Genomic DNA, 71,004 nt, shown 5'->3' on the forward strand with positions numbered 1-71,004 from the left:
AGATGGCAGGAGGTGGGATAAGAGGCTTAGATTTCATCGGAGCACTCACCTTAATTATTGTCAATTGTAAGAAAAGATCTTTTCACAGCTTGTGTAACCTATATATACAGTATACACACACAGTGAAATGAACCTCTCTGCACTGCATCACTTGTGCTCTCGATATAGAACTGTTTTTGAGTGATTTTACAGTTGATATCATATCTCTCTTTTGGTCCTCTTCTCAGGCATTTACGTAAGCTCTCTTCAGCTGAGAGCTGGCCAGTTGATGCTGATGAAATAAATCTGCTATCTTTAAAGAAAGTGGTTCGATCTGATAAGATAAAATCCCCAGGATAGTAATGAGCTCACTAATGGAGTTTTAAAAAGAATTTAACAAGTACCCTTCACCCCTCTTTCACAGTAGTAAAAAGTGATGGTGGTTTAATTCTTAACACTAATGTTATAGCTGGCATTTTAAAAAATGTACAGAAGAACAAGCATTTTTCATGTTGTTCATACTCTTTTATTCCTAAAGTCTCTGATTGTCGAGGCACAGAGATGTGTTCAACACTCTTGATTAAATTGGAGATCACTCACCCAAATGTTTGAGTGAACCAGCACCACGGAGCACTTTGGTTTCTTATTAATTTTGCACTGTAAATAGAATCAAATGTGAACTCATGTCTTAACCTTTGTCTTAAATAATTTCTCCTCCTAATGTAGAGCTCTGTTCTCGGGCTTCTAATTGGAGGACAGCAGTTAAATGTCTCCTCGGGTGCAGAGGCGACTGATTGCAGCAGTCTCTTCTGTTTTTCATTTGGAAAGCACCAGATTTGAACACAAATGGGGAAACCCACATTAGTGCGAGCTGGCTTTGTGATTTCAGAGAAGCCTGCTGTACGGTTTGATTATGTATTATCATTTGAGAGCTTTAGGGGATAATCATCACTGAGATTTGCTCACGTTTCCAGCAGGTCTGCTGAGATGCATGTACGTAGCTAATGGGATTGGGCTTTTTTTTTTTTACCCCTCTCCTGTGGCGTTATGGAGCTGGCAGCTGAACTTGAACGGATGCGCATGGTGCTGAGTCGTGCACAAGACTATTTCAAGACTGAAATGCGATTGTTTTAATACTTTAATCCACCTGTCCTTGGCATTCAGGATGTTGCAGAAGTCGCCTAATTATTTCAGTGCCCTCTATCCTTCCTGGTTGAAATACAGCAGAGACAGCAGCACTCTTCTGATGATAAATAAGTTCATCTTTAAGGGTTTTCTTCTTTGAATGGATTTTAATAGAAATTGGTGCTCATTTATCTCAGGAAATAAAACTAAATGTCAATAAAGAACCCAAACATAGAACTTCAGAATCTTACTTAAAGGATGTATAGCCTAATTGAAATTTTAAAAATGCATGTATGCAAAGAGGATCTGAAATACCCCAAATCACTTTAAAGAGCGAGCTATTAAACAGCCAGAATTCTCGGAATTGTCCCAGGTTCAAGCCTCGATAGTATGCAAACACAAATATTTTCCTTTAATTAAAAAGGCCTCATCTCGCTGTATCCTCCCCCAAGCCTGCTGCCTGCGCCCAGCGACCCCCCACCCTTCTCATGCACACACACACACACACACACACACACACACACACACACACACATACTCTCTCTCTCTTGTGATGCCTTGTTCAAATCCAGTCACACTCACAGTCACATACATTGAGCCAAATTTGAGAAAAGTGATTACTTTAATTGTGTCCTTGGCCGTGGATTCCTCTTGACTAGCTGCTAATCTGTCAGAGCCTGGTTGTCAATTGAGAACCAGGGACCACCGTCACCAGCAGTGACGGCTGCCCAGTTCACTGATAGCCCCCTGAGGGACAGTTAACCCTCAAACACCCCCCACCTCCAAAAGAAAAGAAGAAAAAAAAACACCCTCTTGTGCAGTCTCACTCCCCACTGCCACCCTTCCCCCAGACTGGTCCAGCCTACCAGAACCTGTGGTGGCACTAAAAGGTGGGGGGGGGGAGAACTGGTCTTTGTGTGTGTGTGTGTGTGTGTGTGTGTGTGTGTGTGTGTGTGTGTGTGTGTGTGTGTGTGTGTGTACGTGCGCTGGTTTGGGACAGTGGGGATGTGTGTTTGTGTATATACGTGTGGTTTGGCGGGGGGTGGCGGCTTGATAGTAATGCATGTTGATGGTTTCAAAGATACTTCATTTCAGAAACAGGGGCCTCATTAACCGTAGTCTTCATCAGGCCAGTGAGCAGCGGGCACATTAGGGGTCCACAGGAAGTTAGAGTACAGCAGGAGAGTGCATTAGGGAGGCCTGGGGAGACACACTCCCTCTCTTCTCCTTAGTTTCACTTCCACCTCCAGAGCTTTTCTATATCTTAATGCACCTTTCAGAGGAATTCGGATAGAGGTCAATAATTATGCTCTTTAAATTATTCAGTCGAGGTCCTCTGTAATTGTGCTTTTTAGAGCTCGGACATTGACAGCATGGTTTACTGCACCACGTTTGGGGCATGGCCTGACCGGATAAATCAGTATAGAGTAAGAGAAAGAGTGTGTGAGTGAGTTTCACTGCTCCAGTATGACCCACTCATAACGGATGTAGCCACGATCTGCCTTTCTGAAATCTCAATACGCGTCAACATCAAACGAACACATCGACTCCTCTGCGGAGCATATTTCTAAAGTTTGGATCCCTTTTAAACACGTCAGCACCGAGTTGTCTGAGCCGGCCATGTTGGTGTCAGAGACCATGCAGACTACCGGCCACTGTGTGGGAATGTTTAGTTTGGGACACAACCGTGTTATTTTTGTCACATCGAGGAGAGGAAAGCACAAACTGCTAGGGTGGCAGAAAAAAAAAAATCACCAAACTTTCTCTACAAAGCCAGTCCGGCAACGTTTGACTGCACATGATAACATCGTCAGTCCACACAAGTCCTCTTTCAGCTACAGATTATTAACACATCGCTGGAAGCGGCAGAGAGCAATTCACTGTTGTCACAGGGTCTAATATTTATATTTATCTAGTTGGGAGAGGCATTGACAAACATGTCTCACACCTGCACTTTTGTAGTACGTGCTACTGCAGTTTGGTGTCAAAGAAAGAGCCTGTACAGTTGCGTTTGGTTGGGGCGAGAGGAAGACTGTAATTACTGTCTGACGATTCATCTAGTCACTGCATAAAATAGTGTTTATCCAGCCGCCCGTGTTTCTGTCGTGGCTGAGGGAGGGGAGGGTCATGTTTTGCACAACTGAGACAGCTAGGGCAATCAGGAGAAGAATCGTGACTCCAAAACATTCAGCCTTTCTTTCTTTTCTCTCGTCCTCTCTTTGTCTTTCTCTCTCTCTCTCTCGGGTTGAGAACTGGTGCCTTAGAAAATGAGATCTCCTTTTCTCCCCCCTCTGACACACCCACACAGAAAATAAACATAAAAAGCTAATTTGTTAGCGCCCTCATTTCAGAGGCCTGAGCAGGAGAATATTATTGGGGGGGGGAAAGTAATGCTTTGTCAAATGTTGACATATGTTGCAAACATGGGGCCTTCAGCAGCAGCAGCAGCGTTTCGTACAGCGGCTCAGGCACATTGTCGGCACATGAAGAGAGGATGCTTTGAAACAAGATTAGCCTCCAAATGGCCTTGCCTGCCCCCCCCCCCCCCCACCCCCCCTTCAGTACCCCTGTGCATAATGTGTGTGAGTGTGCCTGCGCTAAGATGCTAAATGATCAGATCTGCTGAAATATTTGTTGGCCTAATTTCCCACAGAACGAGGCTGGGTGTCATGTGGCGTATATCACCGGACAGCTGAAGGTGTGCGTACGCATTTGTCCTGCTGCAAGGCCCCATTGTCTGGCACATGGTGTGGCTTGGTTTCGTGGGCCAGAAAGCACACGTCCCTGTCACTGAGGCTACCTCCCCTTGGCTTTGGGTCAGGGTGACACTGGGCAGGGGGAGGAAAGAAAAAAAAATCCATCACCCCCACACCCTACCCCCACAAAAATGAATCAAAATTGGAAAACAACATGCAAGGTCCGCCTAATACAGGAACACTTGCAATATGCTGATGTTTTCTTTTACACACTGTGTTTGCTAAATTGCCTTTGACTGCGTGCATCAGTAATGAAACTTTATGTCCTTGTGGAGAGGGCAGCAAGTCCGTTCCAGTTAGGACCGGGACGATCTCTCCTGTCTGGCTTTTGTAAGACTTTTTTTCTCCGAATACACGTCCTTATGAATAAATGAAGCCCATGAAGTCATTTTTTCCATATTTGTGTAAATTGCTTTAAAAGCATTTTATCATGTCATAAAAAGCGCAATTGATCTGCTGGGCTTAGCCCATTGGACAGCTGTGTGTTTTGTTAATGGCCACTTTGCTCCAAGCAGCTTATTAAAAAATTTATATATAAATGCTAAAATTGCATAAATTATTTAGATACAGTAAGCATTTTTTTGTTTTGGTCAGGTAGGGAGGGGCTGTTATCAGTATGGAAATTTACCATAGTATATTATCTGCTGAAATATAGTAATATATCTGCCTAGACACATATGTGTCCTCCTCACTGCACCCCCATACATGCAGAGGCGCAGGGAAAAAAAGTATATATTTTTTGATGACTTCGTTTCAGCAACCACGGAATGTCACCCATATCCTGGTTGATTGTACTTTCGAGTTTTATGATGTTTTTCCATTGATTTGTTTCCCCGGCGCAGCTGCCGACCTCTATTGAGGGACGAACGTAATCAGCGCTGACGCAAATTAGATGGTTATTCGTTTCGAAAATTGACAGAAAAACAATAAAAAAGATGAAATGCTCCCAAATCAATAGATATAATGAAATTCAAATAATCCGAGAGATGAGGTCTCCATGGCAACTGATAATGTGGAAAAGAAAACAATTTAATAAAGGACAGACACGCTTTGAAAACAGATTGGGGAGGGGGGGAGAGGGGGGCTGTAAAGCGGGGAGAGGAGAGGAGAGCAGAGGAGAGAGGAGGTGGGGAGATGGAGGGATAGAGAGAGGAAGGGAGGGAGGAAGGCAGGGAGGTGGAGGGGTGTTTGTGGCTGTAGTGGTTGCTCCATAGCTTGTTTCCCCCGGCGTGTGAAGGATCTGTGTCTGTCCCAAGGACACCGGAATAATTAGAAAAGCTTTCAGGCCAGAAAGTGCAGATTCAGGTTTTAATACACAAAATTATTTCAGGGGCAGTGAATCGGAAAACCATTTGTTGGTGACCTTCCTGAGAGGCCTCCCCCTCCCCGGTACAGGGCAAGATGGAGGCTATGTGGCAGCACTGCCTGAGTTATGGCATATTTGTGTTTTTATAGAGGCTGGGGGAATGGAGTTGGGGAAGTTGGGAGGGGGGAGTGGGGGTAACAGTGCGTGAGTGCTTGTGTTTCGGTGTATATGCGTGTGTGTGTGTGTGTGTGTGTGTGTGTGTGTGTGTGTGCGTGCAGCAGTTTGGGGGGGTGGGTCATAGGCAGCAGACCTTCATGTTATGTGTGTGTGTGTGTGTGGGGGGGGGGGGGCTCTGGCAGGAGTTTAGGAAGAGGGAGGGAGAGCAAAAACATGAGGGAGAAAGTGAAGCAGTGAGAGAAACGGGGAAGTTGCAGATCCGGCTGTATTTACAGATCAGTTGTCAAAAGGAGCCATTTAAGGGGAATGCGCCCGTTCCTGCACGGTGACAGGCGAGGTGCCTGTTTATGAAGCAAAAAGACAACTATGAACCTGAGAGGGAGATAGTCAAACACAGGCTTTTTCTGTTGAAGACAGACAGAGCAGGGGGTGGCGAGGGAAGCGAGTGGGTGTTAAGTGACTTCATTTGTAGTCTATTTAAGGTATGTTTTACTTGTCCTTGTGCTGCTCCTCCAACATCTAATACAGGGGCTGTGTTCTAGTTAGCACAGCAAGGGAATAATGATTGAGAGCATCGTTCTTATTTCCTGTAAATACAAATGACTTTCCTTCATCTGCCTAAAAACCTGTATTTGATTTCAGTCTTGCTGTCGAGGGAGATTTGCTACTGATGCAAACAGTGATAAGAGTTAACCAAAAGCAAAGCTAGGTTTCTCTCATCAGCTTATCAGGACATTAAGTACGTACACTTTCTGGTGGCTTTATTCAACATCCGTGTCCTGCTTTTAACATCCTATTTTCTTTATTACTCTTTGTCAACGTTTTGAAGGCAGTCTGGTTGGGCGTTGCAGCCTTGTCTGTCAAGCAGTGACTACAATTTTTGTGTCATTAGAAGGCTTTGTTTAACTCAAATAAAGGTGATCCACCCTCTGTTCAAATGATACAAACAGCACGTCCGGGATATCACGACTTGAGTGCAGATGCCCTTATCCTGTTTCAGGCGGCAATAAATGTAGAAAAACAAGTCCTCACACAGAGCTTGGCCTGATAATTACTGTTCTGATATTTTAATAGCACAGGATCCTGATCAGGATCACTGCTTTCCTGCAATATAAACGTCATAAAAGTTGGGTAATATTTGATAAAGAAATGTGGGATCAAGTTCCACATAGTGCTAATCTTTGGCTATAATTAGTTTGTTGCCTAATACATTATTAAGGTGTGTACAAAGAGTATTCTTTGATCTACTCTCCACTTACTTTTTAAACAATGGTTTCATTCCTTTTTCCACTTTACACCTTTAATTCAGTTGTTAACACGATGTTGTGCACAGCAGATAATTACAAGATAATAGAGACTCTTGATAGATCTTCCTTTCTTTCACCCGAGGGAATCGGCCCTTATTCAATGGCAAACAGGGATCTGACATTCTTCAGCAGGACAGCTAATATTCTCCTGTATTGATATTGCAATGTGAAAAGCGCCCCACAAGTAGGCGAGAAACTAGAAATTCCCTACTGGGCACTAGCTAAGAGCCTTCAAATCTAACATGCCAGTGTCAATGAAGGCTGTTTTCTTTCTTTCTTTTTTTTTGTACATGCTAAAAAAAAAAGACATGAGAGCCGATAGACAACCGCTGTGTGTCTGCGTGTTTGTATGTTCGTGCACATGCACACTGACACACACATAGGGCACAAAGCACATGTTATCACTGTCAACAGCAGCAGTAGCAAACAGCGGCAGTTGTTCTGTGCGTGTCTGTGTTGTGTATCAGTGAAAGTGTGTATGCACACAATCTCTCTCCCTCTCTCTCTCTCTCTCTCTCTCTCTCTCTCTCTGGCTGCTCGCTCTCATATGCTTGTGTGTGTGTGTGTGTGTGTGTGTGTGTGTGTGTGTGTGTGAGAGAGAGAGAGGAGTCACTACTGTACTACACTTCAGGGGCCAGGAGCCAGGACCGAGCCTAGCTGAACAGTGCTGAACAGGGCTGTAAAGGGCCGAGGGCCAGCTCCCCGTGTGCACACCACCCACTTCACACCTGTCTCTCTCTCTCTCACACACACACACACACACACAGCTCATGCAGCCGTGCTGCTCGGCACAGGGCTCTCATTGTAGCAGTGACAGGAGGGCGCCCGTTAAGTGGCTCTCTCTTCCTGGGGCCTGTGTGTGTTTTGTTCCCCCATGTGGCTGTGGGGTGGAGAAGGGCGATGAAGGACCCCTACTGGTAAAGTGGGTAAACTCGCACAGCCTCGACATCTGTGCTAGGAGGAGGGAGGGAGGGAGAGAGAGAGGGAGGGAAGGAGTGGAGAGAGAGAGAGAGAGAGAGAGAGAGAAGGAGAGAGGGGGTGGGTAAGGAGGGAGGAGAGATAGACAGCAAGAGATGAGAACAGAGTGGGAAAGAGGAAAGGAGTGAGAAGGAGAGAGAGAGGGAGAGAGAGACAGAAGGAGAGGGGGAGAGAGAGAGAGAGAGAGATAGAGAGAGAGAGAGCAGAGCCTTGGCAGAGAACAGTTGAGGAAAAAATGCCTTGCTTTGTGGAGAGAATTCTTCCAGGGCAGGAGGGAGAGGTGAGGCAGAGCGCAGAGGGCGGTCTGCTGCCAGGTAAGACTGACACACACCTTCCTCTCTCTCTCTCTCTCTCTCTCTCTCTCTCTCTCTCTCTCCTTTTTTTCCTCTCTCTCTCTCTCCCTCTCCTCACGCAGGAGTTGAGTGCTACCTCGAGGTGAACTGGTCTGCTACTAGTTGCTGTTGGCATGAGTCAGGCACGCATGTGTAGTGATGTGGTGGGTGGTGTCAAAGTGTGTGTGTGTGTGTGTGTGTGTGTGTGTGTGTGTGTGTATGTGTGTGTGTGTGTGTGTGTGTGTGTGTGTGTGTGTGTGTGAGAGAGAGAGAGAGAGAGAGAGAGAGAGAGAGAGCCTAACCCAGTGTGAAGAAACAAAGCAGGTGTAATGATTGTCCATTTGAAAAAAAAATGCCTTTTTTACCAATGCACATTTGTGCCTATAGTGCACTGGATGTCAGTGATGTGTTTCATTAGTTTTAATGGTGTGTTGCTTCCTCAAAACTTTGTTATTGACTTTTTGTACTTTGCCTTATAGCACGCCACACTTCCACTTGTGTGTATTCTAGTTACATTTATGACATTCAATGGTGAAAAGTACATTTGTTAACGTACTGTACGTTTCTCTCGAATTTTGAGGTGCATTTACTTTTACTTTATTTTACATTCACAGTTATTTCACAGTTATAGTTTAAATTTACTGTTATTCAATAGATTAATATTTTACAAACAAAATACACGATTGGGTTTTATATTAGCAACAGCTCTAAGATGTTTGCATTTTAATTAGGAATGATAAACCATTGATATAAAAATATAACTATTTGTTATAGTGAGTATTTTTTTTACTTTTAAAGTACTGACTTTCTTTTTTGAAAGTAGCCCTTTTACTTGTAATTGAGTATTTTTAAATTGGAGTGTTGCTACTTTTATACCTTTACTTATGGGATCAGAATACTTTATCCACCACTAATTACACATTACTTTAAAGGAAATAGTTGTTATCTATTGTAAGGCAATTTCAGGCCATTAAAGTGACAAAAGTCTACACAAATACACTTTAAATAAATTATCTAAATACACGCTTCCGCAAGCTCAAAATAAAAATAATTTAAAAAGCACCTAAAATCCTAGCTCTAATGTCAAGTGCAGATGTTTTCGGATATGACACGAGGTAATTTGCGGTGTTGGTGGAGATTGATTGGGCTGTTTGGATACAGATGTTGTGATGGAGAGGTTTGTCATCGGAGGGATTTTCCACTTTGCCGGTTTCTCCCTCGTGGAGACGAATAATCCTCCTCGTGAACAATTAGATTTTCTCCTTTTGGTTAAATAAATACTATGCCTGTGAACATAAACACAGATTTGCATGCGGCCCTGTGGGTGTCTCTCAAACAGCCGAGTGCCACAGCCTGATGGTGGGCCTGATATTCCTTGTCGAGGCCCACAGCACAAAAAAGAAAAAGAAAAAGAAAGACGAGGCAGAAGTTGGCCGGCTCCAACTTCACGCTTGCTGTTTATTTGTTTGTATAACAAATGGAACCAGCTTTCTGAGTGAAAGGTGAAGTCAGAATTGAATTTGGCTTGCGTTACCGTGGCGATCTGGCAACCGCTCCCTTGTCCCATAGGACTGCTCTGGTTGCTGTGTGCCGGGCGCGTGTGTTTGTTATTTAACTGACGTGTGTGTGTACGCTACTGCTCTAGTGCGTTTTGTGTGTGTGTGTGTGTGTGTGTGTGTGTGTGTGTGTGTGTGTGTGTGTGTGTGTGTGTGTGTGTGTGTGTGTGTTTGAGTAGTGGGTGGTGGTAGCAGCATTCACCAGAGAGACATTTTACTAAGCAGACATTTCCCCCTCTGTTTTCACTCTGACCTGGTAGGAGATTGATGACTGAATTGTGGAGTACATGTTAACAGTAACTGGTGATTTATGAAGATACTCAGGGTAAGTGAGGCTGCACAGGCTGGAGGGAAAGGAAAAGATATAGCCTTTTAAGTTAATGCAAAAATATAGCCTTTTTAAGAAATAATTGTTATTACCACTGCTGGGTTTGGAGTTAGAGTTGGATGTGAAGCGTTTGCTTTCCATTGGCCATGTGCCTTTTCTTCCTTTCGGACCTTTAAAGACTGACTTCATTCGACGTACAAGTTGAAAAAAGGAATCTAAAGAAAACACATCTGCATCTAGATGCATAGATGAATAGATATTACGATGAATTAATATAGATACATTTAAATTGAAAAAAACTTTTTCCTGGGTTTACACAGTGGAAAACTTCTCTTGGATGAACCCTTGCACTGCAACAAGTGCACTGTGTGTTTTGGCAGCCCCCCTTAGCCAAAGATCCCTCAGAAAATCCGCATGCAATTTTAGAAGAATCAGATTCTTTTCCTTTCCTTGGCTCGTGAACTCCCCTGATATTATGCAGACGGAGAATCCTCCTCTACATTCAAATAAGAGATTCAATCCACTTGGATGTGATCTATGGCATTTTTAAGGAATAAAGCAATTTTAGGGAATACGGAATAGTGCCTTCCCTGGAAGAGGGATGGCTTTCATTTTTTTCGAGGCACCTCTTAGACTGAGTGAAATGTTTCCCCTGTTCGCTCAGGGACGACTTTATTTCTTACCAGGGATTTAACACTCACTCAGTCCCCTCGTAAATACAGCGTCCCTCAGCCATTCGCTAGCCATAACTCATGCACTAACTCTCTAGCTAACTAAACTCGTATCGCAGAGCCAACACTTGTTTGTCTTTTACCTCAGCCTTTCTCTCTCCCTCTTCCTCTCTGTCTCTTTTCCTCCTCTTAGCTGATTTATACGTGACTGAATCTTCTCTGACTACCGACTCACAAGGCTCCTGCACGGCTCTCCTTGGCCCATTCGTGGAGTGGGTTTTAGAAGAAATGTGCATTTGAATACGAGCCAGCCTAATCTCCTCGAGGCTATTTAGAGTGAGCCTAATGCTCCAAGAATGAGCGAGAACAACACCGGAGAAAATGCGGACATCCCTCTCGGCGTGTCACAACACAACTCAGGTCTCAAAGAACGAAGCAAGTCTTTAATTTGCTGATGAAAATATTTCTGTAAGGCAAAGGACATACAATTCCTAGTTCAAGGCACCTGTTGAAGACATCAGTCCTTCGACAATTATTTGCGTGTGGTTATGTTTTTTTTGTCTTTCGTACCTGTGGAAATTCTTTTGACTTTTGAACATGACATCTCAATGGTACGATGAATAGCAGCTGATAAACTTTCAAGCCATTTCACTTTCAGTAGATGAAAGTGCTCAGGTGGGATGTTACAGTGTGGCGGAAGCCTTTACTGATCTGGTGCCGAATGGCATTTTGGGAAGAGACCGTCTTTCTGTCGTGGTTGCCGCATTGGTTGTTAACAGCCTGCTGGTACCTTCTGTTCTCTCAGCCCCTCAAGCATCTGAAGACCCTCTGAAGTCAAAATCACCCATTTTGATGTCTCATGGCAGCATCCGATGTTTTGTTGTATTTGCGTCTGAAAACACAGGCCCTGCTTGGAGGAATTACCCTCCGCACTCGTTGGTGTCGGATGGGGGAGGAGGGTATCATTCCCCCCCCTCCCCTCATCTCCCTGCTCTCCTTTGTGTCCTTCCTTTCTTTTTGATCTCACCATCAAATCTTCCCTGGTTTTTATGAGTGACGTTTACCCGAGAGCGGCTTGGGAAATGGCTGGGCTGAAGAAGACGTTTGAGAAAATGCGCCCGAGCAAGCTATCACCTTTGATAAAGCCATAGCTCCAGTGGGAGAGGAAGAAGAAAGCCAACGAGTAAGAGCATTGTTGGTAATGTAAAATGCCATGCAAGAGGGAGCATCTCTCTGATCCCCAGCCTGTTAAACCAACAATGTACAGTACAACAGATACTGCAGTGGTACATCAAGCACTTCTCTGTTGTTGTAACACAATGCATGCTTGACCCAGAGGACTGATCTGAATCTGGGGTACCACACTGTGCCTTTATTGTACATCAGCTGGCCACCAAATAATCTCATAATACAGCGCTCACACACACGGGGTGAGTCACACTGGTGCTGCCATCAACACTTGCATCCCTTCAGCTGTGTCACCGGTTGGCAAAAGGCTGGCAGTTCACTTGAAAGCGCTGCGAAAAGAGAAAGAAATAATGGGTAAGTGGAGGGTAGTTGGAGGCACAGAGTGCAAGAAATGTTAGCTTTAGTAATTACTACCTCCATAGAGAAGCAGTGGAGAGGACAGTGAGGCAAGCAGGCGCATGAAGGAGGCCCCGTGTGCAGATAATGAAGGGGTATCATTGTAGCTCCGACAGCGTTAATCTTAGAGTGCTCTACAGTGTGTGTGTGTGTGTGTGTGTGTGTGTGTGTGTGTGTGTCTCTATCTGGTTGTGTGTATGCTCTGTTCAGCATATGCTGCTGGGGTGTATGGAGGTCATGGTGCAGTGCCATTGACTCTCGCCCTACCAGTGACACCAGCCCACCTGACAGCATGGTTTCTCCGAGCATGCTGATGACAGTTGCCGCCTCTCACAGCTTCTTGAAGACAATCCTCAAACTCGGCAGCCTCAAAAGGCACTGGGATCACCGATCAGCACCCAAACTTGTCTACTTTGCAGAAGCGGGAGGAAGAAAGGGAGGAGAGCGGGAAAAAAGAGAGGGGGAAGAGCAGTCCAACTTTCTTTGAGCCTGGCTTTTTCTTTTCTTTTTTCTTTTCTTCCCATTTGAAGATGTGAGACACTCATTTAAGCCTCATTGCACACCAACACTCAACACACGAGAAAGTGTTATGAATATGTATCAACACAGCATATGGCAGCAGTAGCGCTGGGACTAGGTGTGTCCAGAAGGGTAGAGTGCTGCCGATGCATTATTCTCCATTCAAATTACCATGGTGAGAATGCCGCGAGGAGCTGAGAGGTGTTCTCCACCTCTTCAGCCCGGGCTGGAGCACAACCTGGATCGTGCCAAGCAGCAGGACCGGTGGAGCTGTGATGAGCACAGTAGGCCGGCTGAGTTTCCTTGATTTGGTGGAATTTTTTCGGCAGGTTCAAACCCAGCACTCGCTGACACGAGCGTGATTAAAAGTGATATTTCTGACACATTAGGATGCGCACGGGAAGTAACCTCCTCTAAAGCGTTCATTATTAGATGCATGACAGACCTGAATATTTATAAAATAGGTTTTAATAATTAATATCAGCAATCTGCTCCCGTAATTCATCAGATTTGCACTTCAACAGAGTATCCGTTTTCACTTTAAAATAATAATAAGAGGAATATTAATGTTGGAGAAATGTAAAACGGGCAGCTGGATACAGTGCAAATAGGTGAGCGCTCCATGTTCACTTCTGAGGCTTTGCTTTAACCTGTCACTTTTAAAATAAAATTACATTTTTAGCCGTCAACACTGCACCGTTTGAAAACCCTCAGTTGTTTGTGCTCGACAATTTAGTGAGTGGCTTCTCACAAATGTAGCAGGTCATGAAGATAAAGATGCCGGAGACAAAGTGGGTTTGGTGTAGAATGCAAAAGTAGTCGCTGTGGTTTTATCAAAAGCAAATTTATTTGTTTGAGTCAACTTCAGCAGCACTTCCTTTTGTATGCTGAGACCCAAAATAGACAGCACTCTTTTTCCTGTAAAGCAGTTTTGTTTGTTTCATCTTTTAACAGTCATATGACTTTTTTTCTCCCCCTTATTATTGTGAGTGTTGTTTTATCACACCTTCAAATTCAGTCACGGCACATACCTCAGTCTACAGAAACAAGAATGTTCCTGTTTTAGGTGAAAACTACGTTTTGTAACGCCTTCCAGTTCACATTTAACTTTTTTTTGGTAAATCATACTGTTTTAGTGCAGTCGCTGACTCGGTGGAGTGTTTATCCTCTCGCGGATCGTTTATTTCCTGAGTGTGTGTCTCAGAGCAAATGATGTGACCTGCAACAACGAGACAAAAAGGAGCACAATGCCCTGCTGTCTCCAACCTTGCAAGAATGCACGCATGCAACACACACACACACACACACACACACACACACATGCACACACTTAATATTGGTAACAACCACTTAACATATGTGTTTACAGTGTATTATGCACATACCCACACTCCCCCAACCATCAATGGACACACATACACTTTAAAATATCACATAACATGTCAACTTATTGCCACTTTCATTCTGCCAATCGGAAAAGTAAAAAGAAAGCAAAAGTTTGGACGCCGAGTTACAGCCACAGGGTCTAAGAACTGCAAATCCCACGAGCAGGAAGACTCATTCTCATCACTTCCTCTCTTAGCCCGAGAAACAATGTATTGTGATCAAACTTTAATGGCGATTCATAAGAATAAATTGAGCATTAAAAGAGTGTCATGCAATTTATTTTAAAGTCAGCGTTTAAAGCCTTAGATTTTGAGCGAGCCGTGGGTCATTTTCGGACAGGTAGAGAACCTGCTCGGGGTGACATTTTAACGGGCACCTGTGATTCATTCTACCGCGTATAAAGTCCAAAAGAGGAAAAGTCTGTCAGGCAGAGCAAATGTTTTAATGGGAGCCAGGGATCGATGTTGTCAGTGCAGGCATCCTGTCTGGAAATACATGCCGTTTTGGGTTAATGTCACCTCCTTCTTTCTTTTCAAGGAGAGAGGAGAGAAGAGAAAAAGAGCAAACGTTCCAAGCCAGGCCAAATTTAGGGAAATGGCTTGAAAAACATTGACTCGCACTCTCATTCACAAGGCCCCCGTATCTGAAAAACAAATTTGAAATGTAACCTTGGAAATCAATTAAGAAGTCCCCGGGAGCTCGAGAGGAAAAAAGAGAAAGGTCCACCCTTCTTTTTCCTTCTTCCCCCTCCCGACACGTCTTTTTCTCTCCGGTTAACGGGGACTTGGATCTGCCCATCAGAGCACGGCATTGTGTGAGGAGGCTTTGTCAGTCGGGGCTTTATTTAATTTTTTTTAACGGCAGAGTGCCTTATATGCTGTCAAAATGTCTTGAGAGTCTTATTAAAGAAATGCCACAGCTCATTTCCTTGTAATGCAAGTCTTATGCTGGTGAAAGGGGGCATGTCTAAAGATCTAAACAGCTTTGCTTTTTAGGCTTCACATTAGGGGTTATCTGTAAGGGCTTGTCATTGATTGACATTATCTGGCCTGACAGGGCCTCATATCAAGGTTAACCTCATGGACATAAGTGCCACCCGCACGGACACACAAACGCACTCACTCGCTCACACACACACACTCACAGTCAAATAAGGCGATCTCTCCTCAACTTCCTGTTGAGCGGGGTGCTACGTACCGTATGTGTGCCGGCTTCATCCGTGTGTGTGTGTGTGTGTGTGTGTGTGTGTGTGTGTGTGTGTGTGTGTGTGAGACAGGTGGAGATTTCCAGACTTAATTGATAACTAATGGAGCGGCGTGTGCTGAGTTTACCCTGGAGGATTGACACAGTGTGTGTTTGTGTGTGTGTGTCCTGTGGAGAGATAGAGGGGCTAGGTGATCGTAAGGGGATGGGGATGACTTACTCAGCAGTGCAGCTCCGGATTCGGGTAAATTAAATACGGCCCCAAAGATAATGACATCGAATGACATGCACCAGTCTGGTGGCTCCCGACCTCTTAGGCGAGTCGGTTGCTCACTTCACGACAGAAGAAAGTGTGTAAGTAACACTCACAATACACACGCGCACACACACACACACACACACACATCTCCCCTTCTCCCTCCCAACAAGTCACAAAGGCAAAGAGAGATCCCCGTGACCAAAATACAACTGAAGCAGTTAATCTGTACAGATATTAGCTCAAGGGCCCCTGAGAGGTGCACTGCTGAGCCCCTTCTCCACTGTACTACCCACACTGCCTTGCTGCCGCACCAAGCCGAGCAACCATGAGGGAGGGACACAGGGGTCGTCTGCTCATTTACCATGGCGGTTGGCTTATCAAATTGCACTCGCGGTGTCTTGAAACTGAACATGGGAGCTAAGCTTCAAAACAAAGCTGCAGGAATAAATTTCCCTTGTTTCATTCTGTGGAAGCATGGGACTGTGGGCCATTGTGTATTTTTTAGAGCAAAAGTTTTTTGCTTTCCACAACACACACACACTTTAAGTTGTCATCTGGGTGCCAGCTGGTTGTCCAGATTTGATGTACAATTTTAACAAGTTCACCGTGTGTCCCATGAATTACCCTAAGCAGCGAACTCAATGAAAGTTGGCTGTTTTGGTTCGTGGCTGTCAGAATGGTTCTTGTCACTCATGTCAGATTGTTTTTTTTTCTTCTCCCTGAGACCATTTTAAGCAGCTTGTCCTCTGCTCTAGAAAACACCATAATTACCCTGTTTGTGATGAGGCCTGAGGGCGTATTTGTCCTTAGATTTCAACTTTCCTGCCTGATTGCCCTCAAGTTCAACGTCTTTCCTCTTCCGCCTAGACTTGAAATATACTTTGTATTCTTCAGCCATTGTCCTGTGTAGTCGGTGTGTGTGTTAATGGGTCCGTTTGGGTCTGCCTTTGTCCTGCATTTTTTTTCTTTGTGATTTGCAGCGGTGTGACGGTAGTGTGGCGTTTGGCTGAGGGCTTGAGTTTGATAACAGCCCGTGGACCGAGCTGAAGTGAAATAGTCCAAACTGGTCCTTCAAGGTCAGCACCCACAGAAAGACGGCACACAACGTGCAAGGTCATGTTCTAGACTAAAAGCAATAAGTGCTTTATTGATAGAAAAAAAACAACAACAACAAGCAGGCAGATGTGCAACCAACTGATTAATAATAAAATACATTTGTGAGAGAGAGGGACAGGGGGAGGGTAGGGGGGGGAGAAGAGACAGCCACCTCCCGACTGTATGACCACATGTCTGTGTGCTGCATGCGTGTGCCTGTCCTGCATGCATGTACAATATGTGTGTAGAACAACATTGATCCTGGAGTGGGACCTAAAAAGAAAAATCTATGAGAATTCCAGTAGTTAAAAAAAGAACCAAATGTGACAGATTGGTGCTGGTGGCGGTTTCCCTGGTGCACAGTCTGTCTCTTCTGCAGTTTGTGTGATCTGTAAAGTACAGTGTGAAACTACCGTTTAAAAGAAGATCACAAGCAACCCAGTCTTTCGACAGTAATCCACGTATCATATACATCTGATCAGTATCATGTTTTATGACAGAGACAACGGTCACAGTGGGTTCCTTTTTTTCCATGCAGTCACTTAATGAACAATGTGCCTTTTGTACTGCACCTATTGTGCCATTATCTTTTTATGAAAATAAGCACAGGGCATTGGACTGTCGTCATCTTTTATGTGCCTCTATCGCTCGCTCTCTCGCGTGCTGTGCTCTCTTTTTCTCTCTTCCCCAACCTGGCAAACCTGCCAAGTGAGTAGGGCTCCGAAGTGGATCCGTCAGTGGCAGATTTAGATGTTGAGGTGGGGAAAGCCAAGTCCCCAGCCAAACCTGTTCCTTCAGGAAGGCTCCGAGAGACAATGGTGCTTTGAGATTTCCATATGCTCTGCCACCCCCTTCCCCTCAGTGATCACCTAAAGTTATCCCCCCCACCCACCCCTCTTGCTCCGTAGTTAGTGCATACCCGCTTTTACACCCCCCCTTTTCTAAATCTCTTTTCTACATAAACTTCTCCTCAGATGCGCCCACCCCTAAACCCCCTTCTATCAACTAGTTGGCAATGGCATTGTTTTTAATCATCAGAACCTCAAAATTATTATTATCGCTTCTGATGCGGCAATTAAAACTTCAGGTCAGAGGCACAACGAGCGGTGATCAGCAGCCGAGCTGAGAAGTTTTAATTAGACGATCAGAACCATTAATGCACAAAAAAAAGGTGTGCGCTGGGAAATTAACGGGAACGTCTTAATCAGGGTTAGCGACTCCGAAGAGGAGTCAAGTGAACAGAGAGCAAAAAACAAATCATTTCCGCACCACTGGGACAAAACTCAATTAAATATGCATGCGGAAAAATGGAAATTTCTCAGCATCGGCTACACCGACTGTTGGAAAACTGTGGTAAAATCTCACGGCGGGGTCGACAACCTGCTTATTGTTATTCTTGTGTTATAAAAATGAGAGAGGGGCCAGATGCTGAGGTCTGGGTGTCGTGGCGTAGTTGTCCATCAGTGGCTTTCTCCTTGACTTCATTGTGCCGGCTGCCGCAGCCTCTCTACCGTGCAGCGGGAAGAGAGAGACGAAGAAAACAGCCTCCTCCTGCAAGCTGTAAATTTACAAATATTAAAACATGATAATTTTTAAGTGTGTCTGTGTATGTTTGCCTGTGTGGCTCAGTGATTTCACTGAAACACTCGTGCACACGCGCTCTCTCACACATACATCTCCCTTGAGAGCCAGAGACACAAAAGGTTCACTGAGCTACACACAGGGAGTTGCAGCATTCCCGATTAATCTGCCAAAGGTTCATAAAGTTATAACTAGGATTTTCTTTTAAAGAGCTACAGCAACTCTCGGTTGCATATTGTAAAATAATCCTGAGCTGAACAGACATCTCCCAGACCCTGTTTGTATTAATTAACTCCTGATATTGCGGGAGGGGGGGGTTGTCCTTGTGTCAGTCATGTTGGAACTCAGCAGGAATCTACAACAAGCCCTGTACCTGTGTTTGATTAGGTGAAGAGATAAGCTTCAGTTTAAACAGCTAATATCTACGTCTCTTATATACAGACCCTCCTGCGTGTTCGCTCCATACAAACTGACAACACTGCAGGGAGTCGGCGTGTTTATGGAGCAGCACTGCACTTTGAATGAACAATAAAGTCAAGTTATTCCATTTTCTACATGTTGTTTATGCGACTTTAAATCTTCCATAAGATGATTGAACACACATTTTGGACATAAGCTGCCTCGCCTTGTGTGACAAAAAGAGGTAAAGCCATGATCCTGGCCGTGACAAGCCGTCTCAACTCCCACATCCTTTACCCGGGGCGGCCTTGATTACATTCTGTGCACGTTCACACAAATAATGCACTTCCAACAGCGTTATTAGGATTTCAAACACCACTTGATTGGGCATGATATCATTCTGGCACACAAACAGAGAATCTGCATCAAAAACCAACAAGACCTGTGGGGCTTGGAGCCTGTGGAAGAGTTAGTTTGTCAGTGGGGAGGGCGAGACTAAAACACAAGCTGTGTCATCCAGTGCTGAGAAGAAACAGGGATCGAAAGAACTTTGATGCACTTATTTCAGTCTGAAGATGAAAAAGAACCTGACCTCGTCCAAATGTATTCAAAGTATTTTCAGGACTTTTTCCTCAGGTTTTGGCCTTATACAGACAGTATGCGGCGCTCCTTTGCGGCCCTGCACTGTTTCCAGTAAAAATAATGTCACGTTAACATAAGCAGTTGGAAAAATTAGTTTCAGCTGTTGGGTTGAAATTCAAACCTGCCTGTTTTTTTCCAACTCCCAGTGCTTACTGAGGTGTCACCGCCCTTGACAATTAGCACACCAGGCTAAAACAGACTGTAAATAATGTCCAATCCATGTGACAGTGTTGTTTTTCTGTCTGATATTCATTAATAAGGCAGAATGCTTACTGGACTCTCAGAGAGGTGGGGGAGTTGGTCCCAGAGGGAAAAGTTGTTCTTTCATGTAGGTCCCCACAGATTTGATCTCATTGTACGCTATCATGCACACAAACGACTTGAGGTAAACAGCTTGGGGTTACCATAGCAATCCCTATTGTAAGCAAAGGCAAAAAGCAGCCGTGGACAGAAACCCTCAGCATAAATAATAGTTCAGACAGCTTCCATAAACCATTGAACCATAGCATGTTCCTGCTCACAGGAAACCCACAGTATTAAATTTGTCTTAAAGCACGCCCTACCTTTAAAAAGAAAACACTGAATATGTGCTTAAGCTGTCTGATAATTCAGTTAGAGGCCTGTTAGATACTCAACCAGTAGCACTTAGTCGTCGACGCACACTCCGTATTGTTAACAGAAAATCATACATAAATACTCACTAATGGAAAAAAACAACTGTGTCGGGGTCATTTCCTACAAGGAGCTTGGGATTGCAATGCAAAGGAAATCGGCAGTTAAAGCATGAAATACTGAACACAGTAAACAGAAAAAAAATGACTTCCACTGCAACACCCAAATGACCTCAATCTTCCTTTGGAGAGTATTACTAAAAAAAAATAAAAAAATAACTTGAGAATTTATGTCTTCCACTTCCTAATAGTTTTTCAAGCTGATTCCTTCTCTTTTTTTCAAAATTGCTGCTTCTAAAAGGTGACCCTTTCACCCCCGCCTGCAATTGTCTAACACTAAATTGCACAGTAATGTGCTGCTGATATACGGCCCCCTCAAACCTACATAATTCCTGAAGCTATTGTTTCAGAGAGGAAGCCCGAAACGTAAATACAGTAACTGAGAAAGCATGTGTGCAGAGCACGGGGTGCATTGTCTGGCGACGGGGTGATCTGTAAGCACCTTCAAATTGTATATCCTCTAATGAATCCACAGCTTTGCAAAAGAAAATGAAAACAGGATTTTATGTTGCGCCGATGTGATTTACATAATGCTTGCAATGGCTCACACATGATTGTGCTTGGCTTTACGGCTGAGAGAAAATGAAGAGGCTTGTGCTCATTGTTATATAAAGTGAATTGAGTCTTTAAGATAGAACTTTGTTACCTCTCGTATCACACATTTCTGTCTGCTGAAATGGTGTGTCCATAGCTCAGTATGCTGTATTATCTTAATCACAGTGTGGCTGAGTTAGGATTCAATACAACTTCACACGGGGAGAACTATCTCCACTGTGGCATGCTGTTTAACTGTTTTCACAGAGCCTCGACTGACAAAGCATTACATACAACCGAATAAAAACATGATACAAGTTAAAATGCTTGTCTGTTCCCTGGTGGTTATCTGCTTCTTTTTTTTTATACCATAAATACTGTGACTCACGGTCACCTCCTCCTCGCTTTTTAAAAGTTATTTACAACTTGATAACGATCTGGCCTTGATTTTGAGTCTGGAAAATGCTGTTGGAAGGTGAACTTTGGTGGCTCTGGAAATAAAGTGAAAGGAACTAGAGTGCAGTTTCTGCCCTAAAAAGGCAGCTCTGGATATGGAATGCCACAGGCAGCTGTTCCTGCCTCATCAGAGGACATGTTATAAAGATAGCCCCACTTGGGTTGAAATAATGCCACCCATTGCTGCCCCAAAGCACACTCTATCATGCTCTATTGTTCAGAGAGGCCGCACTGGGGGAAAGATGTTGAGACTGTGCAGTCTGTCTTGTTTCGTAAAGAAATGTAAAACATGGTACCGACAAAAAAAAAAGAATGTCTCTGTGTTATTTTCTTGGCCAGATCAACAGTAAAAGACGGCAGAGGGTAGAAAGAGTACATGGTATATTACTTTTTGAATCCTTTGAATAAAACAAACCAGCAGCCTATCCAGAAAAGATACCTTTACAATACAGTTATTGGGTGTAATCCTGCTGAATAGCCAACGTGAGAACACAGCTCTAAAAAGACCAGAATGCGCTCAGCATTTTCACTCCACTTCCTGACAGCTTTAACGCTGAGCAGCCCCCCACTCAGTGGCAGGACCACAGCCTCTTGAGGTGAGAGTGAAGATAACATTTCACAGTGTCTCTATAGTGCTGTCATGTGAAGGATTATGTAGCCGTGTATGTGCTGCTTGTAGTACTGTAGGGGGTCTGATACCTATCTCTCTGTGGTTTCAGCTGCCTGGGCTTTTTTTCTCCTTTTCTTTTTTTTTTCATTACTGCTTTCAACTCTGAGCTGACCGAAGAGGTGTGACTTAGAAAGATATGTACAGTATCTCTGTGTGTCCTTCCAGTCTGTTATTGTTAAGTGCTTTTGGGTGTTATTAATAGCAGCAGTCACTGTTGTTCACTGTTGTTTTTCCAATGTGATGTTGAAAATCAGTACAACTTGTACCGATATGGCAAAGCTGGTTCAAACTGTGTCACTGGTGATACTGGAAATTGCTAATTGAGTGAAAAGTGTATAATCGTCATACTGAATAACTTAAACTAATCTTATTTTTCTTCTTCTCTTGTTTCCATTAGCTGAAAGGAGTTTATGCACTGAAACGATCTCAGGAAAATCCAAGATGGCCGCCAAAAGGAAAGGTGGCCTAAAACTCAATGCTATCTGTGCCAAGCTGAGCCGTCAGGTGGTGTTCGACAGCAGCTCCCAGAATGCAGAGGGAGACCAGAGTGTAGCTGAAAACAGTGAGCACGGCAGTTCCCACTACGATGACAATGAGACCAACTTCCCCGAGAGCCTGAACCTCAGTCAGAGTCTAGAGGAGGACCAGAAGAGACGTGAGGCCATCGAGAAGTGGGTGAACGGCGAGTACGGCGAAGAGCTGCCGGCTCACGCCGACGAACACGAGCATGAACTCAAAGTCAGCAATGACGGAGATGGCCCTCCTGACGGCGTGTACATGGTACACCCCACGGGCTGCAGCGATGACGAGGACGATGCAGAGGAGGCCGAGCCGGTGGCGGGCTCCCAGGATGGCAGTTATCGTGGCGACAAAGAAGCCGAAGACAGGCCTCCAAAAAACAACACCTACATCCCACCGCGCGACGCCCGGAGCCGCCAAGCACCGTTCTCCTCGACAGGTACATTTTGACCCTTCTAATGTCCCTGCCATACGATTTATACTTGACCCTTTTTAGACTTCTTAAAGCGACATAACCTTTGACCTTCAAAACATTCCCCTTCATAGTATTAAGGGGCAAACCCTTCAATGGAGGGCGGGTGACATTGCCGCATCCACATAAGCTTAAGTGTGCCCATTATTGGGAAGAGGCACTCTAGAGTTACATTATGAATAGCCAGTGACATTATTACCCTAAAGACAGATTCAACTGGCAGGCCGGGGAGGTGGGGGGGGGGACAGGAACTTGTCAGTGGTTAACTGCAAAAAGAAATTCATAAATGGAGTAGGCTTACAACGTAAGGCTGTTTATGCGCTCTCCCAGCAGCTGCGGGCCAAGAGCGCATGGCAGGACCAGGCTAAGCTTCATATTACACCCAGGATTACATATTGAGTCTTTGATTTTCCCTAAGCTCACTAAACTTAGCCACCGCTTCAAACTCCTCTATTACATGGAGTTGTAGTCTGCCGTAGGGGAGCGTGTTTTTTTTTCATTTGTCAAATAAAGTCAGAAACGAGTTCAACATCACTGATTATCAAATAGAAAAAGCTGGCACAGGCAGTCGTTCGGAAGTAACAAGAGTATGTATCAACAGCACAAACATCTTAGTGACACTAGATGCATACGCACTATAGGAAAGTTTGGCCTTTGTATGGCAGGAGTTAAAGAAAAGGAGAAAAAAAAGAAGAAGAAACATAGCTCGCTTATAAGAATAGATAAAGCGTGTTTCACAGACACCCAGAGAGGAAAAAAACAGCAATTTGCAAGTGAGACCGGTTGTTGCGGTACAAAAACAAGTTTTGTTTTGTGCTTGCTCACCTCACTTTTACAGTTTTTTGGCCTTTCATCTAGGTTTAGCCATCTACCTCAGAGTCATGCGTGCTCTTTTAGGTTGCATTTCTTTGTTTTACAGCAGCGGCTCTGGCCACACAAAGAATTGGGGGTAGGGGCTTCTCAGAAAATGAAGCAGGTTTCATTTCAGAGGCAAATGAAGAAGCCTTTGTGGTTTTAATTAGTCATTTTGTGTTTATTTCATGGCCATAAAAACACCTGTCTGTAAATATGTATTACTGTTGTGTAGCAGGCCTACACCTTTCCCTCCACTGGCTCCCTAACTACTTTACATCTCACAGCAAAGCCATAGTGTTTGAAGACTGAGAGCATCCTGCATCAGTTGCAAATCTTGTCTTTAGAGTGTTTTTTTCTTCTTCTCAGAGTTTCTCTTTGTTGATTGTAACTAGGGCATCTATATTGCCGTGTTTCTGCTCAGCTCACAATTAAAACATTTTTTCCCTCCTCTCTCTCTATCTCTCTCTCTCTCTCGCCGCTGTCTTTCAAAGGCTGATGCGGAGTGCACATAATTATGCATATAAACATAGTGGCTTAATTATCTCTCACAACATCAGTGACAATGTAATTAACAAACATTGCAAGATCAATGAGAGAAACTGCGACCTTCAAAACATTTAACTCCTCACATTGAGGCATCGTGCGGATTTCCTATCAGTGCGAAACCCCAGAATACTTTTCCTAGATAATTTAGATGTCGCATTAGAGCTCTCATAAGCCAGTCAATGGAAAAAAACAATGAATAAAAACTATGAAAGCAAAGACAGAGATGCTCATAGCGATGGATCAAACAGGCTTGACCGTGACTTCCATTTGCAATTCTGGGTTCACTGCAAAAGGTTATTGTTCATTTCAAGCCGTTTCAAAGCCCCCGCTATTTACTGCCTGTTAATTAACTAACCAAACAGAGAGGAAGTTTGAAGCTCCATGCACTTTTGTGTGTGTGTCAAATTAGTCCAAACAAATGTGCATAATGTCATTTATTCAATGCAACTCTTTATTAGACTACCACTGCCCATTTAAATAAAACACTCTTAAACTAATTCACCAACATCAACACAATTTGCTTTTTTAAACTCATTCAAATTATTGCACCCCATAAAATAATCCCACAGTGCAAAACTTTCTCTGACTGAACTAACGCATGTTATTAGAACTTTTTTTTTTAACTAAATAGTTTACATTGTGCATGTGTGATTCAAAAGTGACAGCTGTATTCAAACCCCAGATTAGTCCATATATAGCCACTAGTATGCACCTTTATCATCAGCGACACCTCTGCCTCTCAGTCCTGTGAGCAGAGAAGCTATGCCACACTGATGGCCATGTTTGGTCAGCCAAAAGGAGATATAATGCCCAGTCTGTTATCATATCTGGGAGGGGAAATGTGGCCCAATAGCCTCAAATATAGACTGGCAGGTATGTGCCGTTTGTTGGGCTTTGCTTGCCTGAAGTGTCAAGATTAGAAACCACTTGTTTGTAGAGTTTCCAGTGACACCAGAGAGAGTGCAGAAGGGAAATGTCAGATGTGAGGTTTATTTATGTCTTTTTTTTTCTTCCTTTATTTTACTTGATGGGTTTGGGTGGTAGCATTAGTGGAGGGGCCAATCTCACCGTAACCCGTACACAGTTTCCCACCTGGTGTCACATGGCATCATTAAAAGGAAACCAGATAGGGCTCGAGTAGAAAACTCATTTACATGGTGTTTTAGAAAGGTTATCTCCTGTCAGTTCCAGTCATAATCCTTTCAAGTCCAATCATTTGCCTTTTCGTTGATAGCAGGCCACATGGCTCCGCTGATGAATAAAGAGACTTGGATAAGTTTTTTTAGAGAAGGTGATGATAAAACCGTAAGCAAATAGAATATGAAAAAAAAGAGGTGCCGGTGCTCCCATGACAGAAACCACTAGTCTCTCTGCAGTAATTAGCAATTGACTCTGCAACAAAAATTAAAGATGTTTTATTTAATTTTGAAACCTACTCCAAAGCAAAAGTTGACAGAGATTAATCCATTCCCATTCAATACAGAACCAGCCTTGACACAAAAATAATCTATATATAATATATATATATATATATATATATATATAATATATATATATATATTATTTATATATATATATATATATATATATATAGAGACATTTTCTAAATATGATTTTTTCTAAATATGATTTCCATTTATTCTGCTTTGCTCTTTTTAAATACCATCCCTCAGTCAGTATGTGTAGTTCCATTTTCTGACTTTTCTGATACGGGGGCTGTCCTAACTTTAGAGCTATATGATATACTGTGACCTGAGGTACCCTTACACATAAAGGAGCAGTCTAATCCAGCCAAGCACTCAGGTTATCAACACCTAAATCAAATGAGAAGAATGTTTAGACAAATTACATCTTGAGTGGACATGTTCAAAATGTTAAATTCATTTTGTACCCTGCAGAAAATACTCTACAATATACAATATTTCACTCGGTTTCGGTACATGTGAAAACATGGGAGATTTGATGAAAAGATATGTGAGGCATTTCCTCTCAAATACATGATCCATTTCTGTTAAATTGTCATGCCCTTTCGATCCACCGGATAATCTTTCATACTGATCCACTGCGCAGAGGAGCAACCCCAACGCAGTGAATGGAAATTTGGGGATTATTTTACATGCTCCGTGGGAGATGTGAAAAGCAGGGCACAGAGACTGATTTAGCAATAACTGAGAAATCTGAGACAAGTGCTGAAATATTTACGTATTAATTACCCGGGTGGTAGGCGGTATTAATTCTCACCAGCTCATGTTTTGATGGTGATATGATGTGAAAAACATTTTTTTATTTAAAAAAAAGAAGGTTTTTGACCCTGGTCCTGTGACCGTGCCAAAGATGAGTTAAGAAGGCCAAAGCTTTAACATGACCCAGGTGAAATCATCATCTGGTACATTAATACCATGTCAGTGTTCTGGTATCCTGCCTCACATGCAAACTGAGATTTATGGAGTCGAGTCGGATAAGCACAACACAACTGCCTCATTTCTCTCTCACGTACCCTTTCCTCTCTCTTTTTTGTCCCTCCACTGCTTTCAGGCAAAATCATGTTTCCCTTTTCCCCACTCTCTGACCTCTTGCACTAACCTGGATGAAAGTTAATGGGCCAGAATTAATCTCCACATAATGCAATTAAACTATACATTGACAATATTTCGCCTGTGTCCTTGGGGAAGTTGTCCAATTGAATGGACTCTTAAAATGAAAGGGATGTTTCAGTTCACAAATGTGTGAAAAGGGGAAAGGATTCATTCTTTTAGCTCTTAAAGGTGACACAATAATCATGTTATTTTCAAATGCCTTGCACCGAGCTTCGAGGATTATGAATTGCACTTAACATGCCGTCACTTTCTGGAAGATAGCAGTTATGATTATGTCATTTTCAAATTGTGCAGCATCACTCATCATGTAAAAATATGTGGTGAAGTGAGCTGATGGTGTTACTTCGTTTCGAAGAAGTTGTATAAACAATTTCCCCCAATAGATTCCCCTATAATCTCAAATGTGATCTCTTACCAAGATCTCCTGCTCTTACATGTAAAATATGTACTCAATATGTTATTCAATTTTCTAATATCAAGGTGATTCTCTAATAAATGTTGATGGCATAACATAATACAAATAGAAAATCAGAAGAAGTGTGTTTATTCAGGGTCTCCTTTGGTACAGTCACTTGCAGATTGTGCAGGACTGACTTCTAGTACAACCAAAACAGGAAGAGCATTGCCTCAGACTGCTTGCTTGTAGACACATGAATGCACAGAGATGTACCGGGTAGCCGCTGCTCTAGAATCCCTTTTCCTGTTTTTAAATGTACTACAGTTTAGAAACAACAGGTATAGCCATATGACATTGATTGTAAGCAGTTATGGTTCAAGAGATAGACTATAATGTAGTATATTTAGGTTTAGTGGGCTATGTTATCATAATGCAGTGTGTTCACCATAATATGAGAGGAAGGTTGTTTTAATAATTGTGCTAACAAAATATATTTTCCACAGATTCCTCCATTTGTAACAGAGGCATTTGATGCCAAACAAAACCGTACATTGTTGACTATCCTCTTCAGCTACACAGCATGGCGATAGTGAAACACTTGTCGAGTGAGAATCAGTCAATGTGAAGCGAGAGAGCACCATTTGGTGGACTGATTGACTGACGGGAATTTGGCCACTGATTTACATGTCTCGAGCAACGTTGTTTGTAGTAGCTTTAAAAGGAAAATATCTCTTACATAGGAGCTCATGACTCTCCTCTTTCTCTGTGCAGGAGAAGCATCTGCCCTGCGAGACTATGCAGCCAACACCATGAATGAATTTTTGGGAATGTTCGGTTATGATGACCAGCAGGTAAGGGATGAGCTGACCAAGAAGATCAGCTTTGAGAAGCTCAAAGCCGCTACCTCAGACCCCTCATCCCTCAGCAGTGAGGAGGCCTCACGGCGTGCCCGCTTCTCAAAGTACGAAGAGTACATCCGTAAGCTAAAAGCCGGCGAGACCCTTCCTTGGCCCATGCATGCTTCCCCACCAAAACCAGACGACCTCAACCCAAAACTGGCCCAAGACAAGAGCGCTACCATGCTCCAGACCTCTGGGTGCCTCCCGGGGGCCGAGGCACAGATCTACCCCCCCAGCCTAGACCACAAACAGCCAGGAGGACCTCAGCTGGGTGCTTCTCAGCCACCGAATCCGTCTCACATCCAGAACATGGCGTCTCGAGCCTCCAAGTATGATTTCTTTATTCAGAAGCTGAAGATGGGCGAAAGTCTACAGCAGCAGAACGGTACTGCTTACAAGCGACCCTCCAAGTACGACCTCGAGAACGTCAAGTTTCTGCACCTCTTCAAGCCTGGTGAGGGCAACCCCGACATGGGCGGGGCCATAGCCTTCAAGACTTGCAAAGTGGGCCGCCCTTCGAAGTATGACATCAGAACAATTCAGAAGCTGATGCCAGGAAATCCAGAGGCCTCAATGATGCCCAATGCCCTCACTACAGCACCAGGGAACCCAGGCGCTCCTGGGGTCCCCACTGTGGGTGCAGCCGGGGCCAGCATCGCCCCAGGGCTCACAATGGACCAGTCAGGACAAATAAGCTTCAATGCCGCTGACTACCTGAAGTCCAGCTTTTCCAAGACTGACTCCATCACCACAGGCACTGTGTCCTCTGTTAAGTAAGTCTGCTCAAACATTATCATATGAAACTAGAAAGCATTTAGAGAACGCATACGCAATGCTTTTTATTAGTTTAATGCGTTTTTTATCTGATTCAAAATGCACATAGATAACGCAGAAGTTTAAAAATTGGGGGAAATCTGTGATGCCGAAAATGGGTGTGGCCTATATGACTAGATAAGTGGAATCAAGGGGGAAAATAATTTCATACATTTCACTTTGACAAAAAAATATTTGATGGCATACTGAACAAGTTATTTGCATGAAAACAATGCGTACCTCTTAAAATCCGTTAATAAAAAGTACAACCCATCCATTAAAATTCCAATTTAAAGTTTATTGGTGGATTGAAAAGATCCCAAGGTCCTGTGGAACACCTCGGAGCCAATGTGAAGCTCACATACGCTTAACTGCTACCGTGAGTCAGTTAGCCTAACGCAAAGGTAATTGCTACCTCCACAGCAGCCAACAGGAATGTAGTGTGAAATAGCGCATCGTGCCCAATAGATCCACGACATGATGAGTTGCGAAGGCACATGAAGTGTTTACTCGCTGTAGCACTCCGCGGAGACTGATTTAGCACAGTCATCGCAAAGTGACTGACTTCTTTCGTTTGGCTAGGGTGTAACAACTCTCCCTTTAATTACTTTGGAGCCATGACTAACCTCCCGGCGAGTCACAGGGGCCGACTCTACACTGCCTGACGAGTGCACTTTAAAGGAAGCAAACGAGGGGTTTGGGGAGCTAGCCTACAGTTGTGTGCACTACTAGTAGGAAACAGCTCCCAGAGTCTGTTTGATTGGTTTTGACCTTGTCTCTAGTTAGTCAAGACCTATCAAAGACACTGTTCAAGAGCCCTCTGGCACTTCTCCCTCAGGCTTTGGCCTTTGTCAGGTTGGGGCTCAGTGGAGCTGCAAGCTTGGCTAACTGACCCAGTCTAGTGCTTGTATACAGGGAGGAGAGAGGGGGGTGTGCTAGTGAGAATGTCTGGCAGTGCATCCTCCCCTCTGGGCCAGATTAACCTCAGGTCATCCCCCGTGTGGAGCTGCTCACATGAAGCTAAATGCCATTTCTGAGAGGGAGCAAGCAGAACCAATACTGTATTACGACTGTCACTGCGACCAGCTTCATGAAGGCAACCACATCACAGGTGACAAAAAGCCCACGCCACTGCAATGTGATGAATCCTTCTTGATTTCTTATTTTTAATTGAATCGGAATGAGTGAAACCGATCAATTAGTTTGCGCCATATGCATTTGAAGCTGCAGTGTTGTCCTCCATCGTTGTTCAGACTGATTGGAGACAACTTGACATCGGCATTAAGGCCCTTGGAGAATACCAGAAAAGACCTTTTCAGAGCTTTCCTTCCACATCCACATTATCCAGTTTTGCATATGAGCACTCACCAAAATGCCCCCATAAAAGATTAATGTCCCTTTGCTCCTGCATTTTGCCTTTCATTGGTTGGGAGACCATGCATCAAAGTGTGCGCATTCCATCCCTGATTCATACGGCACATGAAAACGCTCTTATGCCACAAGTAAATGTATATTGATAGTCCGAAGTTTGGCAGCGGCTTGTAAGTAAATATTGTGTCAGTTTGTTTTTATTAACAACAGGCAGCCCGACCACACCATTAATCCTGTCTCTTTTGTGTTTGCTGTTGCATTAGGAATGGCCTGCCACCAGATAAACCCGCCAGCGACGACATCAACCTCTACCAGAAATATATTGCCAGGTATGCAAATCCCTCAATGTGCTACACCAATGAAAAAATATACCCAAAACTGAGATGAACTTTTTCTTTTTTTTCATATGTATATCCACTGATGGTGTGTTTTATTCAGTGATGTAACTAGATGGTAGACTGGCAGGAGAATGTTCTGTGTGCAGTAAATTGATTAAGAAAAGAGGAAGGAGAAGGATGAGGGGTAATGAAAGTGAAATGGTTTGATGGTAGCTTACAGTAACTGGTTGAGTAAATGCTCACGGTGTGTATAGCACTAAAACATTGAGGGCATAATTCTGAGAAACTATGTACTGTTAGCAATGACTGGCACAGAGAGGATATGAGCTTAGGCCGGGTTCTTCTTGAGTTCTCTGCTTATTGTTGAACACACGAGGAACTGACTGATCTAAAAAGTCTGTCATTCACACCAACAGAGACAAAAACATCAGGGGAAGGGAGGTATCTTGCTTTTCAATGGACACTGAACAATGTCCCCCATTCCGGATTCATTTTGAGCCGACACTAGAAAGGTGATTATCATTTGTTTGTTTATTCCGTTTAAAAAGAAAGAAAAACAGCATTTGAAAAGCCAAAGTGGCTTTGGCGTTAATGATTACTTCTCCAAGCCATAACATGAAGGGCACAAATCAAAGCCTTGGCACTGACAGACACACATACACACACGTCCTCAACACACACACACACACACACACACACACACACACACACACACACACACACACACACACACAACCCCTTCCTTGGACTGATTACATTTTGCAAGAAGATTTAATTAAGGAATTTTTAATGAGGCTTCTGCTGGCACTGCCAAGAACTGTTTTGATATTTGCGCTGCATAATGCATAAAATTTGTCTAAACATCTCGGCAGTTGATGCACGGGGAGGCTGCAGATAAGCCCAGATACAGTTTCAATTTCCGTGTTGGGGTTGGGGAAAAAAGAAAAAGGAAAGAAGAGGAGGGAGGGAAAAAAATGGAAAAGGAGGGCTCATAAAAAGGGCAAATGTAGCACCGAGAGGGGAGGTAGAGGCGGGGGAGGGTCCTCTTTGGAGCTAGGGCTAATGAGAGCGCACTAATACCAAAAAACAGCTTTGTAAACGCGCTCGTACCCAATCCTTGTGAAAAGAGAAAAAAAAAAGTTCTTCATCTCCTCACCACACTACAGTTTGATGTTTTAAAGAGCTTCCCTGGAAGTGTTTAGTTGCAGTTTTCACTCTTTAAATGCTTTCATGCACCCACTATTGCCGCGGCACTTTGATCTGTGTGTCTCTATTGTAACTGGAGATGCGCTGCAATCTCTGTATCGTGGCGATATTAATATTTAATCTGCTGCTGAATAGCAGCGGCCCATTAGGCCCCCTCACGCGGCAAGTGGGAATTGTCCAGAGGCAAAGTGATACAGCTGGGCAATGAGCAGAAGGGTGGGCCATAGTCTCAGGGGGTTTGGGGGGGGGGGGGCATAAGTGTAAATGTGTGTGTTGGTGTGTGTATGTATGTGAAAGAAGAGTATAGAAAACACTAATGGTTGGGACATATGTTGCCTTTAATGTGTGTTCACACGTAGTAGTTCGACTTCTGGTTTTGTCTTTTCTAAAAGAGCCATCAAACCTTCCTAAAGCGCCCTCTAACTCTGTCACCATTTCCCAGACACACACACACACACACACACACACACCCTCACAGCCAACTTAAAAAGAGTAGTGGATATGCCGTTCAATTAGCTTAATGAACTCAGCAAAGTGATCTGTAAATGCAGCTCTGGGATAATCCTAACAAGGAAAAAAACAGAAAGAGAGATGGAAAAAATATTACTTAGCCCCCTTTTCTCCCTCTGCTCTAGCAGATGGAGCTCTTGGCAGCAGCAGTGCAAATGTTTATTTGTGTGTTTTCACTGGTAATTGGAGGATTTTAACAGTCATCGTCATCAGCCTTATAGTCACCACCGTAAAAGTGTCTGTACTGTAGCAAGCAGCGCCAGACTAAGATCTGTAGTTCTTTTTGGACTCCAGAGGAGACGGTGAAAGGGTTTGAGGTGAAAAGTAGACGGAGCTGTTCCTCAATCTCATGATACCTGACCCTTTCCTCACTAGAACTGTGGTTAACCTGAAATAACTGTGCATTGATTTGACGAGGGTTTTCACAGTGCTGAGAAATAAAGTAGTCATGGGCTTCCCGGTCCTTGAGTGGGTGTGTGTATGCGTGTCGGGGGAAAGGGTTTCAGTGTAATAAGTGTCTCTTATGGCTGCTTTGGAAATAAATGGAGCTAATTTGGCTGAAATTGGTGTGACAGACGGGTAAATTGTTGCAGCAGTGTGGAAAGCAGAAGTCAGTTTGAAGGTGTGAGTGGTGTTACTTTGAAGGTGAGATGAGCAGAATGCCTTTGAGAGCTCCTTCGCCTGTTTTTCTTCTGTGCTCTTCCTGGTATTTCAGATAATTTCTTCACTAATCATTCTTGATTTGCCGTTAATTATTTTCAAATCACACTGACATATTCCTGAGCTGCTTCGTCATCCAGCTTTTTCCACCCCACGACTCTTCTCCGTGCGATCGTGCTTCATTCCCTGCTCTGTGTGGCTGTTCAAAAGTATCTAATTGTGTCCTGCAACTTGGTTTTCAGGTTCTCCGGAAGTCAACACTGTGGACACGTGCACTGTGCCTACCAGTACAGAGAGCATTACCACTGCATGGACCCTGAGTGTAACTACCAGGTGAGCGTGAGTACCTTACAACTTTTTTTGAGCATCCCTCAAATACACATTTTGCCCTGTATGCTGCAAGCTTTAGTTTTGATTCTCACACGACGAGAGAAGTGAGACGAAAGGTAAACGTGCCACCCTCACTTTGGGAGAAGCTAGTCATCCCCCACTAGATGAAGTTGCAAGGTTACGTTAGGTGACTTGAAGCTAAGCACCGTCTCTTCCTCCATGACAAAAGGAGATGTGGTGATCCCAGGATAGACAAACAGGATAATGTGTAATCTTTTCATTAGTGAGGTCCCACCCGGCCAAAGTCTACGCAGATGAAAGGTTTGCTGGCCTTTAATCTGCCGAGTGTGCACATCCGCTCAGTATGCCGGGGTCTTCTAGGCACAGTTGGTCTTTGGCAGTTGGCCTTTTATCACAAGGGTTATTGTAAATATGCTTGAAACATGCCTCTTTTTTTATCTATGTGTTATTTTTTTCTAAAGACATCTGCCAGTGACTGGGGGCCTGTCTTTAATCCCCTTCCACGTTATTAATCTCGTCGTGGTCCCAGGAGTTGTCATGTATGGCACAGGAAAGAGAAAAAACCCAACGCAGATCATAATACAGGCCTTTTGTTTGCTGTAGCATATGGCCGGAGAGAGTTAGGCAAACACAGGAAGATTTGTCAAATATTTCAAAAATCCATGCACAGCGTGAGCCGTGTGTGTGTTTTCCTTTCCTTACAGTTATCTGAATTAAGCCATCTTCATCTGTAATCTCCTTTGTCTACTCCTGATCAAGAGAGATTACCGCTCGATAAATATTGTTTATGTGGTGAAAAGCATTACGGATCTAAGCTTTCATTTTCTGCATGAATCCCTACTTCACAGTCTGATTGGACACATTCTTGGAGGAATACAAAGGAAAATCATTTCATGTCATTATTTAGAGTGTTAGTTCAGGTTATCATGGCAATTTCCATGGTCAGGTCCGCATTTCTCTGTTGCTTGTGCGTTGCGTGGAAACACAGATATGCTTTGCAAGCCAGCTCGCTGGGATGTCAATACCCTGAAAAAAAGAAGAAAAAAAAGAAGAAGCAGGCAGTGACGAGTGGCCCCTTTCGAAGCGATAACTCATGAAATGTTACATGACACACACTCCTGGAATATTATCCCACTACCAGCCTGCGGGCTATTGGCTGAGTCTTAACATTCTCCTTTCATGGGCTTGTACATGAGGGAGAGTGTGCATCTTGCCACACTAGTGGGAATCCTAAAATAAATGTAGCAAGTGGCTCCCAACCTTCATCGCCACTCAACTGAAAATTAGATCTTTTTCCCAGTCAGCTCTCTCCGTGGCCTATTTTGGACAGCTTGATGGATCGAATGTACCATGACCGCAGCTCAACTTATCTTCTGGTCATCATTAACCATTAGATACCAGCAAGCCCAAAGCCCAGGCCTGTGCTCAGGAGCTTTCAGGAAAATTGTTCAAAAAGCGATGAATCCACTGCATTCATTAATTAGATTAAAAAGAAAATCCTAATGAAGTGTTTGCTCCTCCAGGAGTCAAACATCTCAGAAATATGCAGTGGAAAACAGGCCAAGAGCAAGAGAATGAACGGCTGTGTGAGATCTTAGCTTTTTACTTTAGCGGAGTGGAGCACATGACACAAAGCAATTACCCTACTTTGTCCAGTAATTAGTTGCTTTTTAGAATAGTTCTTTCTGATGTTTTTCCCTCAACTGGAGATAAATATGCATTGAAGACATAACTGTCTCATTGATTTGCACTTCTCCTGTTACGTTTCTGTAACATCAGCTTAAGCCCAATTACAGCAGATTTGGTTGATGCTAGTCTCTGTGGAGTGACTTTTCTGGTTTCCCTTCCTGACTCCTAGGTGTGGGAGGGATTTTTTATTTATTAATTTTAGAAGGCGGGTCTCTTAGCATATTCACTCATCATTACAGGCGAAGCCTGCACCAAAAGCGAGTGCAAACGCTTTAATTAAAAAATCATATCTCGGCGAATTAAAAGGGAAAACGTTTTTTGGTTCACTTGTTTGTTTGTTTGTTTGTTTGTTTGTTCCTGTTGTCTTCTGTTTTCCCCTGTGCATGTCTGAGAAACCATCTGCATGGAACATAATTCTTCCAGAGACAGAAACATCAGAACTGTGATCTTGCATGTCAATTGATTCATCTTAATTAAAAAAAAAATGTTTTGGTGGAAGGGGAAAAAAAATCATGTCGAGACAGTGGGGGTATGGGGAACACACTTCATGTTCCATGTGGAAGCTTCTCCTGCACTCAGAAAGTCCCAGAGCCTTTGGTGCTGCATTTGGATAGAACACAACTTTTGAGATATGCAAAGTAAATCAATAACCACAGAACGCATCATCTTAAAGACATCCTGGCCCTCTCCATTGCAGTCGGCACAGCCCTCCCCAACTGCCAATTGGCTCCTGCTTGCTGCAGCTGCTGCTTCCACAGAGATAAAATGACTTGTTGCTGATTCTATGACTGGTTTAAATAAACGCCAACCTGTTGCCACACATTTTCCCTCTCCCCTTTTGCAGAGGTTTACCAGTAAGCAGGATGTAATCAGGCACTACAACATGCACAAGAAGAGGGACAACTCTCTGCAGCATGGCTTCATGCGCTTCAGCCCTCTGGACGACTGCAGTGTCTACTACCATGGCTGCCACCTCAATGGAAAAAGCACCCATTACCACTGCATGCAGGTACACTACAAAGACTCACAGCTCCTCCTCCACCTACGCACATACCTACAACAAACCCACAAATACGTGCAGTCAGCACTCATGCACACAGACATGGAAACAGAAAAATATCTGCAAATATGGTCACACATGCTAAGGCAATACATACAGTACAAACAACCCACAACTCAGCTATGCAAATACAAAAATGTGAAATATAATTCATCAATAAGTTTACGTTCCAGAGCCACAATAAAGGTGACTGTTAGTAAACCAGAGTCCATCTCGAGCCTAAAGCCTGATTCTGTGTCCATTAAGAGCCTTAAAACAACGGTTTTCAGCAGTGAAATCATTTTTAAAACCGGATAAGGCAGGTGGGGAAAAGGAGTAGCAGACATCATGATATAGACGATGCCTGCATCTGGGCAGTCTGGCCGCTCGTAACACGACGACAGGATGTTTGAGAGCCACACAGTTTACCTACGTGAAATGGAATTAAAGTTCCACACTTTTTCCATTTACACCAAAGGGTCTTCAAAGAGAAGTTTGGACAAACGTGTCCTAAAGTAAATAATAGAAAATCTAAATAAAAAAACGTGAGAATACACGTGAGGCTGCTTGTGCTTTCCCCACCTCTTCACTCTCTCGCTCCTTAATTGGCATGGATAAAATTCAGTAAGGTGTTTATATAAACTACACATTTTTCATCTTTTAGTACCAAGCAGCCAGTTGAAGATTATTCCCCCTTCTGGATTTGTTTAATTTTTTTCACATCTGCTTATTTTCAATGTGTCATTGTGCCGAGAGCTTCCTCGCCGACAGGGCAGCAGCGCAGTGGAGGATGGCTGGAGATATATTCTCTTTTAAACCCCTCTAACGGCGTAATTGTTATTAGGACGTTTCAGCCCTTGTTTTAACAGTCCCTGAGAACCTGCAGATGTTGGCATCGGCTCTCTTGATTTAGCGGGGGGAAAAAACAGAGTGGCATTTTTTTCATTGTTTGACTCAATATGGAAAAGTTGCCCGGTTTGTGTGCGGGTGAAAAGTGCCAGAGATGATATACAATTGCTGCTTTTAATTCAAACATTACCTGTTTTTTCCCCCCTCTGTTGGCTCTGAGGGCTCCTGAGTACCAGAACATTTTAAACTAAAGACCAAGACAGTCATCTACTCCCATCTGCTTTCCTCTGCCCCCTCCCTCCACCTCTCAAATTTGTTCTCAGAATTACAGTAAGTTCGTGGTGACTGCATTGTCACACACTAAAAGGCAGCTTTGCCAGGAAGGTACTGTAGTTTCAGCTACTTGCTGTGACCACTTTCAGTCCCTTTTTTTCTTGTTCCAATTGTCACAATGACAAGATCGCTTTTCAATTCACGAGTTTGAATTGAAACTTGTGAACATGAGAAAACAACCGTCTTCCACACATTTCTAGGCCACTAGCATTTTTCTAACCACACTATCTCTATAGAGCGCAGAGCATACCAGATCTCTTTAAAGCGTTGCCTTTTAGTTGCTGGCTCTTTTAAAACCATTCTTGCAAACTGAAACTTTCATGTCCGCTTTGAGCCAAGATCTTGATTCTCGATTGTCATGCTTTCCTTTGCAGGTGGGCTGCAGCAAGGTGTACACCAGCACCTCCGATGTCATGACCCATGAAAACTTCCATAAAAAGAACGCCCAGCTGATCAACGATGGCTTCCAGAGATTTCGTGCCACTGAGGACTGTGGCACCGTCGGCTGTCAATTCTACGGGCAGAAGACCACACACTTCCACTGCAGGTAATTGTTGCAGTCGTGGTGGATATTTTTTTACATTTATAGGAACTATATTAAACCTAAATGCATTAAAAAGTAACACATATAAGTAACACAACATATATATATATATATATGTATATATATATATATATATATATATGTATATATATATATATATATATATATATATACATATATATATATATATATATATATATATATATATATATATACACACAGTAATATTATTAATTTCATTATCAAAATGTGTCGTTGGCTGTAGCTGCAGAGAGCTATAATAGCAGTTTACACAACAAACAAACAAATATAGGCACATTCCTGGTTAAAAAAACAAATAAATAATAGGCAGCACACAAGTGAAATCACGACTAATGACTCCCCTGTTTCTTGTCTTTTGAAGACCATTGAATCAGAGTTAGGAGGAGAAAAAAACCCATCAAGCTCTTAGTTTGAAGCACATGAACAGAACTATTATCAATGGACATAGAGAATCACTCAGTTGATTCATCAAACTTCCTCCCTGGAATGTATCCCTCTGGAAATGGTTGCAGGTGGCAGCGTGTCGATGGGCTGGTGCCGTGTTGCCAAACAGCCTCAGTTGTCATTCTTCCATTGTTAAACATGTAAATCATGTGGGCCCTCTCCATGATTTCCAACTGCACCAAGGTACCGAGGAGGCCATGTAGCTAGAGCTTCATATCAAATTATGTTTTCCTTATTCTTTTTTTAGGCGCCCAGGATGCACATTCACCTTCAAGAACAAGTGTGACATTGAGAAGCACAAGAGCTACCACATCAAGGATGATGCCTATGCCAAAGATGGCTTCAAGAAATTCTACAAGTATGAGGAGTGCAAGTACGAGGGCTGTGTCTACAGCAAAGCCACCAACCACTTCCATTGCATCCGCTCAGGCTGCGGCTTCACCTTTACCTCCACTAGCCAGATGACCTCTCACAAGCGCAAACACGAGCGCCGGCACATCCGCTCCTCCGGCGTCATGGGCCTCTCTTCCGCCTACCTGGTGCCAAAGGATGAGCAAGAGGAATCGAGCAACGACGACCTGATGGACTTCTCGACCATCAGCAGCAAGAACTCCAGCCTGAGTGCCTCGCCGACCACCCAGCAGTCCACCTCTGTATCGCACCTGTTGGCCACACCCACCACCTCCGTCTCCTCCTCTACATCGGGCCATGGCGTCAGACCCACATCCTCGCTGTCCAGTGCGGGCCAGCGTATGTCCAACCTGCTGTCCCAGGCCCTGCCCAGCAACATGCCGGTGGCCCTTGCTCTCTCCAACAGTGCCATAGGCGGCTCCAACCCGTTCTTCCCCATCATCCCCAGGATGCCTCTCCAACCACCTCCACCGGCCGCTAGCCTGATATCATCCATCTCTTCTGGGGCTCACTCCATGCCCACCGACTCACTGACCCAAGGTTGCTCCACAGTAGGTGGAGACGGAGCCATGGCCTCCACCCCAACATCCTTCGCCACCTCCTCCATCATGGAGAAGATCTCGGCAAGCAAGGGTCTGATATCCCCCATGATGGCCAGACTGGCAGCTGCTGCCCTGAAGCCCTCCAACCACCTCAACATAGGTTAGACACTTCACAAAAAGTCATCATTTGTGTGATCGTTGTGTATCATTTGTGTGGGTACTCGCCAATTACACAATAGAAAATAGAAGTTTGAACTCAAACACAATTCACCAACAATGTTGGTAATCAAATAATTGTTTGGATCTGCTTTATAATATTTTAAATGTGGACTGGTGGGGAGAAAAAACTGGCAATTTGAAGACCACAATCAATAATTGATTCATCTTAAAAATAACTATAATTAATTCAGCCCTCCTAATATTGCCTTTCCGTGACATTGTAACTGAACTAGCTTAACACACTTGCAAATTAATAAATTGGTAGTCTGTTGTAAAGGTTAACTTTGCTTGTTACTCCATTTATAGACACGGCTATTGAAATAAATGACAAACAATAACCTTTTAAACTATGTCAGAGTCCGAAGAGAATATACTCCATGTGTACTAAAAGCCACATCCTTTTTCTGTGTGTGGACTTCGCTCGGCTCCAGCCAGAGCACAGAGAGTGCACTCAGAGGTCATTTCTATCACTGTACCACAGTGGAAAGAAAGGCAGAAAAACTGCCGCTTTCAGGCTTAAAGGGGCATACTGGAGGCATAGTCCTCTGCTCTGGGCTTGTTATTGTGTTGATCGTTTGTTAGATACCCACAATCCATTTGGAGATAAATGCGCTGACAGGGGAGAGTAGAGCCTGTAAAAGTCTCTTATGATGTTCAGAGTGGGGGCTCCTGGGGCTTGTGTCGAACATGTTTCCTCATCATTGGTCTCTTATCTATGTCTGCGCCCGTTCCAAGCAAATGGAGGTGGAATGAAATTAAGATCAGAAATTGCAAGAACAAAAAAAAAAAAGATGTTTTTTTCTTCTTTTTTTTTCTTATCCTCTATGCAAACCGATAAAAAAACTGAAGTCGTTCAGGCAGAAATGACTCAATGCACCAGAGCTGAGAAAGGGGCTTTTTTTTCTCTGTCACGAGAACTCAGACACACTTGCATGCATCAGCAAAGAAACAATTTTTGAATTTCTAGAAACCTTCTGTTCCCACAAAAACATGTCAATACCTGTTTAGCATAAACACAATTCACATAAATTTTGGAGGTAATTGCCTTGTCTATGTTTATCATATTGCTCTAAACAAAGCTTCTGAAAATGAAAACGAAGTTAAAGCATTAAATTGGTAATACACTGCAGAGCGCAGATCTTGCATCCGGTAGCAGTGGGGCCTCCTGTGCTGAGCCCGAGCAGGTGGGGTGCGGATTGTAAATGGGGCTGCAAGGGGGAGCGTCTCCGGATGTTGGGACTGGGAAGGATTACAATTCCTGGTGGTGTTCCTGGAGCAGGACAGGCCCTGTGAGAGAGATGGGGCAGCTGCTCCGGGGAGCCGAGCTGAGCCCAGGCTGTCAGGCGGAGCTCCACCTCTGGGCTTCCAGCAGGTAGTCTGAACACCGGGAAGGCCCCCACTGAGGGTGGGGCTCCCACAGATGGTGCCTTCGCAGCCCCTCTCGTTGTCTCACTGAGAGGCTGCGTGTCAGATCGCTCTGCTGGAAAACAAAGCCGTTTTGAAATAATCGCACGTAGTTTATGGTCAAAAAAAGTTGAGCGCAGACACGTTTCTCATATTTGCTTCATAAAACGTGTGAAAAGGACATTTATGGCTAAAATGAGGAGGAAGTGGTTTGTGCTTCTCTGTCGAAAAGGTGTGAGAAAAGTCACAGTGTTTCTGGCTATTTTTCACAGTGTTTTTTTCTTCATGGGGTTGTGAAACTTCACCTCTTTTGTGGTGAATTGTGTATTTTTCCCGTTTCTGCTTTCAGTATTTTTTTTTTTTATTAATGTTCCGCTCTAATTTACCCCTAAGTGTTTTTCCCAGGGATTCAAGCATCTGAAGGGTTTACTAATTAGACACAGAGTACAAATGATCTTTCACAAGCTCTGTATCTTATCCGGAGTAATTACATGGTGATACATAATTCCTGGATAATTTCCAGAAAGAAGCTGCTTCGAGTCATACTCATTTGTTCTCCTTCTTTGGGAAGTGAATAGAAAAAAGTATAAGTTCATGATGTGCAACAGAATGAGAGACTGTAAATGCATCCATTGATATAGTAGAGGAATGCTTTAATCGGCCTGGTGATCATATAGTGAGTTGCTGCTCTTGTTATAATGCGCTCTCATTTGGTCTGGGAGTTGATTTGATTGTCAATGACAAGGCAGGATCTGTCTGGCTAGTTCATTTTGGGTGCACTCTTTCCAAGTTGGGGCGAGGGAAGGGGTGCCGGACGTCGACGTGGTGAGCGTTCAGTGACCTTAAACCAGACGCAAAAATTGTTTGACTGCCGTTTTCTTTTAGCTCCACCCCAACTCCACCTCCAGCCCCTCCAATCTCAGCCATTGTCAAACTGAACTGATACTGACACTTCCTCGTCTCCCAGCTTTCAGCTGACAAGGCCCAAGACTGGCTTTTCTACTCCTATTCTGCCTGATATGTCTCTGGGTCATCTTGTAGCAGGGGGGCGGGGGGTCTGTGGTCGGCTTCCCCCTTACGTAGGCTCGCCTTGTTTTCTCCCCAGCGAGAAAACAGGAGCGGAGCCTCACCAGGCTGAGGGCCAAGGGCACACACTTGGTTGCCCACGACCTTGCCTGTCACTATCCCTCAGCACCAGCCCTGATTCCTAAACAACAGATTCCTCACCAAACCAATCACGGCCGCTGGTGCTCTTCAGTCTTAAAGTGTCTGAGAGGCTACATCAGGGTCACCCCTCCCGCACACATTAAAAAAATAAAATAAAACACTTACTGTCTACCAAAAAGCCAAGCTTTCTCCGTGTAGCCCCGGGACAAATTAATATTTCAATCCCTTGGGGATCGTGGGGTGAGGGGGTGGGGCAGGATTCACCTTCCCGTCAGCATTTCTAGCCCATGTCGTCCCCTGGTCTTTATTTATTTCATTTCAGCACTCCTGTCCCCGCTCACAGCGTCCACTGAATACCTATTTGGAGGAGAATGTGATCAAGAGGTCATGCTATTTGAACCAATCTGATTGTCTGTCAGCTCCAATCTGACCGACATCGCACCCCTGTTCCTTGTGGGTACGCTCAGTGGCATTGGCTGCCGACCGTTGTCAGGCCAACGAGCAGCCTGGGAAGGTGGGAACGTGGTGGTGGTGGGGGGAGGGGGGTCGGCCAATCTGAGACTGCCACTTTCCCTCAGCATTAGCATCTCACTTAATGACCAGTTAAGAGGCAGCCTGGCAAATTAGTTGTGACAAGTGCTGCAGAAAAATAAGTCTTTTTCCCTCATATCTCCCGCCTCTCAATCACCATTTAAAAGGCTTGACGGCCCGACATAATTTCGCAATAATTATCACTCGGAGTATTCTTTTCGGGCCGGGACAGAAGTCAGATTGGATCTCATCATCGGGTAATAATGCTGACCAACAATAACTTTGTTGTCACTTCTCTCATCTGCGTCTCTGCCTTGATCCTCAGGGAATGGGCAGTCGGCTTTAGCGAGCCAGTTCAATCTGGTTCAAGTGAAGCAGGAGCCAATAGACGTCAACTCCACGCAGGAGCACAGCCTGGACCTGAGCAAGAAAGACCACAGGTACACAGCGGCCTGGAGCATAAAGGGTTATTAATGCCATATGAAAAATGTTGATTCACTTAATGTATTAAAACAAATGAATGAGCAAGGAACTAAGGTTTCTGCAGTCTCGGCAACCAGGGTTATGTTCACAATTATTTAGCAAACATATCTTGTTTATACATGCATACATTTATAAAAAAGCCTCAACATATTTCTCCAATTTTTTGTACGAGAAGCATGTTTGTATAAACCGTCAACTCCAATCTTCCCTTCAACTCACACTATAGCATATTTCACGAGAAGACAGCATTTTTCTTCTTCATTATACAGGCACACCTTGCGTGATAAATAGTAATATTTACTGTTCTCATGCAAATCTTGACTAAACATTGTTCATTTTCCTTGTTCCAGTAATGAATCAAACGGACACCCTGTACCAGGGAATACATCTCTTTTATCCTCGCTTATGAATAAGGTAAGATCCATCTATCAAACGCCTTTCATCCCAAGACAAATTAGCGGGACACGGAGGGGCTTGTTTTTTTCTTTTTTAATGTTTCACCGCTAATAAGATGAGTTTGTATCATTTAAATTTTCCAGCCATTTTTCATACAGTGTAATTTTCACTGCACCTCTCACAAATTAATATAATGAAGCAGTAGCTGGGTGCCATGCCAGATATATAGAGATGTTTGTTTTTTGATGAGCTGTTTTGAACTCGCCGTCCATTTTTTCTCCTTTATACTTTTTCTTCCCCCGCCTCTCTCTACATTTATTTATAGACTTTGTAAATTATTTGATTAAAAAGTCAGGGGAGAAAAAAAAAACAGGGGGGCACTGCCCCTCATTTTTTTACCAGGTCTAAATGTTGGCGTATGGAAATTTCAATGAGTATATATTTTTTGTGTGGTGAAGATTAAAATGGACATCATCTTAATCATGCATCTCAACTGATTTATACAAATGTGCCAGGTGGTTTCAATCACATTGATGATGTAATAAAAGATCAGTTCAATTTTTTTTTTTTTACCCTTGCCAACTGGCAAATAACCCCCCTCCCCCGCCTCCCCTCCACACACAGACACACGCGCGTCTAGTTGCTCTCCTCAAAGCAGTCATTAAGCCCAGACAGTGGAGGGGGTTGAAGACCTGTTGTCCAACAGCTCCTCATGTCATGTCAGCTTTCGGGGGTTTGATCCAAGTCACCCCAGCACATAAAAGGGTTAACAGTTGCTCCCAGAGGACACTTGGCAAACACGTTTGGCCTGCACTCAAGCAAAAGCCTGAATGTTTGTAAATCTGGCTGTGCTTTTTTTGCTTTGCCAAAAACATTTGTGTGTGTGCATGCTTGTAAACTCTCACCCTCTCACTAACATATGCAAGTGCCCGGCTTCCGTATGTTCAGCTAACCCAGCAGCGGACTGTTTATGTGCCGTGTGTCTTTGTAGATGTCGCAGGTGAACCCTGCCCTGTTCAACGCCATGAACCTGAAGACGGAGCTGGAGGCCGGCCAGGAAGCCAACTCCTCGGAGGCAGCGCAGTATCTGAACAGAGTGCTGAAGAGGCCCATGCCAGAAAAATCCACCGAGATCTGGAGGACATACCTCCGCAGGTATGACAAAGAGTCACTGTAGTAGGATTCAGTGCATTCGCCCTGACTCTTGTTTCGATAGCGAGAATACAGTCAGAGTGTTTGAAAGTGCTGTACGTGGAAGGCCTTTTTCTGTCAATACAATTCCTGCCATACTGCATCACTGAAAACCCCCAAAAATACAAAGTTGTAATGACTTGCAGTACCACAGATGCGCAAGATTTACTGTCAAGATCACGAGTCGAAGCAGCTGTTTTTTTGTTTGTTTGGGTAGGCGGTAAAATTGACAGTCTTCATTGTCTGTCTCTGTTAAGGTTCGACACGGATGACTTCTGTGAGGCTCAGTGTGACTTCCTCCAGAAAGTGCACTTCCACTGCCTGGTGGAGGATTGTGGAGCACTCTTCAGCACTGTGGATGGGGCCATAAAACATGCTAAGTGAGTGTTCCCCTGGTTCATAATCTGAAAAATATACCCTTACCGCGTTTTAGCTTTTGGCTTTATTGATCAACATAAAAATGAGCTTAAATCTTGTTCTTCAGCTTCCACCTCCGTGCCACCTTGAAAGTGAAGTCAGAGCCTCAGTTCGGTGAGGGCAAGGACTCCAGCGAGGGAGCCTCGCTGCAGCCCGCTGCCCCCGTCTCCATGGCCAACAATCCCTCCATGGATGTGGGCCACCTCACCTCCTCTGGTGGCTACAGCTCTCCTCCTCCCGCCCTGCTGGCCTGGAAGCAGCTGACTGGCAGCATCCCTCAGATGTCGGCCTCGATGCCCAACCTGCCAGCCAACTCCCCTCTGGCCACCACCTCCCTGGAGAATGCTAAACCCCAGGTCAAACCTGGTTTCCTGCAGTTTCCGGAAAAGTAGGAGCAACTTTTATCTCCTTCCCTTTAACTTCCAGCACCGTACGTTTATTCAAGCATAAACTGAATTTTTCCGTTTTTTTGTATTAATCCAGTGATCCCTGTTTGACTACCGACTGTAAATACAGTAACAAGTTCCACTTCCACTGCTTGTTTGGGAATTGCAAGTATGTGTGCAAGACGTCCGGCAAAGCCGAGTCCCACTGCTTGGACCACATCAACCCCAACAACAACCTGATCAACGTCCGCGACCAGTTTGCCTACTTCTCTCTCCAGTGTCTCTGTCCCAACCAGGTGAGTGAGGCTTGAGAACTCAGCCAGGAGCTGAATCACCTACTGTCATCTCCCCGAGGTTTCTAAGCATGAAGTATGCCATCTATTAGACCAGTATTTGAGGTTATTTGACTCAAGGCTTTCACAACCGCCGCTCCCCGTCTTCCATCTCTGCTGAAAAAGACAGTCGACTCACCCCAGTAATGCCTGTTTATATGTCAATGATGTCATTTTGACTGCCGCATTCTCCTCTCAGAAAAGGCCAATTTAGCTGATATTACCCAATAAATCATTGTCACTTGCACAGTAAACAAGGCTGTCTGGAATAGGGCAAAAATCAGGGGAATGCTTTGCAAATGAAACCTAAATGGCAGCCCCTGCCTGCTCTCATGAGCCCGTATTTGGAAAACCATTTAAATGAATTCATTAATGTGTCGAAAATCACCCCTCTCACAAAAAGTCCCCCCTCCCTATCCTCCCCTAGACCTCCCCCTCCTTCTCCCTCTTCCCTCCTCCGCCCCTTAGTCTCCATCTCATGAACTGAGCTGATCATATTTGGACTAGTCCTTTGGGATCTGGGCCTCACAAACAGATGGTGGTGTACAGACATGTTCGAAAGGAGGGGTGTTTGTGGGAAACCTGAAAAAAAGTCATCGTGCTTTGAAATGTGGGATCTTCCAATTGAGCAGAAAGAAAAAAGGGCTGTGAGGTTTGCTTATGTTTTTGTAGAAACTGTGTGTTGTGTTAACTTTACCTTTGAAAGATACAAAGAAAGATCAAGTCAGGCTCTCAAACATATTTGACTGAAATTGGACACTCTATGTTTCGTCTGCAGCACTGCGAGTTCAGAATGAGGGGCCACTATCACTGTCTGCGGCCCGGCTGCGTCTTTGTCACTAACATCACCACCAAGCTGCCGTGGCACATCAAGAAGCACGAAAAGGCAGAACGCCGCGCCGCCAATGGCTTCAAATATTTCACCAAGAGGGAGGAGTGTGGGAGGCTGGGTAAGGAAACATGGCATCTGATATAACATAAGTTCAGTAGAAGAGTTTGAATTTTTGTCACACTGCAGCTTTTATTAATATTCTACCTGGAGCAATGTGTGGATTACAAAGTTTTGAATTGAGAAAGAGGTATTGATTTTTTTTTGGGTGAATGTTACACAAGGATATATTATCTGTGTTTACAAAGGGGAGAGAGACCAGTGTTGGCAAACACAGTGTCATGCTCTGTGAGTTGATAAAGAGGCATGGAAGAAGTCCGCCTCGTAGGTTGTGTTGCTGTGTTTTGCATATCCACAATGGCACCTCATGTCCCAAAGGTAGTCTTGCCTTTAGTATATGAGCAACGCCGTCAAAGGGGGCAATCACATCCAGGTTGTTTTGGTCTTCCTTTTGCCCCCGTCAGAAATGAGCAATTAGGTTTGCGTTTGTTAATTATCCGGCTTGTCTGGTTTAGCCTGTTTGTGTTTTGAAGCTGCGCCTCACAGCCACCGCTGCCGTCACACAGAAATGAATTAAAAGTGATCTGTTTTTTTCAAGCGGTTACACAAGCTTTTCAGAACGCCGAGACAAAAGCAAACAAATACAGGCCCTAAACAGCTGTTTTTTGTCCCCAGCCCGATCTGCCAACGGTATTGTTTGGGCTGTGGGAAACACAGAGAGGATTACCATCGCGAGCACTCCCGTCATAAAGAATTGATGGGTTGCCAGTATCCATGGCAGCGACATTAAACTGAACACCGCTGATGATGTTACCTGGTCTCTGCCTCACAAAAGGCCCTCCGTGTCACAGGGGTTACTGTTATTTGCTCAACTTTGCGTGTTTAAAACATTGTGTGTGCAAAAGCTATTTGATGACACGGCCGTGTTGTGCTCTTAAACCGGGTGCCATGGTTACTGGCATGCTAGCACATGCCCAGCATGCTACTCTTTCAATTATTTCTGCCTGCTTTTATATAATGGTATTTGATTAACAGGCACAAAACGGAACATTCATTTAATTTGAAATCATAAAGCAATTAGAGCTAGACCGGTTAAAACACTGGAAAAGAACAGAAGAATATGGAGCAACGCAGCAGCACAATGGAGAACAAAAGGAAAAATGACAATGGAGATACTTTGAAAAATGAATTTAATATGGTAATAATTGTATATTTACTTTGGTTTGCAGGGGTGTGTGCATTATTGGCCCACAGAAAATGAGAATTTATTTATGTAAATTCCTAATTGAATAAAGCATGTCAGTGTAATAAAAGAGCTCCACAGGTTTAGTGCACAGAAGCCTTGACTTGCTCAGTGTGACACCGGAGTGATCTAATATTCCTCCTACATGTACACTCCCAAACACTTTGAAACCGATCCCTCTTTTGTCGCCGCTATATCATGAAATTAAAAAAGAAAAACTAAAAATATTTCACTTTGTGTTTGATCTAATCATCAACACCGCCGCACTGATGATATTGCATTCGGCGCAGTTGCTGCTCTCAGACGTCTCACAATGAGCCAGAGATAGATTAGTCTGCAAATGGAGAGTTTAAGAACTGTTACTGGTTTCTCTGTTCAGGTTGCAAGTATAACCAAGTCAACAGCCACTTCCACTGCATCCGCGAGGGTTGCCAGTTCTCCTTCCTGCTCAAGCATCAGATGACCTCACATGCACGCAAACACATGAGGCGGATGCTCGGGAAGAACTTTGACAGAGTCCCGTCCCAGGTACGTTCGCAAACTGTGACATATGACACATGTTGACCTTAAACGTGTAATTGTCTGAAAATACAAGCTGAACTCCTCGGTGAACTAAAATAGGCGTTGAGCAGTTTATTAAAACATATTCTGACAAACAAAGCCAAGTACGCCACACGCCCTTTGACGTAGTGATTCAATGGGGAATGTATTGTGTTCAATGGGGTGTAGAAGTTTAGAGCTGGTGTCCTATTGTCAAAGCCCATCGTTTTTTTACTTTGATCTTGTTTTTTGTTACACTTCAATTTTATGTTCTTACAAAAATACAGTTGCTGTTGTTTCTTTTGCAAGAGAATTGTTTCCCAACAAGCACTGCTTTGGAAATCTGGTTGCAGAAAGGGAAAGGGAAAATATAAAAGTGTTTTACTGCTGATTTTCACTGATTATAATATATATATATAATATATATATATATATATATATATATATATATATATATATATATATATATATACACATGATTTTCTTTTTTAATTTGTTTTGGGTTTCTAATGGTTCAGCTCAATAATGTGTTGTTATCCAAAGTCTACAAGACTAATTAAGTACCTAGTTTCGTTGTTTTTTGGCGTTTTTTATGAGTCAAATTCTGAAAACGGAACAAGTTCATTCGGTACAGAACAGAAAGTACTGCTCATATCCTGTCATACCAGTCAGTTATAAATCACTCATCACATTCTTTTGATGACATTTTTCACCGTGGAGTATACTCCTTTTCCTAACTTAACCTCTTGTAGTACATCATGTACCGTAAGTGGATTTAAACATGTGGATTTTCTAGTTCTGTTGGTTCTTTTTTCATTTTGAACTTTTACATGATGACAGAAGATTTTTGAAGTCTTTAGAAATGCTTGGTCGTATGCCAAGAGCCAACACCTGCATTAATGACAGGCGATAGCCTAAGATGTTTGTTTCAGATAGAGTGTAGTGAAATCTGTGCCAGACTAGGCAGCAACCTATCAGTGTAACATATGTATATGTCTACATTATGCATGTATAATTTAGTCTAAAACAACTATACATTAGTTAGGCAGACATACAACACAATAAACACCCAGAGAGAAAATCAAAAAGTAGAAAAACAATGTATTCACTAGTACAAAAAGTGCAAGAGCGCACTCTACGAACTATGTACGTCTGGCAGCGGCGCACCAAGCGTACTAATTAACTATCTATTATTACGGTCGTACAAAACGTCATATCACTGAGGTTTTTTAAGGCGATCTGAAAGTGGACCTGACCGTGAAATTGTCATGCTTTAGCAGAGATCTTGGTTAATTGTTAATGTCACAGTTAAACTATCTCGCTAGCCGCTACTGGTACTACGTGGCGCCAAACCGAGCGAGAGGGAGTGAATGTCACGTGATCGCAGGGCGTGATCTGCGTCATCGGAGCGTCTCCGATTCAGCGACAGATTCAACGCAGTGTGAGATCCGACTACTACGCGTGCGCAAATATACGTTAACGTTTCTTTCGCGAGTTCCAGATGAGTTCCCATCATGGCTTTGGCCACTTCCGGCATTCAGGAAGTGGTTTTAGTTTCGGTCTCAACATGTCTTTTTAGCTTACGTAAGGCACTGCCTACCCTGACCGCACACCACTTACAATAAAGATGATTTGTTTTCCAGATGCCAATGAGGCCAGACGGGTCTGGCATGATGGGGACCCATTCTGGTATCAACAGCTTCATGGACGAAACTGATGACTACATGGACTACATGGGAGGAGGGGGTAGCCCCTTGGGCCTCTCCTCCGAGTCCTCCAACCAGGACCGGAGCGGCACCAGCACACCTGTAGGCAACGATGGCTCTCCATCAGGTGAGAATACGCACAAAAAAAAGATCATCAACAATCTGTCGGGTGTATCAGTGTCAGCATGTAGATCTTTATTGTGGCTTAGTCTAAAAGGTGAATTCAAGTTTGGGAATCTGACATTCCGCATCATACATCATGCTTCAAGTCCACATTCCTCTACCGTACCAAGAAACCGGCAACTTGTCATTTCATTCTTCAATCATGTATTTTGTGATTTAGTAGTTTGACAATCAATAACATAATGACACATAAATTCATAATTTTATGAGGTTGATGACAATGCTGTATTCTTATGTTCTGAGTCATGGACAAGGTCTTTTGCAGTTTGCCTGGTCATCCTCATAAAACTTCCATTTTGTACATCAGTGGTTTGAGTTATTGCACTGTATGTAGCTTATTACATTTTCCTTTGGCCAGAGATCATCCCCGTGGCTTTATGTCTCCTTTAGCACTTTTAGGAGTTTGAATTGTGGGAGGAAAGGAAAGGAAAGGAGAAACAGTCTCCTTTCCCTCTTACTGAATACATGAATTCTCCTCTGCTTATTTTTCTAAATCTGAGCCTGCCTGTGATTTTCACATTTCTCCATGTGTGACCAATATTATCCACTACTCGCATCATTGTGGTTTTGGCCGGTGTTTGGGTTACTTGTCTGGGATGGGCCTCATTTTGTATCATTCTCTTATCTTGTATCTTTCCCTTTTTACCTCCCATCCCTCTGTCTGTGTGTGGTCCTTGTTTTTGTGTACCCTCTGTGTGCGTCTTCCCTTCTTGTCTGTCCTTCACCCTCTCTGGTCAACCTGTCTCTCCAGGACAAGGATGGCCCACCACCACTTCTGCTCCTAGCACCCCTGCTGACACTAAAGCTACCCAAAATGCACTTCCTTCTTCACCTCCTCCTCCACCTCCACCATCTCTTCCTCCCTATGCTTTTCAGCCTGGCTTCCAGTCCCAGGCCCCATCCCTCTCTCCTGCTCTCCTCCGACCTCCTCTGTCCTCACTCCCATACCTCCTCTCTCCATCCTGTCTGTCATACTCTCTGCTCAGCGCCTCTCTGGGAGCCACTCGGAGTGTTGTCATGCCAACCAACACACCAGCTTTCAGCCCCATCATTGCCACTCCGTCTCCGGTTAAAAATGACGTCCCTATAGTACAGGATGCTGCAGGTACTTATCCCCGGTGCAAACCAACACTGCAGCTGTCACTCTCAATTGAGTCCTGTGCAGTATTTAACTGTGTGATCCAGTCTTTCTCCGCATTATTGTTGTGGAAAGATGGGGAAATGCAAAGGGCTTTCCAGCATGCAAAAAAAGAAAAAACATGTGTGAAGAAATGTGCATGCTTACTGAGAGGATATCATAACAAATGTGTATAATTACCCCCCCTACACCTTCTGCGTGTGTTTTTACTTGTAGTATGACCAGGATTATGAGACAGAGCAGTACATTTGGCCCCCGTAGTGTGAAGCCTGGCCCTTGTTTAGCTCCCATTAACAAGGCTGCATTACCAGCCGACTTATTTTAATCACGCCTCAAGTTTTATCGAGGCCCACTGCTTCCTGTCTTGCAGAACAGGGATCACATTATTAGGGTGTAGCAAAAGGTGGGTGCCCCTCGTAAAACAACATGGAGATAAGAGGGTCTGTTAAGACCCACAGCTCCGCCTCTGTTTGGAGGCCGGAGACACCCTGTAAAAGTGTCATGTTCCAAAGTCAATCTATCATTTCCCCCTCCTTTAATCATTCTGGGAATTAGGAATAAAACAAATTGTGGCTCTCTGTGCTTACTCAGCTGTGAACCACTTCTGGCTGAGTAGGGTCGCCCATTAGAGTTTCAACCAGGACGGTCTTGCGGTGTAATTTGCTTGTAGTTTACTTTGTGAACCAAGTGATTATAGTTTAATGTGCCGCCTTCCTTGTTTCAGGCAACACCATCTCCATTCCCACGGCCACTGGGGCAAAGAAGCGCTTTTGGATCATCGAGGACATGTCACCATTCGGCAAGCGTCGCAAGACCCCTTCGTCGCGTAAGATGCTGGACGAGGGGATGATGCTGGAGGGCTTCAGGCGCTATGACCTCTACGAGAACTGCAAGGACCCGGGCTGCCAGTTTTCTCTGAAAGTGACCCACTACCACTGCACACGTGAGAACTGTGGCTACAAGTTCTGCGGCCGCACCCACATGTACAAGCACGCGCAGCACCACGACCGCGTGGACAACCTGGTCCTGGATGACTTTAAGCGCTTCAAATCCTCCCTCAGCTGCAACTTCCCCGACTGCCAGTTTTCAGGCAACAGCACCCACTTCCACTGTCTGCGTTGCGGCTTCCGCTGCACCGACAGCACCAAGGTGACGGCCCACCGCAAGCACCACGGCAAGCAAGATGTGATCACCGCCGCCGGCTTCTGCCAGTTCAGCTCCAGCGTCGATTGCGAGGTTCCCGACTGCAAATATAAGCTCAAGTGCTCACACTTCCACTGCACCTTCCCTGAGTGTAAGCACACGGTGGTGGGCATGTCCCAGATGGACTCCCACAAGAGAAAGCACGAGAAGCAGGAGCGCGGTGAGCTGCCGTCTGTGTCGCCCAAGCAGGAAGTGGTGCACCACCTGGGAGGAAGCGTGTCCACGGCCCCTCTGATCTCCATGAGTGTTTCTTCTTCTTCACCGAGCACCCTCCACGGTTTGTCCCGCAGCATCAACAGCAGCGCTCCCTCCATGCTCTATCCAACAGGTGGTCTCGGGTTAGAGTATAACCACCTGTACCCACCGTCCTCCATCAGCCTGGACGGCTCCCTCAACCTGGGCACCGACAGCAGCAGCTCCCTGTTCTTCCTGAAGAACGCAGCCGGTCTGGGTCTCAGCGACTCCTTGGACCTCAGCAAGAAGATGCACCAAGAGGCGATGCGATCCAGCCACAACGCGGCGCCCCCGCTCGGTCTGCCGGCAGCTCAGGACGACACCACGGGAACATCCGGAGAGGCGGAGGACGACCTGTCGCCAGAGGAGGAGGCGCATGCTGAGGAGGAGGAAGAGGAAGATGAGGATGAAGATGAAGAGGAGGAGGATGAGGCAGAGCTCAACAGTGACTCGAATGATGATTCAATGCCGGAGCCTGATGCTGAAAAGGACAATGGCGAGAGTTTTGATGCTTCTCTTAACCACACTGATACTTCCCAACTGGAAAATAATTGAGAGAAAAACTCCCAGTGACTGTAGGGACTGAAGAAATACTCTGTGTACTATGAACAAACAAAAATGAAAGTGGCCTCATTTATCATGTCAAGAGACTTTAGATGACAACAAAAAACAACAGCGTGGAAAAAAAATGACGGCCCAAAATGATTTATTATGATGTTTACAAGATGACCAACATTATTAATTCAATTATGCATTAAAAAAAAATATGAACGGAGACACAGAATTAGGCCCTGGTTTACACACAGGGCAGCAATGTAAAGCATTTTACTACACATCAGTCTTTTTGTGTGCGTGCATGTTTGACTTTAATTTATTTTAATTTTTTCACTTTTTTGTGTGGATAAAAAAAAATGTTAGAAAAACAAAAACAAATCTCTCTATATAACTATATATGTACGTGTGTGTGTGTGTGTGTGTGTGTGTGTGTGCGTGTGCGAACGACGATATACAAAAGGAAATTGCTGGTACAGGCGACATAAACTGCAGGGCCGTGGACGCATAGAAAAAGGGAGGTCGATCACTAAGGGGAAACAGGATACATTCAAACATTTGATCTTTTTTTCTGTATTATTATTATTATTATTATTATTATTATTATGAGACACACTGAGTGAAACGGGAGTTACATTTTGCTTGTTCTTATCGCTCTCAGATGCTTTTCTTTGTTCTCAATGACATGTGGAATCGACCAGTAAATACTTGGTCTTCAACAGTTCTCCGACATTCTGCTAGAAACGTTCAACTAGCACCAAAACCAAGCTCAGCCCTTGTAATTTTGCCCCCCTGCAGAGGAATCAAGTTTGTGTGTGAATAGTGCACTTTTATATTAGCTGACCACGATGATTACAATGATGATAGATAACTCATAAGCATATTTAAAAATATTTTTGTTACCATTTGCATCTTTGCATTATTATGTTGTTTTGTTGTGTTGTTAGTCCGAAGCATATCGATCTGTAAGCAGGCGAGGTTTTGATTAACGGCCGGAGAGTCAGGATGTGTTGGGGGGTGGGTGGGAGGGGTCAGACGGATGGGGGGCGGGGTCAGACAGATGGGGGGCGGGGTCAGACGGATGGGGGTGTGGGGTCAGACCGACCAGAGAAAGCAATGAGTCACTCAGATGCAGAGCGAGGGGGACGTCAGAGAGTGTGTTTTATGTTTGAAAAATTACAGACCGAAAATGTCTCAATGGCATTTTGTTTCCATTCACTATGGCTGTGGTTTAGCTCCTGTTGTAATGGTTTTTATTTAATATTTATGTGACCTTCCAATGAGAATTTTCTAGGGTGTTATTGCACTTTTTAGGTTCATTTTTACCGTCTGAAAAAAAATATGATAAATATCTTTTAACAGGGAATTTTGCTTTAAAGATGTTTTAGTTCACTTTCTGCTTTAATGCACAAATAGATGTTAGTGTGACAAAGAACTGTTGTTCTGTGATTTATTTAAAGACTGGTTTTTATTTTGCTTCCGTGATTCGACAGTTTAAAAAAAAATGAAATGGGTGCACCAGAAAAACAGCGCCCTGATGAGAAACACTAATACGGACTGTGATTTTAAATGAATTCTTAAGAAGTTCATGCAATGCTCACTTACTGTAGTACTAAATTATAAATCTGTCAAAGTTTATATTGAGCGAATATGTTCGACCGAGAAGTGGACACACTGATCCTGAATAATCTTCTGAGCTTGGCATTGGAAATAGGGAATAATGTGTGTAGATGATATTCCTCCAGATATTGTTTTGAGAAGAAAAAAAAAGGTTGTACAGTATTTTCCTCTGTAAAAAATAACTATATATGAACAAAATGCTCCTTCATGAACAGCTTCCTTTAAAAAGAAAACCGTTAAAAGGAGAAATGAATAATAAAAAGTTAAAAATTCAAATAGCCTCATCATAGTTTGCTTGTGTGCGTGCCCTTTTTTAATTACCCCATATCTTTTGGAACAAGTAGTTCACACTGTAGCATTGGCAGATTCCGTTATGATGTTTGCAGTATATATATATTTTTTTTCTTTTTCTAAACTATGTCAGAAGCTCAAACTAAAATACACTGATTTGAATGAATTCATCGATGTTTCTGTTTTATTCAACGACTAATTTTATTCACTGTCATTTATCTATGCGTGTGCTTTTTTTTTCTCTCATTAATTGAAATTCTTGGTTTCTATTTACTTTGCTGTGGGCATGCCTCGTTCACAGACTGAACTGTCTCCCGGGACTCTGCTGAGAAGCGTCACACCGTTGGTTTTGTTTTCTCATCAGATAACTGTAGGGGCTGGGAGACATTGTGCACTTGAATTCAGTTTATGTTTGTATGTGTGTATGTGTGAGTGTGTGAGGGTGTGAAATAGCAGGATTTGTAAAAAGTTGAAAATAAAGAAACTATAATTATTATAACTATACACATGTAGTGATTGATAGTGCTTCAGCCTGAGGACTTTGTGGGTCCTGTGTGGAGGGGAACGGTGCTGCTGGACGACAGCGGGGCAAAAGGTCAGGACAGCGATCTCTCTGTCTTTTTCTATCTGTCAGTGACACTACTGAAGTAAGAGTGTGTGTGTGTGTGTGTGTGTGTCTCCCTGTGAGAGAGACAGACAGGCCACGAAACACAGGCCTGTGGCTTTGTCCCAGCTGCTCAGAGCTTTGATTCATATTTCATGACCTTTTGCGCCTTTTCCCTGCTTTGTTCCGCTTTAAATCCAACTGGGGCACTTTTCTGTCACAGAATTTGAAGTAACCAACAAAATAAAATGTTTAAAAAACCAAACAAACAAACATCTGCATTCATGCAGGTAGAGGAGTCAACAATATTTGTTGTTGGGGTCACCCGTTGTTCATGCTTGACATTCTGGTGCGAGAACAAGATCAGAGCCGAGGACCATTAGGGAGATTTAGAGGCCTGCTACTGCTAACAAGATGGCTCTCTGTGTCTTGTTCAGTGTTAACAGGGCACATTTATTTATTTATTTTAGATCCTTTTTTTTTTTGCCTTGAGCCATGTGCTGGGTTCTCCTCCCACTCCCTCATGTCACCCAGTGGCCAATGTGCTGGTTCTCTGTGTCCCTTCGTCTACAGCTGTTCCTGTCCTTCCTTCTTGTCTTCCTTGTGATGTTTTTTTTTTTAATAAAAAAAAAAGAAAGGAAAAAAATTGGGTAAAGGCATCACCATCTGTCAGCCAGCTGGCATCCTGTATATAATCTACCAGAAAAAAAAGAATAAACATGAAAATTATATTACACAAAAACCAGACGGAAACGACCTCCAAATCGTGCATAGGCTGCTGCCGAAACGACAGATCATTTTACTGTTTTAATTAACAGAGTAAAAAGGATGGTATAAAAAAGTGGTGGAGAAATAAACTGAGATGAATTTCCACTGCTGGGAGAAATGTAATATGAAAGCCTCCTGCTTACTGCAGCGTAGTGGATAAACAACATTTTAGACTTTGTAAAATATATTGCACTTTTGGACTAAAAGCCATCTCCCGTTTGCGTTCAATTTGGCTAGACTCATGAGACATTTTATATGAAAAATAAACAATGAAGCAATTTTTTACTTGAATTTGTTGCCCTCAGCACTGCTTTTCATTCTTGTCGTATTGCTTATTTCCATGATGATACAGTGCTGTTCATCTTCATTGTGCTATATTTATGTTTTTCTTCTGTTTCTGCATGTCTTATGCAAAGATTGAGCTTTTCACTCAGTGAAATAAAAACATACTGAACGACTTTAGGCCTGTTTTCAGTGTGGATGTCATTTTGAATGTCAAAGAAGAGTATGTGACAACAGATGCACACTTTCTACCTTTACACAAAACACAACACCAGGCCGAATATATATCTATACATATATATATATATTAGAAGTGCCAACAATGTGTGCATACATGCCGGCCATCGCTGACATGCTGTGGGTTGATGTGCCAGGAACAGGTTGAGTGAGAGAGTGAGCAGCGTGGAGAGGCGGCGGTTGGGGCTGGGAACACACACGACAGGTGTGCGCTGCATATGTGGTCACATGACGCCTATAAGGCAGATTAGGGCCCAAACAGATGAAGCACTGCTTAATGGCAGCTTTTATTAAGTTCACAAAGCGTGGAGGGAGGGGGTGAACAGAGGAAAAGCAGGTGGCTGGGCCTGTGCGCTCTCAGATGAAGACAGATCTTGTACAGTGGAGTCTGAAGAGGGTAGCCATTGTGGAAGGATTTATGAAGATTTGCCTGCCTTGGACTCACCGCCTGCCTGTTGTGGAGTCATGCGGTATTATAGCCAGAGAGGGAGAGCTGAAAAAAAATGTGTCAGCCAAGAAGCCACAGAGTGTGATCGTACACGATGAGATGAAGCTATTATAATTATTATAATACCTGGGAAGACGGTCCGTCGTTGTTGCAACAAAAAGTAAAAAGGACGCACAGAAATAAAGGCAAATTAAACATTATTCACACACAACCAAAAATAAAATATTTTAAGTTTAGATGATAGTATAAAAAAGCAGATTACATTTATGATAATGAGCAAACACATTTTACGATCATTTATTTTGTTAAATAAAATCTGCGTATTTGTAAGTTAGAGAAATATCAGATGTACGAGCAATAAAACAACTAAGACTATACATAACAGCAAAAACATCAATATATATACACAATACTGAGTTGAAATAAAGTGTTAATAAAATATATTTCTAAATAGTGATTATTCAACTGAAGATGTATGCAGATAACTAACAGTGGGTCAATATACCTTGCATATCTATTTTTATGGCGCTACAGGAGCGACATGAAGCCAACGGAAAAAGGTGATAATGTGTGTTATAACGTCATTATCGCTACATTGTGAATACGTTTGAGCATGCAGGTGTAATATCTGCAGAAAATTAACAAAATGGTTCCAGACCATTAAAGTCAAGACACGCAAGCTCTGATTGGCTGAGTCGGTTTGGACTGTTTGTACTTTACAGTGACGGCTGCCGGCATGACGGAGCACCTGCAGCGCCGGGCCTGAGACGGAGATACTTCAGCGGGATGTGATTGCTACAACACACTTCAGTTCTGTCCTCATCTCTCTGCAGAAGCTGCCTCCAGGCACACGCTGTTCAAACAAACAGACTCTTCACTGGTTTGTTAATCTGCCATCTTTCCCCCAGTCTGGTCGATGCTTCCAGACTCACATGATTCAAACTTTTAGATTTTTTGGGAAGATATTCATGTCATTCCCCAATTCCCCCCATTATGTCACTAATACTTGATGGACTGAGACCAGACTAGCAAATGTGAATAAAAAAGAAAAAATAACCTTGGTTCTGATAACCCCACTGCACACAGCCTGCTCACACAAAGTTAGCGCTCAGTTTGAACATAGAGCATTTAGCAGATCAGAAGCTGGTGGAGACCAACATAAAGCTAAAAGAGAGTGAATATTGCTAATATTGCCGCTAATATTGCCACCTGTATAAATAATAAACTGTTAACTGTTTTCTGAGGTTCTCTGTGCGCATTCTAAGCTAAACGCGTATCTGCAACTGGAAGTTGGTATAAAGATTAAAGTCCCTCTTATTTGAAACAAGATAATACACAATATCTTGTGAGGTTCTACGACAACACGTGCCATGAGTCTTAGCCACTAACCTATCGGTGAATCCTCATTCCAGCTGTAGTTGTTGAATGCTAACATTATTATTTTTACCTTTGGGAAAACAATGCTTGAACATCGGGAATTTAAGTTTATCACCAGAAACCAATAATGGGAAGGTGCATCCTCTCAAATACCAAAAACTATAACTGTTATTTTATCTTTATGAAATCGACCAGTAGCAGACACACTCTTGGTTTAGAATATAAAACAGAAAACCAAGGAACGTGCTCCAGCTTTTTAGAAAGAGCAATGAAACCCTTACGGCAACATTAATGTTTTAATTATGTAATTATTATCGTTGCAGTTGAACTTACATTTACAAGATAAGGTGCTATATTATCAATACACAGTATTTTACATCCTCAAAAAAACTAATTCTACAATCGTAGTCTCGACTGCAAACGCACAGAAGTCTTTTCCATCTTTATACTGGTCCACATTTAAAAAACATTGATTTGAGGGATCCTAACAAAATTGCTGAGCTCAATCCACAAATAAATAAAGAGGACTCCTTTGCATAAAATAAATGACCTGCCGTCTGTCGTATCTTTGTCATCAGACAGTCTGGCGTGTTGTTGATCGGCCCCACAGGCACACACTACATCACGTATATGATGTGTATACGACACGGCTGAACCTCTCATTTTACTGCTTCATTGGCCCGTTTATAGTTCACGTTTTTGGATGAGATGCTTCTCCTCGTCTCTTTCAGCACTCTGCCCCAGTTAGACCTCACTTTAAATCCGCTGCCCTTTGCAATAGATGTCCATTTATCTATTTTTGCATGTGTATGTGCTTATTTTGGAAAGACCTCAGTCACACGGCGGAAAAGGGGGCTGTGTGAAAAAAGCTGCTTTGCCATTGGTAGCAGCTGTTGCTGCTGAGACACCTCTGAGGAAATGGAGAATTGGACACACACTCATCCAATTTAGCATTAACAAGACCTTATTGGATGCAGGGCCATAGGAACATGTGGCTTTGCCTTATGCGGCTCTGTTTAGATATGCTGCTGCTCGACGTGTGCGACTGGGCTCTGAGGAAGTCTTTGTTTGGGGATCAAAGTGTGGTGTTTAGGTCTGTGGGTTTAAGGCAAGGTGCCCTGTATTGTTAAATATATATGTATAAAAAAACAAAGAACGAGAATCTATATACAGCAACAACGCAGAAAATGTTGCCATATAAAAATGTAAATATACATTCAGTACTTAACGGTGACCCAAATAACAAGAATTGCCACGTCTGTAGAAGACGTGCAGTTAAAAACATTCGTAGGAAAGTCTGAGCTGTAACATGAGATGGTTTTAAACATCTAACACCGAAGCTGGTCGACAAAGATCTGCAAAAACGAGAGATTTCCTTCCGTTTTATATTTTCCACGTTTAACATCCAACCACACTAAAAGCACCGGGCCGTTGTTAAGCTTTTCAACATAGCAACCACTGTTCAGAAGAGTGTTGACTTCATCCTCCTCCAAATATTGAAATATATAATTACCCCGTAGATCCCGTGAAGCACAGATCTACTTCTGTGTGCGCTCGGCAGGTTTTGAATCAGACATTGCGCAACACCTGTGTTGTTTCTGGTCGGGTAACTTTTTTTTTTCTTCTCCTTTTTCCACTAACACACCTCACATTCTTTAAAGGGTGGTGCATGTAGGCATATTTGTCTTTCAACACATTTCTCTTCTGTTGGGACATAAAGATAACAAAAGTATTCGTTTCACAGTTTTGATGGAACATACAGTTAGTAAAAAAACAAACAACAGCCGCGTTTCACTTCAAAAACCAGAAAAACTGGATTCAACTGTGGTCACACGGAAAAGAAGTGGAGCAAACTGCTGATCCGATTGTCAAGGTAATGAACCACATTGTGTTTCTCGCTTTGCTAAAAAAAATAAAAAATTCCAGCGAGGTCAGGGTTTGATAGAAGGCAGAAATGCTCATCATAGTTTATGAGAACAACAATCTTAATCTATATGACTCCCTCATGCAGAGGTGTTTTAGGTCATTCAAGGCAGCTTTTCTTTTCGTTTTTGCACTTTAGATTACAAATTACATTTCCTGAAAATCACAACACATCGTTTCCCCACACTCGACTCGTCCTCGAGATGAGACGATCAGGTGCTTAACACCTGGTGCTTTGTAAATGCTGACGGATGTCTGATTCTCAATGAAAAGTCAGTGTGTTCATGTCTCTGTCTGACCACAGGTTCAAATGGGGCCGGTGTGCCGAGTTGGGAACAAACACAGTTCCTGTATTTCTGCGAGCTCTGAAGTGAACACATTTTCAGAGAGGGGGAGGCGGGCAGTGTAATGTTACACGGGAGATGTTATTTGGTAAACACGCAGTTGTCATCTTACAAACACAAACAGAATCCAGTGGAAAGATTAGCGTGGGCCCTTTAAACAGCTTGTGAAAAACGAGCCTCCTGTCAGCCACGTTGCATAAATGTTTACCAAGAAATACCAAACATTGTGTTCTATTTGTTTTACTTTGCCTCAAGTTTGCCCATTGCCACAGATTAGTCATCCCCCAGAGTTAAACACGACTTTGCCAGCAGAACAAACAACTAGTAGCAGACAGCGACCAGAAACAAGTGTAGAAAACGGTTGATCCGCGCTGGCTCGCGGCCACACGGCCATTACCCTTCAAGTAGTTCGCTTCAGAATTGGACCAGAGGTCTCCAGAGTCGAGTGGGAGTGTTTCATCACTTTATAAGTCTTTAACCAAAAGGGGAGCGCTTGGAGGGAAAAAATTGAAAAAAAATCTAATGGCCCAGCGCTCTCTCAGAGGCCAGAGTAATTCTCATTCCACTTCAATTGCCACAGCGCGGCACCGCCGCTGCTGCTTTCTTGGCAAACGGAGAATTCTTAAGTGCTAAGCTGTAAATTTGCTTAATTTGACGTGAGTCCGAGGGGAATGGGATCATTTTCTTTCAGGGAAAAAGCCTGGCATATTGGCTGACAATAAGCTGGAACGGTCCAACATGGTGTTTCTGCTCTGCGACGATGGCTGGAACACACAACGGACAGCGTTTGACAGAACTGTAAAACCGCTTGACTCTGGCAACGGCGCCGTGTGACTCATTCTCATGTTAATGCTGTGAAAGCCTTTCAACTGTAATGTCTTTGGAGGAAAATTATGATTTTACCCTGAAGCCATTTAAAGTGGTTTTTCCTTTCTGTTTGCACAAACACATATTTCTGAATGTGAGGAGACACACACACACCTAATCAGTTTTGCTCATATTAAGGGCCCCCATGCATACATGAGGAAACAACCGAAGTTATGGTCAGAAGATGCAGGAGGTATTCTATGCGTCTATAACATAAATGGAGATACTATTGATGTACTATTATCTTTCAACTTTGGACCATTATTTAAATGCACTGGCCATTCTCAAACTTTAGAAAAACAGTGATCACTAGCACAGTTTTCAATCACGTTTGTTCTCCGCAGACTGAGCTTTAGCAGCTAAGTAACAACACAATGTGCAGCTGGTGAATGATTGCCAACAAAATAGTTTGCTGTGGTTAATTCATAATTGTCTAGTCTGACAATTGTAGAGTAGTATTTGCCCCACACTGATTTCTTCCCCTTATAAAGATGTGGCAAGAGTAAAAAGACATTTCTTATGACTTCTTTTGCTGTATTTTTGCTGTGAAGATATAGTTTAAAAAAAGCATTTGTGTCTCAGTGGGAATCGGGGAACTTGAAATAGTGTGGTGGTGAAATAGAAACGTGACAACTGTGGCATTTAAAACGCAGCAAGTGTTGGAGACTCAAGAACATTCTTCGCAGGTTGCAGCCGGTTCAAGTTTGGGAGTTTTGTATTGTTAGTGGTCGGTTACACTGTTGCACTACATCTAAAATCAAAGCATTACGATCAGCTTTATTTCTGTTGAATGACTCTTGAATAACACCAGCACCCCCTCTCTCATCACGAGAACCTTTAAAAAGACCGGTTTCAGTGTCACAGCTGTGACCTTCATAAAACAGAGCTGGGCAACAGGTGGGCCTCATGTGTGTGCTAATCTTCCACATTATGGTTGTTGATAACAGACACTGCACAGCCCCGCTCAGTTAAAACTCAGTAATTTAATATGGAATACATCAGCAATGTGATATTTGTAGCATGGAAGAAGCAAAGGTTGGGAAGATTCTGCTGATGCTAATATTAGAAAACGTCCATCATTCACTGTGGGTTTCTGTTACCAGAAGAATTCTGTGAGTACCGCAGAGCCTCCAAAACAAGACATTGGGTGTCCACCGGGGGATTTTGGGATTATTTTTTTCGCTCGCTCTCCTCCTCACTAAGGGCATGAAAATGTGGATTGTATTTCGGCGTGACAATCCTTGCCAAATTTGGAGGACAAGGTCGGTGAATGTGCAGCCTTCCCCCTTTTTCACGGACCACTCTACTTTACCCATCAAATCTCACACGAGGCTCGTGGTGGCTGGCCTATACGCAACCGGTGAGTCAACCAACACAGCTGGAAATCTATGGGGCCTAAAGGTCTGGGAAATCTTATAAAAAATATATGATGTACAATTTCAGGGTTTAGAAAAGTATAAATAGTCACCATAGGGCTACAAAATACATTTAAAATGAATTTCTCCCTCAGGATGTATTTCTAAACACTTTGGGGACTTTTCTACTTGTGTCATCAGCAGCTCAAATGTTTTATTTTGCCATGATGACTGAATCCCTGAAGAACTCAGCTGCACTTGTGCTCCAAATGTTAGCTCGCCAACATGCTAAAACAAAGAACATGGTCAACATTATACCTTCTAACGTACTAATGGACCCCTAACGTGAGGGTGTTAGTGTGCTAACATTAGCCTTTACCTTTATAAGAGTTGAGTAGCGGTGCTAACGGAAGCCCCATTGTGAATTCAAAGAGCCATGAAGAAGTCAGTGCTTGAACTCTCTATCCCCCTTAATATTATCCCCCCGCCCACCCCGCTCTCTTCTCCTGCCCGCTAGCATGATTCAGGTGTTCCACAGTCAGACCCTGTGATTAGTCTAATTTGCACAAACGCTGGCCAGCGCCGCACCTGTTGCCCTTGTGCTGCCTGCAGCCGTGGTCCCTCAGCAGCCTGACAGGCCTTCCCTTGGATAATCCAATCTCCTCTCAACGGCGTCGCTGCTCTCCACCAGCACAGGACAAGGGCGTTCATATATTTATTTATTTTACCTCCCTTTGTGTTCTCATGGCCACCATGCTCCTGATGGCTCCTGATTGGATCATTCATAAATACCGCCAGCCTGTAGCCACCTCCTTTGTTTTTTACAGCTTGCCCCTGTTTCCCCTCACTGCTCCTCACTAGCGCTCTCCTCTACCTGCCAATAACTGGACTAAAGCTTTCCTTCAGGTTCAAAAGAGGCCCTGCAGCTTTCCACACGACAGCCCTCCACACACTCCATTTGGATTTGAAACAGCGCCAGGAGAAAAATCAAGTGACACAGGCCACACAGAGAGGGAGGGAGGGAATGTGATCCCACTTGATTGTTGAGAGTTTATATAGCGAGTGATGACAAAGTGCTTTATGACTTTGCAGTGTTCGCTGGGGCCTGCGATTGAAGCCTTATACAGGCAAAGCCCCCTGGTGACCTTGGCTTGTCAAATGTTCTCCTTTTCACCAGGAAGCAGCCAGTGTTCAGCGGCTGCTCAGAACTGGTAAGCTGCTCTTAGAGAGACAGCCGCCGAGAGCTTTTGGAGGTGACCCATGCTTCCTCACTTTCACAGCTGATCACACTATTGAGGAAAAGCATCCGTCAGAGAAAGGTTTCGGCCTGCTAACCCACTGAATCATTCGCGCATGTTGAAATATTAAGCCACAACTATATTTCCAACAGGGCTAAGAGTCTGCTGCCGTGCATGCGGCTCTGTGAGGCTGTACTTCAGTGTATTGCTAATAGCAGCACGCTAACATGCTCACAATGACACAAGTATAATGGTCACCATTTGACCTTTGCCTTGAAAGGCGGTGAACAGATTTTCACTGCAGATGCTGATAAAATCAGTCCAAACGAGGATTCCCAAGGAGTAAAAGGATATTTCCAGAGGGGTAAGGCAACCGGTAGAGTTCCACAGGCCGTGTCACAAATCAAGTATTACATGAGATTGCTCCCAGCTGCATGCCACATGCTTTTTATCGCAAAGGGAAGAGGAAAAAGGAGCATTTCTTCCCCAGGCTTCCTCTTCCTGCATTGTCCGTGACCTTTCCAATGCAAATCTTTTACAGGACCAATTCCCTTTGGAGGGAGATGTCACGAAGACGCGTTGGGTGGAGCTTGAAGCTTCAAGTACTGAACCGATGCTGCTGGGATGTGAACTGTCCTGAGTCAGTGTGATGGGAAAACAAAAGCGGGACCGGGATCAACGCTTACGGACTCAAGGAGGAGTTTCAAACGGGTAGAGATGATGCATATCAGGTGGCCCTCTGACTGGCTGCTACCAGCTAACAACCATTGCATTGATCCAAGAAGACACTCAGCCCTCTAACCTGCTGAGTGCTCAGTTCCAGTGAACAATGGAGTTCAGAGCGCGTCGATACACTACCCTATTGAGTGCTCTCCGTTTAGCAACAAGATTGATGAGGTTAAGGCTCCCATCCAGGGAGCCAAATGGTGTCAAAACCAAAGGTGTTGGTGTGGACAAACAATCCGGCCCTACACTACCAAACTGAGAGGCGCTGGTTACTGGCTGATACAGCAGCTCTACCCAGGATGTGCATTTATACGGCCACAGGGGTTTTGAAAGGGTATGCGGACTCTAGTTGATGTTGTTAAGACTTTTAAAATGTAGATGAGAATGTGAGGGTAGAATAGATGGCGCTTTCTGGACAGGAATGCACTGCAAATCCCCCAAGACACTAAATGATGTACAAGTGGATTTATTACAGTAGGTCCCTATAAATCTAAGGTTGGCCTGAACTCCAGGGAGAGGTTAATGGATTACAAAGGGATGTGGTATCGAACCTCAGAGAAGTTTATACACCTCATCAATATGTGAAACGCTATTGATCATTTAGACCCTGATAAATTAAATTCATACACTTGATAATGCAGGGCAATATTCAGAATTCCCTGGATGTGGAAAAATTGGCTTTTACAGTCCAGCTTTTATTTTGGGACGGGGATAAGAATCTATGGTGGGATATTGTATCAGAAAGATGGCAGAACATTGCACATCAAGAAAACACACCGTGGCAGTGTGTGATTTGAGCTGCGGCGTCAATGCTCCCAGAAATCTCTTGGAATTATCAGCAACCTGTGTGAACAGCATCCACCCTCTAAAATGTACCTCAAAAGAAATGACTGAAGATGAGAATCTTAGGATTGTTACTCAATATGAATTGTGCTCCAATTCAGAAACATTCACTTTATGATGGAATATACACATTCCTTCGGTATGATTTTGGGAACATCTAGTATGAATTAATGCTATGGATCCTATGTGTCTCATACCGTACACTCCCTACATATTAGCATTGTGGCTACATCTAAAGCAGCATCAGGACATGGCTTGTGGAAGGGAAGACGGATTCCACTAAACATTAAGATACAGTTGAATGAAAGTCAACATGACCAGTTGTCCATCTCATGGTGCAGAGATGACTTTCAGGTGTAGCTCTAGGAATAAGCACTCAGTCCAACATTTCATTTGTTTTACTATTGGATAAACTCCCATTAAACGTTACAGGTTTGGATAACTAATGCATATGTTTCATGTGTTGTAAAATACCTTGCGTGGCTCCACAGGGAGCTGCAGCCTAATGAGGATGAACCCATCTGATTTAGGTTACAATTGAACATTTAACAATTACATTTTGTTGCACCACTGGTGGTAAGAATTCAAGGTTAGCCAAACAGTCTCTTCATTGAGCAATTCTGTTTTGGGGTCTGAGCATTACAACCTCACCAAGTGTGGCAAAAGACTTATCGTGTTATTAGTTCAACAGGTCACTTTCACACACCAGTTTATACATTTATTTATATATAAAGCTATTTATATATAAAGTTCACACAGTCCCTTTTTTCATCCTGGTGACATTCCAGCGTACCTTTTGTCTCAGCATTCATTAAACAACCTCTCCTTTCTTTTCCTCCTCTCTGCCTGTCTCAACCTGGCTCAAGCAACAAGTATTTATTTCAAAATAAAGCACTTTAGAAGAATTACATTTAATTCTATAATGGCTATATTCATCATATTCAATGTATTTTTTGAGAAGGCACTACTCCCACAACAAAAACCAAAAGATTCTGACGATCCACCTACGCAAATAAACAACACTTGACACATATAATGTGTAACTATGTCAGTCATCTATTCCAGAGAGAAAGCTTAAAACAACGTCAAGGCTTTCTGAAAAGTATCTTTAGGATTCTCATCTGTATCTGGCAGACAAATTACAGCTCAGGAACCACAAATATATATTGATCATATATCAACTTTTTTTAGAATTCACAGATCCTGCACATACAACCACATTTAAACAAACATCTCAGATATGAGATATGCAAAATATAAACATTTAAAATCCCTCTAATACTAGATTTTGGCTTTAATAGTAACATCAGCAGCATGCATTGAGTGTCCAGTGGGCTTAAAAATAAGAGATCTTCTTGAGGTAAAGCAGATTTATTACACTTTTGTACAATTTCGGCTGACATTCAGACAGTAATCAGCAGGTTACAGAAAGGACCAATCACTGGTTCTACAGTGGCTAAGAAGCATAAGTTAAACCTCCTGATTATGTACTTCTTCGACCATATTCATCCATACAAATTAATCTCTACAAAATCTAAAAAAGATATAATTTACAGCATTCTGCAGTGTTGTGGACTCCTCATTTGAACAGAAACTCAATCAACCTCGCCCAACTTAATCTGTAGGTTAAGACAGGTGTCGCACAGAAATGAGCAGAGCCCCTCTACCTTTTCTGTCTTCCTATGAAGGCCATGTGACGCAGATGGAAATGGCACCAGAGCTGATATCCCTTCTTCTCACTCATGGGCTCTTCTTGTTAGCTGGAGACAGTGAGTACAGAGTGAGTAATTCAATAAGTCAAGTATTCATTTATTACTTTCCTTTTCAATCATGGGGCAATGTTTTTTTCTTCTAACTTCCCCCATCCACCTCCACACTGAGAAAAGCGATACAAGTTGTGCAACTTCCATCTGTGGCAGCCCTTGTTGTCTTACTGCAGCTTAATTATAAAATATTGGCGCCGTTTTCTGTAAAGATTACTCACTGTAGGAGGCCCTACATAATTTGGACCGCAGGGTTTGTCACGGAAAATAATACAATGCAACTGGGCTTTCTGTATTAGATTTCCGCTTTTAGCCTCCTTGACATTTCAAGCTGCATGAACTAATACATCTGTTATTTGTTGATCATTTGATTATTAACATACTTCACAAACCAAATCAGCTGCCCTGCTGGAGATGCAGAAACAGCTCAGCAGACAGTCTGGATTTTCTCACCTGCCACGCGTGAACACGCTCGCAAAATATGCACAATTCAGTCCCACAGTGAAAAGAGAAAGTGGGAGGGAGGGAAGAGGAGGGGGGGACATTTATCTTCTCCTCCTTTGAGCATATGAGCACTCTGACACCGGTATGGAACAAAGCCCGTCATCACATTCTAATCTCGAATTTCAGGGCTTTTATTTCACCCAAATGCCACCCTGCTGGCCTTGTGAATTATTGACAGACTGACACCAATGCGAAAGGACACATAAAAGAGGCTAAAAGCTCCAGCCCTGGAAGAGCTTGTCCTCTCCTATTGCCATCAACAGGGAGACAAACTCTGCTAATGCTTCTCTGGGAGCTCACGGTAACTTTGAGACTGAAGTGTCAACATATGACTCTTGACCTGCAGCTGCACTGTGCAGGAGAGATATTCTGTGCAGCACGGCCTCTTTGGACTGAATAAGAACCGTAGTACTAGTACAAGGACACCAAGGCAAAGCTGTGAACTATCTGATCAAATCATAAAATTAAAAGCAGCCAGTCACACGCGGTTAGTACGGCATACAGCCTTTTAAAGTCATTCTGATTTGACTGTTGCTTGTCATTTCTCTTTTCAAAGAAACGGTATTTGGCTCAGCCTGCAGTCATTTAGTCTGCATGATGAAAAGTAAATGGAGGTAAGCCGTGTGTCAACTAGACACTCCAATATTTGTCAGTTTTCACGCCTACTCCTCATTTTGCTCAAGATTAAGATGTTGGAGAAACAAGTGAAAACAGACAGGGAAGATAGATTAAAAAAAAAAAAAAAAAAAAAACAAGCATGAGCAGAGAGGAGCAGAATGAAACAAAGCCGTGATGAGAAGCGGTGTTTGGAGAGTGTCTTTGTGCTTTCTACTGCTATCTAATCCACCTCGCTCTCATTGCTGGCACCCTCGGGCTGCCTCAGTTTGTCCACCTGTTCGTTAATCTGTCCATCCCCACCTCGACGATCCACTGTCTGTATGCTTACACCGTCCTCCTCCTCTACGTGGCTGAGATCATCCTCCTCTTCCTCCTTCTCCTTCTCCTCCTCCTCCTCCTCCTCCTCCTCCCCTTGTACCTCCATGCGATCCTTCAGGTCTAGGACCAGGGTTGAGCCCACGCCCACAGTGCTGTCCTCTCTGTTGATACCATGCACTCCATCAGGCCCTCCCAGTGCATCCTGGGGGCTGTGGGGTCCATCTTTGATGGGGGAGGAGCTAGTGGACTCGTGGCTGACAGGGGAGATGTCGCTGCTGCTGTTGGTGAGGTTGACTGGTGACGAGCTGGGCGCCGAGGGTGACTTCAGGGGAATCTGCCATGCAGGGATTTTAGGAATAGTGGGAGTGGACGGGAATTGTCTCCTGTGGAAAGGGGGAGGGGGCAAACAAGAGAGGAAGATCAAAAACCTCACTGTGATCAAAATGTGAAAAAAGAGCTTTCCCACGATCAGCCAATTGGACATACTGCAACCACAAAACTATACATAGCTTCCTAAGGGGTTGAATCTTCACACATCTTCAACACTAGTTCACATTTTAGCATGCAGCCACACACAAAGCATCCTGTGAAATTCTCATAATTACAGCACAGAAAATAGCTTTTCCCCCCCTAAACCACCAGATGTTTGTCACACCTGGTGAAGATGCGCTTAGATTTTTTTTTAATTACATCCACTGCAGCTTTTAAGATCTAAAAGACACCGTTGAATCGTAATGGGATAAGCACTTCTTAGTGTTTAAAAAAACAACAACAACAGTTTGGAGATGATTTGGATCATTTGAACAGGAAGGGAACACGCTTGAAGACAGATGGTGATACAGAGCCTTTAGTTTGTGATTCAAGCCTTTGCCAGAAAACTCATTGTGAGAGTCAGGATGAAGTCAGGAAAGCAAATGACAAAGGGATATTGTTGCTGATTAGAATGTACGAGGCGAACAAAACATGCTCAACTAGACAGTTCTGAGGCAATTTTTGTCCTCGCTGGTTTTCTGATGTACACTCTTACTTCAGGCTTCATTATGGACACTGATACATAATCATGCATGCTAATGGACCTGACTGAGCTGGGCTGCGCCCGACCAGATTGAGGAACAAAGATGGGAAGAACGAGGGGATGTCTGGCAATAGACAATGAGACCTTTAACACAAAATACTTTACAGGTGGGTAGGATAGGATTTTACAAATAAGATGATTGATTGAAAAGTCTCTATATTTTATCACAGCTCATTTCCCAGTTCCGCTCAGTCATTTCTGTGTCGTGTCATTGTGCACCCATAAAATGACTGAGTTTGCGTCGGAGCAATTATGCATGTATGGTTATTTTGCTTACCAATAACAGCATTAAAACACAGAAGACCAGCTGATGCCTGCAGTATGCTAATCGACCGAGGCAAGTTGTGAAGTAAAATAAATGCTGCAATCAGTATTATAACCTCCAGTGCCTGTGAGATTAAACATGTTTGAGATTAATGATTATGTTTTCAGTGTGCGAGCAATTTGGAAGAGCAATGTGACATTCTGTGTTCTTTTCTTTTATTTATTTAGACACAAGCAAAAACTTTCAGGTCATCAGCAGCAGAGTCCTGCACAGTAGACGTGGTTGTGTAAGGACGGTTACGTGACGATTGTTTTTGACTAACT

The 71,004-nt window shown here is 43.5% G+C and overlaps 2 protein-coding genes across 2 annotated transcripts in view; one reads left to right on the forward strand and one right to left on the reverse strand.

The window, feature by feature from the left end:
- Positions 1-7,810: 7,810 nt before the first annotated feature.
- Positions 7,811-54,213, forward strand: casz1 (castor zinc finger 1). The gene is made up of 19 exons (XM_079226731.1): positions 7,811-7,942; positions 21,972-22,532; positions 27,732-28,632; positions 30,307-30,372; positions 33,000-33,090; positions 35,642-35,806; positions 37,393-37,565; positions 38,296-39,161; positions 42,648-42,762; positions 43,156-43,219; positions 44,193-44,356; positions 44,650-44,772; positions 44,877-45,197; positions 45,293-45,491; positions 46,306-46,477; positions 48,039-48,187; positions 49,843-50,032; positions 50,840-51,193; positions 51,951-54,213. The coding sequence occupies exons 1-19, from the start codon at positions 7,864-7,866 to the stop codon at positions 53,216-53,218; spliced, it is 6,021 nt and encodes a 2,006-aa protein (XP_079082857.1). The 5' UTR covers positions 7,811-7,863; the 3' UTR covers positions 53,219-54,213.
- Positions 54,214-69,243: 15,030 nt separating this feature from the next.
- Positions 69,244-71,004, reverse strand: part of pex14 (peroxisomal biogenesis factor 14) — a gene marked incomplete at its 3' end in the record, with an annotated part of 43,082 nt that continues 41,321 nt past the window's right edge. The window contains 1 exon segment of the mRNA XM_079226178.1: positions 69,244-69,724. Coding sequence (XP_079082304.1) covers positions 69,244-69,724 — 481 coding nt within the window.

This window comes from Taurulus bubalis (genome assembly GCF_910589615.1).
Source record: "Taurulus bubalis genome assembly, chromosome: 11".
NCBI lineage: Eukaryota > Metazoa > Chordata > Actinopteri > Perciformes > Cottidae > Taurulus > Taurulus bubalis.

Bases quoted from the DNA above. Each gene is read 5' to 3' on its own strand.
- casz1 (XM_079226731.1), top strand. From the start codon at position 7,864: ATGCCTTGCTTTGTGGAGAGAATTCTTCCAGGGCAGGAGGGAGAGGTG. The intron at 28,633-30,306 runs GTAAGTCTGCTC...CTGTTGCATTAG, and splicing joins GGCACTGTGTCCTCTGTTAA to GAATGGCCTGCCACCAGATA. The intron at 43,220-44,192 runs GTAAGATCCATC...GTGTCTTTGTAG, and splicing joins TATCCTCGCTTATGAATAAG to ATGTCGCAGGTGAACCCTGC.